Raw genomic sequence first — 72,089 nt, forward strand, 5'->3', positions numbered from 1 at the left:
TAGCTTCTAATCTTGCGACTGGTGCATATGTCTCATCATAATCGATTCCTTCTTCTTGATTAAAACCTTGGGTTACAAGTCGAGCCTTATTTCTAGTAATGACTCCGGACTCATCTTTTTTATTTTTAAAAACCCATTTTGTTCCAATAATAGTATGATTTTTGGGTCTAGGAACAAGTGTCCAAACATCATTTCTTTCAAATTGATTCAACTCTTCTTGCATAGCTAGAATCCAAGAGTCATCAAGAAGTGCGTCATCAATTTTTTTGGGTTCAATTTGAGATAGAAAAGCAGTATGATTGCAAATATTTCTAAGAGATGATCGAGTACTTACACCTCGTGAAGGTTCTCCCAAAATTTGTTCCACTGGATGATCTTTCACAAATTTCTACTGTTTGGTTGCATCTTGTATTAAATTTTGATGATCTTTCCTGATGGCTCAATGTTGAACTTCCTCTATTGTTTTCTCTTTGTTAAGATTGAGACTTTCCGTGTTATTTATACCTCCTGTTTCTTCATCAATAGGTTTCTTGGAGAGTGGAGAATTAGATTAATCAAATACTATAAGCTTTACTATTAGTAGAATACCCGAGAAAGATACCTTCATCAGATTTTGCATCAAACTTGCCTAAATTATCCCTGTCATTCAAAATAAAATATTTGCATTCAAATACATGAAAGTAACCAATGTTGGGTTTTTTCTCATTCCAAAGCTCATAGGGGGTTTTATCTAACTTAGACCTTAGCATAACTCTATTTATAACATAACATGCAGTACTTACTGCTTCGGCCCAAAAATAACTAGGCAAGTTGTTCTCGTTGAGTATTGTTCTTGCCATCTCTTGAAGAGATTTATTTTTCCTCTCTACTACCCCATTTTGTTGAGGAGTTCGAGGAGCAAAAAAATTATGCACAAAACCGTTTTCATCACAAAATGTTTCAATATTTTTATTAACAAACTCTTTTCCCCTATCACTTCGGATACTTGAAATAGTATAGCCATTTTCATTTTGAATTCTCTTGCATAACTTGGTAAAGACATTATGTGTCTCATCTTTATGAGCAAGAAAGATGACCCAAGTATATCTAGAGAAATTATCAACAATAACAAATGCATAATATTTCCTCCTAAACTTGTAACTCTATTTGGTCCAAAAAGATCCATGTGTATCAGTTGCAATGGTCTAGTAGTGAAAATATATTTCTTAGTTTTAAAAGAAGTTTTTGTTTGTTTACTAAATTGGCATGCATCACAAATTTTGTCTTTAAGAAAATATGGTTTTGGTAAACCTCTCACAAGATCATTTTTTGAAAGTTTGGAAATAAGTTCCATGTTGGCATGACCTAGTCTTCTATGCCATAACCAACTAGTTTCATTTTGAGCTGAAAAACAAATTGCATCTTGTGGGGTAATTTCTTCAAAATCGATTGTATCAATATTGTTACTTCTAAAAGCAATAAAACAAATATTACAATCATGATCATTCAAAATAATGCATTTATCCATTTTGAAAGTAACTGTAAATCGTTTATCACATAATTGACTTATGCTCAAAAGATTATGTTTTAGACCTTCAACAAGTAGAACATCTTCAATTATGAGAGAAGATTTATTATCAATTTTACCTATTCCCACGATCTTCCCTTTCGAGTTGTCTCCAAATGTCACGTGTCCTTCTTCTTTAGATCTAAGATCAAAGAACTTAGTCTTATCTCCCGTCATGTGTCTTGAACATCCACTATCTAAAAACCATTTGTTTTTGCTTGTGGAAGACTTGATGCATACCTATAAAAAAAATTAAAATGATTTTTCTTGGTACCCAAGTTCTTTGGGTCCTTTATTTATTAGTATTAGAAGAAATAAGATTTTTAGGTACTCATATGACCCTAATAGTCATTGTATGATTTCTTATAATAGGACAAGTATGATAATTATGATCATTTCTATTACAAAAATTACAAATAGCATGTGACATATATGAAAAACTTGAATGATTATAATAATATCCTTTTTTGACAAAATTATTTTTATGAAAAGAATTTTAAATATTAGTTTTTGATGTAAAATGATTATCAAAGAAATTTTTATAAGATTTGTATTTTTGTTTTGGCATATATTTCAAACCTGCCTTGTCAAAAACACATCTTTGACTACCAAGAAGTTTTTCAAAACTTCTTTTTCCATTCGTAAAGTTTTCAACAATATTTTCTAAATCGGTTTTCTTCTTATTCAATTCAAGATTTTCATCTTTCAAAATGATACTTTCTTTTCTTATAATTTCAATTTCGTTTGTTAAAGAAGAATTTTTCTTTTTCAAAGCAGTATACTTGATACCCAATTTTTCAAATTCCTCATATACCTCTTCTAAAACATTTTGCAATTCCTCATATGAAGGATTTTCAATATTATCAAGATTTGTTACCTCTATGTCATCTTTAGCCATAAGACAAAGATTTTCTGATTCTCCATTGCTTGCTTCACTATCTGAACTACTTGAATCATCATCCCATATAGCTTTCATTGCTTTCTTGCTCTTGTTTCGATCTTTCTTTAGTAGAGGACAATCTGGTTTGATATGACCAGGCTTATTGCATTTATAACAAATTAAAGTGTCATTTTTACCTGAATCTTTTTTGGAAAACTTTTTGAAAGATTTTCTTGGAGGAGTTCTATTTTTCTTCAAGAACTTCTGAATTCTTCTTGTTATCATCGCAACTTCTTCATCTTTATCTTCATTTTCCTCATCTTCATCACTTTCACTTTCATGAGGAACAACTTTAAGTGCTAAGCTCTTCTTTGGCTTTCCTTCTTCTTCTCCTCTTTTCAATGTGTACTCATGGGTGATAAGTGATCCGATGAGTTCATTGACTTCGAGCTTCTTGAGATCTCTAGTTTCAAGAATCGCTGTAATTTTTGATTCCCAACGTTTTGGTAAAGAGTTGAGAATTTTTCTTACTATTTCCACCTTGGAATAAATTTTGCCAAGAGCTGTTAAACTGTTTATCATGTTAGTAAAACGAGTGTGCATACATTTTCCTTGACTTGCGAAGTTCCTTCATAAGTTACTTCCAAGTTATCCCAAATTTTCTTTGCTGCAGCGCAATTCATTATTCTATTAAACTCATTTCCATTAAGAGCATTATATAATAAATTCATAGCAGTTAAATTTAAAGTATAAAGTCTATCGTCTTCACGATCAAACTCTTCTTCTTCCTTTTTTATCTTTACTCCATCAACCACTTTTGTTGGAATATAAGGTCCATTTACAATACATTTCCAGATTTCTCTATCTTGAGCCTGGAGAAATATTGTCATTCTAACTTTCCAAAATGAATAATTATCTCCACAAAAGAGTGGAGGCCGACTGCTAGATTGACCTTCACCAAATGAAGCTGCAATGTTAGCCATACGATCTTAACTCAAAAGATAGTTAATCTTATAATAGAGCTCTTAGCTCTGATACCAATTGTTGCCCAAATGACTAACACAAGAGGGGGGGTGAATTGAATTGTATTAAAAAAATAACAATTATAAATCAAATATATAATATAAAATATAAAATATAAACAGAATATGAAATAACAATAAATATAAAGAGTAAGGGTAAGAGAGAAGCAAACCAGTATGTTAACGAGGTTCGGCCCCACTGCCTACGTCCTCGCCTCAAGCTACCCCTTGAGGATTCCCAAATTCACTATTCAACCTCCTTCAGGTGGAGATAAAAACCTATTACACCTTTGAACAACACTGCTACAAAGGATCCGTGTAGAACACCCTCTACACTTGCAATCACCTTACACGTGGTGATTCAACTATTCTCCGTGTAGAATACTTTCTACATGCACAAGGGTTATACACACCCTTTTTCTAATACAAGAGTTGATAGTGGGTAGGTTATCAGAAAACACTCCTCAATGAGTGAAATAAAAACAATACAACACAAACTATATCTCTCAAAATGAACAAGGATTAAGGCTCAATGCTTAGAGAAGAGATAATGAAAGCTTTAAATGAATGTTGTATGCTCTGGATGTTGTAAATGTAAAGCTCTCAAATGATCTATTTATAGGCATATGAGACTTCATATTCAAATTAAAAAAGATTCACATGTCAAAAACAACATCATTCACTTTTTCAAAAAATTCAAATAAAAGGTTCTTCTTTTTCAATTGTCATAGACAACATCATTCACTTTTTAAAAAAAAAATCAAACCTAATCTTTTACTTTTGACATATGACAAAATGAGCACACTTTCATTTTCAAAAAATTCAAACATAATCTTTTACTTTTTGCATATGACAAAAGGAGCACACTTTCTTTTTCAAAAAATTCAAACATAATCTTTTACTTTTTGTATATGACAAAATGAGCACACTTTACTTTTCAAATTTTTCAAACAAAATTATCTACCTTTTGTATAAGTCTAAAAAAAGCATCAATCACTTTTGAAAAAATTCAAATAAAACATGAACATATGAAAGATGACAATCAATCATCTTTAATATTTTCAAAGTTCAACCCTTTAATCAAGGCATGCACATGTAAAAGATGACAATCAATTATCTTTCAAAATTTTCAAATTTAATTTTCAAAAATATTCATGCACATGTGGAAAATGTATTTTAATGCTTTATGATAAAATATTAATTTTGAACATTAATCCTAATTTCGAATTTTGAAGAGATTTACAACATTACTCTATAATTTTAATGTGAACTTGTTCCCTTCTTGCTTATGCTTGTTTCCTTGATGTGCTTGACTCTATTGTGTAGATAACTTGAGTTTGAGACTTCTTTATTCTTTGAATTCATTTGTTATCATCAAAATCTATGTGTAAATATATAATTACATAAAACTTGAAATCTTGGGTTCAACAACAAACATAGTTTTTCTATTTCATATGGACCAAAACCATTTATCATGTAGATTTGGCTTCACTTCGATCAATGGGATTTATACTTGTTTTATCTTTTTCTTATGCAAATAGAGGACGTGTATGTGTAGAAATGAAACCTCACATATTCTACGAGTCTCCGAAAAAATGATATTGTTTTATCATAGATTTTATAATTTAAGAGACCTGCACCTAATGATATATATGACACACCGGCAACACATGACCACTAAAGTGGCACCCATAGTAATAAAGAAACATTAGTGTTTTAAGTTTTCAGAATTTAGGCAACTTTTGGGATCGCAGGGTGTGTTAGGAGGAAGCGTTTAATTCACATCAGTTTATAATTTTGAGAGAGATAATTTCTAAGAAGACTGCACAAAGAAAACAAACTAAGGCTTTTGGGATCATAGAATGCACATTTTTAGCTGTGAAACTTTACTTTCTTCATAACCAAATGCTTCAAATGAAACCAATCCTATACCATAGCTTAATGCTTAAGCATGCATTTATGCAGGGTCTAAGCATCTATATTGTTTTTGACTGGAAAGCTGAGAGGTGGGGGAAATAAGTGGAGCTGACCATATATATTTCTTTCTGATTTATTCATTGATTGGACCTTAGTCATTAGACAGGTGCATGCTTAAAGTTATATGGGTATATACAATAGTACATGGGAAATTAGCTTTGAGTTACTGTTTACAAGAATGAAATCACATGAAAACCTTCTTTTAAAAGATATGATGAAATGTTGACTAAAATAGATGCATGTAGGACACCAAATATTCTTTTAAAAGTCGACAGTTTCGGGGGAATGGGGTCATGATATGTTTCCTTGGCATTTAAGAAAATTTCTTCTTTTTCTTTTTGTTTTGTTTTCTTTTTTCTTCAAGATTGTCTTGGTGATATTCTTTCCTTTCGTAATCTTGGCCGATATAGCCCCCCAAAAAAAAAAAAAAAAGGTTCCCACTCTTTTTTATTTTGTTATTTTGGCTGGAGTACTTCTGGATCGAGTCCAATAATTGTCCACTTTCCTGTGCTTGATTTTCCTTTTATATTTCTATCACCTATCCAATGTATCTATGATATTGGTGGTTTCTGATATAGCTGAGATTCAAGAATTTGTTCTGGGACTTGAACTACTAATCTTTCCACCCCTTAATCAATGACAAGTTGATAAGTAGCATTAACTAAAATTACAGAAATATTTCTGTATAGTAACACAAAGATCTACCAATTCATTCAACAAATTAGTAAGTCGTCAATCATGCAATTGTTTAATAACTAAACAATAATATAAAATAAATTAATTGCATAACACCAAGATTGGTAAAGAATGAAAATTCTTTAAAGAACTATTTAAAAGCAAAACCTTACGGGACTGCCAAATTAAGAAAAATCAATTTTATTATTTGAAAATCAATTACAAGGAAGTCTCAATTACAAAACCTTTGTTAATTGATTTTCTTAATTGACATGACAAACGACTCGTTTGCCTCTACCGAAGTAGCAGCCGAAACCTCTAACCATTTTCAAAGATTGACTTTTCTCCTGGAACTCTAATGGTTGAATCACGATCACTCTATCTCAATTTCGGATCAACGATCACACTCTTTGAGAGAAATAATATGAAGATTCCCAAAGAAATTTCTCACCAAAACAAGCACTAGGAAGTACTCTAAAAAATTCTCTAAAACTGAATCTCTACAAATCCTAACTAGTAAGATAGTTTAAACATATTTTTTAAAACAGTTTCCAAGTCACAATGAAACTCTACCGAATGATTATTCTGACAGTTTGTTGACGCCTAATACTTAACTTCTTATCAATGACAATTTCATGTTCAAACTCTTCTCTAAATAAGATCTATCTCTTGAAACTCGGCTTCTACACTTTTAACTTATCTAAAACACTTCCTAACAACCTCTAGATAAGATCAAAACAACTTTAGGTAAACTCAAATTATTTTACATTCATCCAAAATATAAATCCCAACATAAGATGAAGTTTATCATCTTAGTCACTTAGTCATAGCCAAACTTATCATCTTAGTCACCTAGTCTTAGCTAAATTCTTGCATCTACAATCTCTCATTTTGACAAATTGGTGACAAAATTGACCTTTGATGAATGTAATATGGACATGTTAAAACACAAGAAGTAGACCAAGAAATCGAGTAGAAATTCTAAGCAAATAATAAATAATAAAAAAATACTGACATAGAACAATGACTAAGTCTAGTACTATCAAAATTCACAAGATTTAAAATCTAATTCAAAGTCTAAGCATGTTCTAGTCCAACATTAAAATTGTGTCCAGCAAAAATAAACTTAAATGAAATCAACCATCCAGAAAACTTTTCGAAAATAATTTTTTCAAACTAGAATTTTGTTATCCCTCTCAATATTAAACTATTTTAAATAGAATAACAAAAGAATCATTCAACTCCCCTCAGCAACACACTTACTCCAACTCCCCTTAAATTTCACAATATCAAAGAATTAATCTACTCTCCCTCAGTTTGCTCCTCTAACTCTCCATTTTTGTCACAAGTTTGACAAACTCAAACCTCATTGTCATTAGAATCAAACTCATGCTAATTAACATGTGGGAATATGAAAATAAGACTCTCGAGAAGATCCTTCCATAACCACGAAGAATCTCAACTTTACAATGCAAAGGGAGTAAAATGATTAATAAATATGAATGCATGTAAAGAAATTGACAAATGCAATAGAAATTTTGGTTGAGACAAAAAATCAAACACTTGGTGGGCAACTCATGAAAACTGAAATGTATAATGCACCATCCCACCAAAAATCCATCCTAAATACATTAATAATGCAAACCCAACTCACAATATGCACTTATTCACAACCCGAACACCAAAAATCCAAGCCTCAAATCACAAATTAAACCAAATACTAACAATCCCCAAATGGATGTGCACCAATCCCTGAAACTAAAAGGAATGAGAGATTGTGCTTACCGTGTAGCACACCCATGTAGAGATAAGATAGACTTGATTGCAAAGGCTGAATAGACCTTAGGGCTCATGATTCTCAAAGAGTAGTAGTTGGTTAGGGCACAAAAAGTGAAGAGTCGTGAACTGTAGAGTCATGAGTGAGATAGGAGAAGGGTAGGATGTTTATCGAAGGCATTGAGTAACTTAAGTCACTTAGTGACTTAACGTGCCACACAAGAGCCCACGGCTCATAGTCCCATTAGGACTTTAAATTCTCAAACCAAATAAAATAGACATAATTCTGAAACAAAACTCCCAAACCCCATATGCATGGGAACTAAAAAAATGCAGAAAATGCCCATATGGGAAATTAAAAAAAAAAAAATCTCAACAAGAAAAAATTAAGATTGACCAAAAACAAATTAAAAAAATTAACTCCATTTAAGCCAAAAGCATTTGCTTAAGTGCACACTGTTCAAGCACAAGTGTCAATCACACAACCAACACACAAAAAAATTTACTCTCTTATTTGCATAAAGATAAAATGAATGTGAACACACCATATGTTCATTATAACCAAAGTCCACGTGGGTGTATGAGTGAGAATAGTTACTTCCATAATATATATATATATATATATATATATAACCAAAGCATATATATACATTATTTTTATTTTTATTTTATTTTATTTTATTTTACATAGATACTCCCAAATGGTTTATCTCTTAACTTAAATGTTAAACTTTATGCTAAGGCCTAGATACTTTGAAAGAGTATATCCTCCGAATATAAGGTTGCTCAACCCTTAGTATGTCCATTTTATTACTCATATTTTTCCATAATGAATGGAGCAATGATTTTTGTCTATAAGGACTTAAAGAACAGATCCATGTAGAGTATTTGCCTTTTTTCCGCAATGAAATCACACTATATTTTTCTATATGGATCAAATCTTTATGTCAAGCAAGTGGAGACCTCTTGCTTTTTAGTAGTAGGCTCAACTAGTCAATTTAAGGTATAGACTCTCCATTTGGACAACATCTACACAACTTTATGAAAATTACATAATAAAAAAAAATATGGAAAATAACTTTCTCATAATGCACTAGAATTGGACTTTGAAAAAAAGAACCATATGGTCTACACTCACCTCTTAGACTGCACAAAAATGGAGATGTTTCAACTCCAAGTATAGGAAGTGTGAAGAATAGAGCACTCAAGACTTGGCACACTAGCATGAACTTTGCTCAATTCAACAAAAACTAAAGTTGCAACAAAAAAGAAAAAAAGTGAAACAAAGTAAAAATGAAGGAAACAAAAATATGTGAAATGAATTGAGCTAAAAACAGTAAAAAGGAATGCATGTGTGCCTATCGCTTTAATGTCACACACATCAATGGCTTTCTTTCTTGGTAAGGTCCACTCACCATCTTTTTTGACTACTTAGTTTGCTTTAAGTTTTGAGCGGATCTTTTCATTGTCACCACTTTTTATGATCTTTTATTTGTTGTGAAGACAAAATTCAAATAATTCACCTAGCTTTACGCTTATGGATGTTATTTGATGTCTTAGCTATTGGACTTGGTTTCCAAGTATCTTAACCTTTTTTTTTTTTCCCTTTCACCTCAATTTTTTTGCACTTTACTCAAATTAAAGCAATATGACCTTATACGACCATAAATATTACAATAATAATAAGTAGGCACAAATTTACCTCTAACCTTACTGTTGATACTGTATATGGTTTTTCAAAATGATTTGACTTTAAAGCGACTTCTTTTGGAGCATTCACAATTTGAATTCCTTTGACAAAGACAATACTCTTAGAGGTAGTGGCAGCAAATGATGAGGCTTGAGTATCTTTGCCTTGGAAAGTTGTATACCCCAAACCAGTACGATTACAGTTGAACTTTTGACTACTTAATATCTTATCCAAATTCTGAGTTGCTATTTTTGTTGACACTCTTGAGAACTCTTCATTTCTTTGTCTAGTGCATCCTTTTGAGCCTTCAATCTCGAGATCTTAACTTTAGAAATTTTTAGTACCTCCAAAAGATTGTTGTTTTTATTCTTTATTTATGTGAGTTTGTTGTACAACTTCTTGATAAATTTTTTCAGCTTGACCACTTCTTCACATAAATCATTATACGCCTCTTATATGCTTCACTCATGGTCAACATCAACAACTGCTATATCCGGGTCACTATCATTAAATTTACTTTCAGATTTTGTTAGCACAATTTTGAAAAAATCATCAACAATAGTGGTAAAGCCATAAAAGGAATTTTCATCATCAGATAATGAACTAGAAATTTTAGATTTTAAACTATCAGTAAATGTGACATTCAGTACTTTTCCCTTGTTTGTCTTAAAGTTTGGGCACACCACTTCTATATGATCATATCCAGAACATTTATGGCATTTCACTTTGTCATTTTTCTCATTTTTCTCATATTTTTCTTTATTCCATTTTTTAGAATCTCTTTTTTTTTTTTTTTTTTTTTTTTTTTGCAAGATGTTCCTTATCTTATTTTTATTTTCCACTAGCTTTCTTTGTAAACAAGAATTTTCTGAATTTCCTTGTAATGAGATCTAGGTCCTCATCATTCAAATTTTCTTTATCAAAAGAATCATCTCGATCTTCTTTCACAGTTTTTAATGCAATGGACTTACCTTTTCTTATTTAAGAAAGCGAGGACTCATATGTTTGCAAAGAGCTGACCAGTTCTTCAACTTTGATAGCATCTAAATCAATGTTTTGAATATCGTACCAGTTAAAGCACTACAATGAAATATTTTGGTACTGGTACCATTTCGTGTACCATTTTGAGATAGTCGATATATAAATAAATTATATATATAAATATATATAAATTATATTTCAAAATAATAGTCTATATATGAATAAATTATATATAAATACATATATATAAATTATAAATAGTCTAAACAGAATTGGGGGTCAAAAAATGAGCTTGCAGTTTGAAAAAAAAATAAAGACCGAAATATCGGCCGGTACGTAGGCCGATATAGGCCGAAATATCGACTGGTATGACCAATATTTAGGGCGGTACGAAATATGTATAATACCTATACCGAATGAGTGGCCAGTACGGCATATACCAGTACGGTATTTAAAACAATGATTCTAAATCCTTAATTTCCTCGATGTCTAGAACTTTTTGACGAAATCTTTCAGGTAGGGACATTAAAATCTTTTTCACGACTCTTGAATCTTTCACATTCTCTGAGATTAAACATGAAATTCATAATATTATGAAATTTAGCATAAAAATCATTAAAACTCTCATCTTCTAGCATTTTAATCTCTTCAAATTTTGAGGTTAGTAACTACAATTTTGAGTTTTTCTACAATTCTTGTACCTTCATATATAACTTCCAAAATATCTCAAACTTTTTTACCAATCTCATACATTAAGATTCTTTTAAATTGTAACGACCAGGACTTAGCTAAGCCTCTTAGTTTATTTTGGTGTGTTGTTTTAAACCAAACAAGGTGGAATAACCCACTCTGAACTTAGGCTTGGTGCACTAGGCATCTGAGGCCATGAAGAAGGCCCATAAGCTCATGTGAGATTTGACCTTTATAAAAGAGTTGAGGTTTGAAACCCAATGGAACTAGTGCACATGTCCAACTTAATTCTTTGGATGCCACATGTCATCCAATGGAACCTTCTCTAAGACTTGACGAATCTGGAATGAATTGAGGGAAGAGAGGTGAGAGATAGTTTAGGATTTGAGCCTTACATGCCTACCCTAGAGGATCACCACATTTTTGCCATGTGTTGTAAATGCCAGGAGAGTTGCTTGTAAGGAGAGATATTGTGACATTTGTCACTAGTAGAGAATGACTTCTAGAAGGAAAATGATGAGGTTATGGAAAGTGGTGCCTAGGGAAGACCAATGGGCAAAAGGCACGACAACCTTGGAGAGAGAGGGTTTTTAGTTTCTAAAGGAGGTTGCCATGTGTCATAAATGCAAGATAAAAGATGAAAAGAATGCATTGGGAATGGGTGAAATATACAAAGAAGATGGAGAGCCACACGCCTAAGGGTTCTAGAAGAATCTTGGTGTGAAGCTCATGAGGTGGATGGCACTGGGGAAGCATGTATGCCACCCACATTGCCCAATCACACTTTCTCCAAGACTTTGAAAGATGAAAGATCATTTTGAGAGTTGAAGGGGTTTTAGCAGTCATCTACACACACACACACACTTCACTTACCACTTGGCAAGCATGCACACAGGTAGAGCTTCAAGAATGATCTAGGGTTTGGAGATTTACCCTTTTTCCATTAGATACAATGAACTTAGACACTTGAAGAAGGGTGTAAGAGGAATTAGGGTTTCGGTTTGGGTAGCCCACACGCCACTTGTCCAAAAGTTGGCTTTTGGTTCACACCAAAATCTAATGATGGGGGAAACAGAAGAGACAGACATGGCAATGATGCCATTTGGCATGCATGCACCAAGTTTTAGATTTTCTAGAGGGAAATCACACCTATAAAGGGGGAGCCGAAAAGGTTTTTGGTCTTTTTGAAAAAAAAGCATAGATATTTTTGGGCCACTCACTTTCTCTCTACTCTTTACCATTTTTTCTTCACCTAAACCCCATTCACACCACTCTCCATCTACTTAAGCATTGTTCTAAGTGCTTACAAGTTAAAGTCATCATCCATTAAGGGAAAGCCACAGGGTAAGGAAAACCAAACACTTCTTTTCTTGTTTCTCACACACAGTCAAGAGAGGGAATGTTTCTGATTCCACAAGTTCTTCAAGAGCAAATGATCAAGACACACACACAACCAAGAGAAGAGATATGCTTTCTGTTTCGATGAAGAGTTTCCACACAAGCTCGCGTGCGCACACACACTTAAATACTTAGGGTTTTCTTCTTCAAAGAATGAAAATCCAAACTATCTCTTGGTTAAATTTTGAGGATGAATAATTTTGAGAGGAAGGCCACCGCCTAAAGCATTCATATGAAAACTAGGGCTTATCCTTTAGAGTTTTGGACCTATATGGAAGAACCTTAAAGATTAGGGTCTTCTTGTCATGAAGAAAAACCTAAAGCACTCACTCACTCACTCACGCATAGATTAGGGTTTATGAGGAGTTGATTCTTATGAGTGTTATACTATATTTTACAGGTTGCTTATTTTCTTGGACGTTAGACTTTTGTAAGTAGAACTCTAATCTACTCTTGGGTATTCTATGTATATGTTATGTAAACTTGTTTGTTTGTTTGCATGTTTGTGTTTAAAGTGACGATATTTCACCATGTCTTATATTCGGTTTTTTAAGGGTTTGATTGCCATATTATTTGATTGGTTGTTGTTACATCAATATTGATGCCATGAAAAGGAGTTGTGATGCCATATCTAGTGTTCAAATTCACATGTTTTGATGTGCATATTGATATTTGATGTCTGACCAAACCTATTAGAGGTTTAAGTTCATGAAATGCTTGCATTCTCACATGTATATTTATATGTATGATTTGTCTATATGTATGCTTATTAGTGATACTTATCCAAATGCATTAGAAGACTCCAAGCTTATGAAAGGATTGAATAATCATGCATTTTAAATGATGACATGTTTCGGCCATGCATATGTGTAATGAATTATTGAATGTATGTTTGAATTTCTAAGTGCATAAAATGAATATCCATGAATATTAGGGTTTACATGTTTCAGCCATGTATTGTATATGTGAAAATATAAGTGCTTTGTTCCTTGTTTATTGTTCAAATATCTTTGAATCGTTGAATAAGAACATGGTCACAGGTTCTAATATTTTCAAACCATAACGTGGGATGTATATGGTTGTACATGATTGCATAATGTTTGATTTGTGCTAAGTTCAGCATGCATTAGTACTTGTCTCATGAAAGTACAAGCTTTCATAGTCCATGTCACATGCATTGAGTTTGTATTATTATTTCTAAAAAGAAAAGAGTCGTTTAAAGTTTTGTCATGACTCCAAATGCTAGAACAAGGGATGCCCTAGTGAAACTCATATGTCCACTTTGTTGTGATTAAAATAGAGTGATAACTCCTAGATCGACAAAGTACAATCAACTAGCCTCGTATGGTTCCTAGGAGGAAAGGATATCGGAACAATGTTGCACCTAAAGCTAGTGGGTGTAATATGGTGAAGGCAAAAATGTGAACTGTTTTACTAAGTAAGATTAAGAATAAGACATAGTCACCTTGGTCAAAGTGGGCCAATGGATGATGCGATAGCTAGCGGAGAACACATGGTGCATAGGAGAGCTGAGAAGTATCCCATCGACATGCTATGTTATTTTATATGACTAAGAACTTGACCTCAAATGTATATTAATGTTCAAGAAAGAAAAGATGAAATATGTTTTTCCAAAAGGTCGTAAAAGTTCTCTATCACATGTCATGTTTTCAAAATTCAAAGTACATAAGTAAAAGTTCATATCCATGCATTCATATGGTTTGCTCTCGTATGTTTATGATATCTGTTGTACGGTATTTTTTTACTTACTAAGATTTCTCACAATCTCATTGTAGTAGTTTTCACTACCATTCCCTACCTAGAATGGTAGAAGTTATAACAGGATCCCAAAAAAGAACTCATGGGGAAGCGCAAGAGACTAGCTTCCTAGATACCTAGGGAGACCTCGAAGAGTCTCATAAGTTCATCAAAGCTATATATTTTGAAAAGTCTGGAAGCCGCCGACCAATTTATTACCGAGGTTTTGCAGCTCTTTGAAGAGCTAAAGAGGATTTTGAACTAGAACAAAACCAAGTAGGAATGGCCCAGTAAGAAGACGTTTTGCAAGGGACCATTAAAATTTAGTAAACGGGAGAATGTTTTTATTGACTTAAAAATTATAGTCCTGTGTTTTAATTATACTTTTTAGAAGATTTTATGAAATCTGATCTTTTGGGATATTGTGCTTCGGTACTCTGATATTTATTTTACCATTTGACCTAAGTAAAATCTTCGTTGCGATTTACCACATACTGCTAGATTAATAAGTGCATTGCATCTTAACTGTCATGTACGAGGGGTACGTAACTTGGTGTTACATCTCCCGATACTTCAATCACCATCCAATCCCAAAGGGGGGCTGAGGGCATCATATAAATTCTTCGCGAGATACAACCATGATAATAGCATTAAGTCCTTTGCTACTCCAATTACAGTTGTTGATCTCATCTTTAGTCCAAGTATCAAGAATTGTCTCGGGCTTAGTGTATCATAGTTCAACTCATACCACATTTGTTCATCTAAAGACTTGTGGAAAGTCCTTATACAAACTTTCCAATAAACATAATTTTTCCATCAAAGTGTGGCATGACTAATGACGACATGATCTACAAGGATACAAATCATGCTCAAATGAGTCAACCATACTCTGATGCCAATTGAAATTACCCAAATATCTTTGTATAGTAACACAAAGATCTATCAATTCACTAAACAAATTGGTTAGTCATCAATCATACAATTATTTAATAATTAAACAATAACATGATAAAATAAATTAATTATATAACACCAAGATTGGTAAAAAAATGTAAACCCTTTTAAAAACTTTTTAAAGATAAAACTCTATGAGGCAACCAAATCCAGAAAAAATCAGTTTTTTTTATTTAAAAATCAATTACAAGTAAGTCTTAATTATAAAATATTTGTCAATTGGCACGGCAAACTACCCGTTTGCCTCTACCGCAGTAGCAGCCGAAACTTTTGACAATCTTCAAACATTGACTTTTCTCCTGAAACTCCAATTGCTAAATCACGATCACTCTATCTCAATTTTGGATCAACAATTACACTCTTGAAGAGAAACAATATGAAAATTTCCAAAGAAATTTTTTCACCAAAACAAGCACTAGGAAGTGCTCTAAAAAAGATTCTCCAGAACTAAATATCTACCGATCCTAATTAGTAGGATAGTTTAAATATATATTTTTAAAGCAAGTTCCAAGTCATAGTGAAACTCTACTGATGGATTATTCTGATGGTTTGCTGATGCCTGATACTTGACTTCTCAACAGTGAGAGTTTCATATTTAAACTCTTCTATGTATAAGATCTATATCTTGGAACTCAACTTCTACACTTTTATTTATCTAAAATACTTCCTAACAACCTCTAGATATAATCAAAATAACTTTCAGTAAACTCAAATTGTTTTACATTCATCTAAAATATAAATCCTAACATAAGATGAAATTTATCATCTTAATCACTTAGTCCTAGTCAAACTTCATTTTAATCACCTAGTCCTAAGCAAACTCTTGCATCTACATTAACTATTCGTAGAAATGCAAAATACATAAAAATGTGGCCAAGAAAGTACTAATTATAAACCATATCTTCATACTCATCATGTGGCCAAGTTCACGAGTAGATGTGAACATTATTGTTGTATGGGAAACGTGATCTTTGAATTGAACAATATTGATCTAGTCCAAGTGAGATCTTTATAATTCGCAACTGAAATTAATGTTTCGCAAATGCTTACAGTGACCTTATAACTAATTAATGGGTGATCTCCGGACCTTTATATATAAGATTTTATATAGTTCTTTTTCATCCCACTATTATCCTATATATCATGCTTGTATATATGTCATTATTTATCAACTATTAAATTTGATATTAGGAAAAAAAAAAAAACTGATCTAATGATTGATAAACAAGACAACATCATGAGCATATATAATATATAAGAGTAGGATGAGTGTATATAAATATAGATCTCTTATAATTAAGAGAAAAATAGCAATATTAATTGATTTGTCATGTGGAACCTTACAAATTCAAGAGATCGAAGATTACTTTACTAGATCAGGAAATTATTAGCCTTATATATAAAATATATATATATATATTATAGAATCATGGTACACTGCCAAATCAATTTCTCAATAAGAAATACTTTAGTTACAAAATAATTATATAAAAATAAATCTAAAAACTAACGTGACTTGATGTAGTATACTAGATTGTAAATTTACTTTTCTTACAAAATAGATCTAATAAAATTTTTAAATTTATATCAATTTATGAGTTTATTTTATGTAATTTTTTTGTGTCTACAACAATTCTCTTATTTAATATAATATATAAGAGGTGGGATGTTCGGATCAAAGTATGGACAAAAAGAAAAAAAAATCGAATTGCAAGTCTGGTGGATAAGTCATGATCATGATCATGACTCCCCTACCTGATCATAATTTAATGGTTAGACTAGCCGCTACAATATGCATGCATCATGCATTGCATGCAGGTGCAGTCCAAATTTGCAAGTTTAGTTTTACAGTTTGTGGGGTAATGTGATCTGATCTACTGCTTAAATCCTCGTACGTGTGTTTCTTTTGACAATAACGTTTCTGTTTAGATCCAATGAACTCGTCCATCTTTTATCAACTTTTTGCGCCTGAAGTTATGAATGTTGAAACTTTTTGGTTGGACTTTACAAATAGTTTTTTTTTTTTCCCTCTAAGCTACAGGTAGTTTTCTTGAATTGCTTTTAGCTAGCTTTCACCTCGAGATAATTAACCGATTACACAAACATAATATATATTAATTATTAATTTTTTTTTTAAAATAAAAAATTAACTAAAAAAAGCCAACTCAACTAATAAGGAAACTATATATAATCCATATCCTCATTTCATATCATATCATTTGTTTGGACAAAAGACAAGACTTCATTTAGATTCAGAATTAATCTCAACGTTTCATCTCATTTTATCTAATTATTATAAATTTTTCAATTTTTACACGAAACATAATAAATAATTTAATTTTTTGAAATTTTAAAATAATAATAATATTATATATAATAATATTTTATTATATATAAGTCTAAAGACTAGGGAGCAGGGTGTTTCATAATATGCATATAAATGTGTGTGGTACGTTTATTTTGTTTAGATATATGTATCAACCTATAATAATATTGCTAGTATAAACTTTTGGGCATGTTTTAAGAGGTTATGTTATATTGAGAGTAAAAATAATAATATTGAGCCAACTTAATTGAAAAATCGCCCAAAAAAAAAAGAGGTAACCTAAAAAAATATAATTAAAAAACTTTAGAGTACTTATATATGATAGCAATCTCTTTCTAGGGTACTGATCATAGTTTTGAAAATGCAACTCGGTCTGTCCGTAATAATATCACATGCATGTACTTAGGGATAGGGTGCCTTGGTTCTATGAATGATCACAAACATGCATGGCATCCAGAGACAACGCATCCTATAATTTTGATATTTCCCCACGTTTGAAAGAAGGGTCTATGTATGCAATCAACTCACCTAATCAAACAAAATATTGCATAACATTATACTAATTGCATCCTACTTTTATTTTCACATGACATGCAATATTTGATCTCATCAATCCTTTTTTATTTTTCAAGAAACAGAAAATCTATTTAAGGTTGATGGCCTGAATAAAATGAAAAATAAATAAAAATAAAGATATAATATATATTTAAATATATATATATATATATAACATAACTCATGGCATAAAACTCTATTTTATAGATCATGTTTTAGTACTATATATGTTACAATGAATTTAATTAACTCGTTGATGATGATGATCTCTATGGTTTTAATTCATTTTACCATGTGGTTTTAATTGATCTAGAAAAACTAGGGGCATTGGATCCCGTACATGGAAATTACAACTGCCATGTTTTATGCACGAAAGAAATTAACTTAGTAACAACTTTTTAATGGAAGGTTGGCGTCGCTCGCTAGCTAGCAGTTGTACATCATGATCATGAGAACCCTCTCTCTCTCTCTCTCTCTCTCTCTCTCTCTCTCTCAAACACGACACAAGAAAAACCTGCTTTTAAAACAACGAAAAAGTTTCGTAATGTTACGTTGAAATGAAGAGCACAAATTATTATCAGCTGCAAATGTTCGATGCACCCATGCATGCATGACAATATATGTTTTTCTTTTTCAAATCGGCGGCTTTTGACGCCATTTCTTCTGGTGATCTTCAAGGCAAAGCAGCCTATTAATATTACTACTGTACTAGAAATGCTTTATTAGATATATATATATATATATATTTTATCCCGAAAAACTATAGAGAGGCTAGCTTTCTCTTTCGTTTTTTTTTTTCTAAAGTTGTAATTATTATTATTATTGTTATTATTATCTTTATTATTGTTTGATATAAATTTATTTTATTTTCCCTTTTCCTTTCCTCTATTGATTCTTCTTACAATTCTTTCAAATGTATTTATTAGTTATTATTAAGAAAAATGCATATTTAATTATTTTCTTTAAATTCCCATAATTAGTAAGAAAGAGATGTATATCCTCTCTCAAATATAACATTGGAAATACATCGTAAGACGTCAAAGATCAAGAGTTGAAGATCTTGGTGAAGTTTCTTTTAAGAAATAGGCGTAATTCATTTTTTTATTAATAAATCCTCACTTATAATAGAGAAATACATTTATTAGAAAGGAGGTTGCAATAAGCAAAATTCTCAAATCAAACTCATATTAAAACAAACAACTATTATTGTTTATTAATCCATCCAAATAAAAAAGTGAAAAAAGAAAATAAGACTTAATCAACATGTGATTTATCATTTTTGTACTTATCTCTTAATACTTAAATATATGTGTGTTTAAATAAAAGGATAAAAATAATAGATCACATATTCATTAGATAGAGTTGTGTGGTGTAAGACTTCCTTATGGTATTTCTCTTATTTTTAGTGAAATCTGATAATTTATCGTTGGCTATATATTATACATTGTAATAATTAATGACCTCAAAGGAAAATAAGGGATGAAGAAGTGAAGTTGTTACGAAGAAAGTCTTAGTGTACTCCAGCCCAAGCTGACTTAAGGGCCAAAATTAAGCCCAAACTTTCTCTAAGAAAACAATTCCTAATAACGTGTTAGTCGGGCCGGCCTAAGCTTAGAAAATCCGGAACTAGAACTGCCATGTGAATTTTTTTTTTTTTTAAGAACAAGTAAGAGCTAGAAAGGCCCCTACATATTTCATTAACATCCAATCAATAATTACAATATTTTTCCTTCAACATAGAATTTTATCTGTGAAGGACCCTCCTCAATTCATATAATTTCATCACTACAATCAAGAGCTAATTTGGCCAATATATGAGCTACATTGTTAGCTTCCCTATTAGTAAACTTTACAGACCAATTCACATTATTATTAAGCATTTTCCTAGTATCCTCAATGATAATACTATAATCTGTACCCACTTCACCTTCACTGTTAGTAGGATTAACCACTACTAGAGAATCTCCTTCAAAAACTGCATTTGAATAGCCAAACTCTAAGCAAAAAAACATAGCCCTTCTCAAAGCATATGCCTAAGCACAAACAGGCTTCGACAAATTATTTACTCTTAAGCACAAACAAGCAAGAATCTTCCCCTCCGAATCTCTAATTATAATTCCAATTCCCACTCTCTTATTAGTAGCATCAATGGCAACATCCCAATTAGTTTTACAGGCCAACACATCAGGCTTCTTCCATCTAGCCATAATTTTATTAGTCTGAGTAGACATAGGACCAGTATTAGCTTCTCTGAATTCTGCAAGATTCTGTCGAGCAGCACTAGTTAAGGCTTTCGGGCATTCAAACTTCTTTTCAAAAATAACAGTGTTCCTTCTCAACCATATTTTTCTCAAAATGCAGGCCACCAAACCAACATTCTCCTCCTCCAAACAATAATTTAGCTACTTCCAAAGCTCCATGAAATCCCCTACTGAACTTGCCCATTTGTGAACAGGTCTGTCATTTTGTGCCCACACATCTGATGCAACTGGACAACCCCACAAGACATGAATAGTAGACTCCTTTCCAAAGTTTTGAAATCCGTTCCGGAGACCATTCCGGTTGAGGCACTGGAACGGAATATTTCGGTACCGGTACGTTTCGGTGTACCGTTTCGGGATTAATTATATATTATATATAAATATTTATATGTTTATATAAACTAACAATTAATAAAATAAATACATATATATGTAAGTGTGTGATATGTATATGTGTATATATATAGAAGAATTAAAGATTTATAAAATGAATATATATTGAAAAAAATCACAAACTTGAGTTAAGACACAAAAATAAAAGAAAAAAAATTAAAGAATAGACAAATGATTAAAAGTAACAATACTTCTAGTGTACGGAAAGGGGTATTTGAATTCTAAAAGTATAATTTTATTCATTATTTTTTAACTTATTTACAAGAGTTTTTTTTTTTTTTTTTTTTTTTTTTTTTTTTTTTTTTTTCCGGACCGGAATTACTATTCCGGCCGGAATACCGGAATTCCGGCCGGAATTGACCGGAACGGCCGGAATTTGACCGGAACGGCCGGAATTTGACCCGGAACGGAATAGGTACCTATCCCGTTCCGGTCACTGTTCCGGCACGAAAAATTCCGGCCATTCCGGCCGGAACGGAACGGTTTTTAAAACCTTGCTCCTTTCCCCTCTCACATATTGGACACATGCTATCATCTATTATTTTCTTCTTGGTCAAATTCATTCTGGTAGGTAGTAAGTCATGACAAGCCTTCCATAGAAACTGTTTACCACTCCCTACACTTTTAATTTCCATATCGATTTCCTACCAAATTCATTTTCTAACACATTGGAATTTCCCCCCTTCTCAGCTATCAACCTCGAATGCTTAAGATGATAGGCACTCATCATATAAAAAAAAGACTATTATGTGAATAGCCCCATCTCATTCTATCCTCAGACCCCAACCTGCTAAGAGGAATGCAACAAATAGCTTCAACATCTTCTGCACTGAAAATTTCAGAAATCAACAATGCCTTCCAATGACCTATACTCTCATCTATAAGTTGGTTAACACAAGCATCTTCAGGTAGAATTTTCACTGGGGAAAGCACCATATGAGAAGAGGACGATGGAATCCATTTATCCTTCTAAATTTTAATCTTATTGCCCCTCCCAACCTGCCAAATTAGACCAGTTTTAAGCAAACCCATAGAAGACCATAGACTTGTCCATATCAGAGAAGGACCATGACCCAATCTAGCTTCCAACAGATTCTCCCTTTTGAAGTATTTCTCCTTCATTGCCCTTGCTACCAAAGAAGAAGGATTATTCAAAATCCTCCAAACTTGCTTGGCCAACATAGCTTTGTTAAAGCTCTCGAGCTCCCTAAAGCCCAACCCTCCTCTTTTCTTTGATTCTCCAATTTTTGACCAACTCCTCCAATGAATTCTTTTATCATTTTGAATATGCCCCCACCAAAATCTGGCCATAACCGCAGCAATTTCTTTACACAATCTCCTTAGCAGCATGAAAACACTCATTGAATATGTTGGGATTGTTTGGACAACAGCTTTCAATAATATTTCCTTCCCTGCCTGCGAGAGGAATGTATTCTTCCAATTGTTCACCTTGTGCCATACTCTTTCCTTTAAGCTCCTGAATGTATTATACATTGATCTACCTACAATGAAAGGAAGACCAAGGTATTTTTCAAAATTGCCACATGTAGCAATTCCTGCTTCTTGCTGGATCTGTCTTCTAACTGTCATTGGTGTATTGGAGCTAAAAAATATTATAGCTTTTTGTCTATTCAAACTCTGTCCTAAAGCCCTCTCATAAGTGCTTAGGAGTTCTTGAATCTTAAACCACTTAGACAACTTAGCCCTTCCAAATATGACAGAATCATCAGCAAAGAGTAAATGATTTACTCTTATGCCTCCTCTGGTTACAGCAACCCCACTTATATCACCTCTCCTTTCAGCCATGTCAATAAAAGAGCTTAGACCTTCAGCACAAAGAATAAACAAATACGGGGTATAGAGTCTCCTTGGCGTATTCCCCTAGAAGGCTTAATAGTGTAACCTGGCTACCCATTAACCAAGACAGAATATGTTACAGAAGTAACACATACTATCACTAGTTTAATCCACCTTTCACCAAAGCCAAACTTTCTTATTATCGCCTCCAAAAAGCCCCAGTTAATTCTATCATAGGCCTTTGAAATATCCAGCTTCAATGCCATGCTACCAACCCTTCCTTTTTGCCTTATCTTCATGGTATGTAAAGTCTCATATGCAACCATTATATTATCTGTGATTAACCTCCCAGGAAGGAAGGCACTTTAATTCTTTGAAATAATCTCTGGCAACACTTTCTTTAACCTATTAGCTAAGACTTTTGATACTAATTTGTACAATACATTACAAAGGCTTATAGGCCGAAAATCACTAGCAACAACAGGTTTTTCAACTTTAGGAATTAAAGCAATATGAGTAAAATTAATAGACCCATTCAACCCAGCCTTTCCATTCAAAAAAGATAAGATAGCTTGACTTACCTCCTCTCCAACAGTACTCCAATAGTTCTAGTAGAAGCATGCTCCAAAGCCATCTGGCCCAGGAGATTTCAGATGGCCTATATCTTTAAGAGCAACCAAAACCTCTAGCATACTGAATTCCTTCTGCAACTCATCATTCATATAACCAAAAACCTTGCTCTCTACTCCCCACAAACCAGCTACTGTATCAAACCAGCCAAATTCCATATTGTTTCCCTAATACATTTCCACTTGAACTAGAGCAACATTTCCCCCCATGGACAATCATGCCACAACCAAAGCAAATTCTAGGTAATTTCTCATATTTTAGAGAAATCCAGTACTTCTTTCCTAATACATTCACAATTCTAAGACGAGCAATAGCCTTCTTCAAATTCAACTCAACCTTAACTCTCAGATCACCTCCCCATTCAGATCCACCCTCCCTTACATCAACCTCCTGAACCATCTCTATCGACTCCCCTATTTGCTTTTCAATCTCACTTTTCATACAAACAAAAGGCAAATTATGCATTTGAATCCAAAAACTCTCACAATCAAAATCCATCTTCATCGGATGGATGAAACCATCAAGAGGCTTAAGAACTAATAAACAGTTATCAAATAGCCAATGCCTCCCTTCTAACACTCGGTCTTTATCCTCCTTGCACACAGAGGTAATAACAAACAGATTTGTACTAACCTCCTGGAAAGTGAAAGAGCTATCAACTCTCCAGATCTTAGCCATGGTAGCATGTACAATCTCCTTCGCCACACGCCAATCAGACCATAATTTGCACACTAAGCACAGCTCTCATTTCTCTGTAACTTCGCTTAGATCAATAGAGCCTATCTCAATTACCGAGTTCTCCTCTTCAGTAAGGCTAAATTGATCCCATTGCATCTCCAAATCCTTCATTTCTTCCCACCTTAATCTATAGAGTTTGATCAAGGGGAAGCAAATTCTTCAATCACTCCAGGAGCACCAAGACACACACTCCACCTATTTCCCTCTCAGCGAGAGAGTTTTTAGAGGAGACTTTCTCCAACATAAAACTAAAAAAATTAATATTGGTAGTTGGATAACTGCCATGTGACCTAAAACAACGGTTCATTATTGTTTTAAAAATAAATTTGTAAGTATTTAATTCATATATCATAATCAAATATTATACTAATGTGAAGATATGTAAGTATTCAATCAACCTTAATAAAAATAGTTGGATTACTTTCAAAAAATAAAAAAATAAAAATAGTTGGATTACTATTTTGACTAAAATGTTCTGAAAGTTAAAAGATATATTTTTCTAAACCAACAATTTATAATTCTTCTCTATTATTTCTTCTTCATTTGAATCATTTTTATACTTTCACAAGACTATATTTTTAAAAAAATATATTTCATTTTAGTCGAAGAAGAAAAATCATAATTTATAATTCATGATCCGTTAATCCTACTAAATGTATTAAATTTATTCCTATTAATAAATATGTTTTTATATTTTTATATCTATAATTAGGTTTACAATGATGCATGTTGTACTTACTTACTGTAGAGGTGAGACGGTCTTTTGTTTGTGCGTGTGTTGTTGTTTGAGAGGGGGGTCCATCATTTTCACCACTGGACCAAACATCCATAGGGACTGGTTTGGTCTGGTCCCTGTATATACTAGTATTATTAAATAAAAATTACATAATAAATTGCATAATTATTAATATATACTAGTATTATATATTATAATTATTAGTTATAGTATTGGTACTCAAAACTGGACCAAATTCATTCGGTCCTGGTTCGATTTGGATCGAATTGGACACAATTTAGTCTAGTTCGGTCCAAAAATAGCCAGTCCGAATCGGCCAAATCTCCCCCCTAATATTTAGGGGTGGGCTCCGACTCCAACAGAGTTGGATAACCCACCTCCAAACTCCAAATCTGATTGGGGTCAGAGGTATTTTTGGGCTCCGAGTTGAAGTTTAACTCTTAGCTCCGATCAGAGTTGGGCTTGCCCAGGGCCCAATATCTGTTTGGGCACTCTATTTTTGAAAAACTTGTTAAAAAATTTTAAAAAATAAACTAAAAATAACCAATAGCCCAATGGGGTTCCCATGTTCGAAAAATACTGTAACAAATAATTAAAAACATAGATACAATGAGTAAATTATATACATTACAAAACATAAGAGAAAAAAAAATACACAATCACAAAAAAAAAAAAAAAATTAAAAATGCAATGAACTATCAAACCACCACCACAATGGCAACCAAACAGCCTCCACAAGCATAAGTTCAAAACCTGTCAACCACCACCAAACAACCACTATTCTACCACAATCACAACCAACCCTAATTACCAACTTCACTAAGGTCCTCAACCAATTTACAATCACAATCAACCCTAAAACAAAAAACTACAATTTACAATAAATAAGTATCAGCATTATTAGCCTCCAATTCCGAGTATCCTACATTGTTTTAGAAATTAAAAAAAGTTAGACATTACAATACTTACCCAAATTAAACATACTAACAGTAAATACGGTTGTAAATTGGTCTGGTCCAGTGATGGACCGAAATTTCATTTTCCCTAAACATCCATTGGGACATGACCTGGTCCAATTGGTCCATTTGGCCCGGCCTAATTATTTTTTTTTTCAAATAAATTAATAAAAAATTATTTAAATTGTTAAATTAAAATTAAGTGAATTATTATATGAATTATTTAACTAACTCATTAAAAAAGTATTTTACTATAATTATATTTATGATGTTAATAATTACTACTTACTAACTTAGACTTACTCTTTAGCATAATTATTAATAATGTCATATATTTTATATATGATTAATGAATATTAAATAATTTCATTATACATAGATTATTCATGCTTACTTGCAACTTAGGTATTTAAAAGAAAATTACCTAATTATTTGGTTCGAAAAAATTTGTAGACCTCATGATCGAATCGAATGTCATCGGTCCACATATTTTGAGACTGAGACTGACTGGTCCAGAATTTGGTTCAGTTCGATTTGGACCAAAAATTTTGGTCTAGTCGGTTTTGCCGATCCAAATCGAATTATTTATACCCCCAACAGTAAAATACCTCAAATGAAAGTTAATGATATGTCGGATAGTCCAGACTCCATCCCATGGTGTCATCGTCTCAATCATCCGTAATTATTTTGGGGTTCATTGCTAGGTCTACAAAATAATAAAATTTATAACTTAAATATTTTAAACATGAAAAATATGTAATCAATCATTTAAAAATGAATGTTAAACGCATAAAATTACCCAATTGAAACCTATAGTTCTTGGCATCATAAAAAATATCTAATCTAATAGGCATTAAAGTTAGTCAGTTCTATGTGCAAATGAGGGTCTCCAAGGTGGTTAGACCCAATAAACTCCAATAAGCATCAAACATGCGACCTCTAGTGCTAAACACCAACTTAGAGGCATTAGTAGTGATATGAATGACTAACACATCCTGGACTACTCGGGAAATGACCAGAAATTTGGAATCAGAGTTTAGAACCCATATGGACTCCGTCATAAATTTCGAGTCACTCCTACTCCGTAGGAGTCGAAGGCAGAGTGGGTGTCGGCTGAAGTTGGAGCCGCCAACGAAACCAATAGAGGATTTGCACACCTAATTGTATATACATATATATATATATAACATATAAAAATAAAAATTATTATAATAATATAAATTAACCCCGTTAAAAGATTAATCTTAACTCTTCCACTCAAAATTCTTGTGGCACACATGGTCCTTGTCTTGCCAAGGACCGCGATGCCTGGATGTTGGCCGTACAAATCATACACTCCTTGCATGTAGTGATAACAAAATGTGTACTCACATGCTCAATTAAAAGTGTACAATTAATCCGCAGTGAAAATTAAATGGATAGTCATTAAATCTAAATAATAGTGCCAATAAATTTAAAAATACATCACATCACTATATTATCCAAAAGTCACATGTCTCCAACCATAAGCAGAAAAATAACTATAGTTATCCAGTTTTTCAAAACGATTCAAACATATCAACTTAACAACGTGGGGGAAAAGCCTCAATCCTCAATCATTTGGTAGTGTTGAATCTCCATGCTCATAACCACTACTAAACTCTTCATCTTCATCTGCATCAAAATCTATCGTTCTAAAGAGCAGGATTGTAGTAGGAATACCACAATGAGATTTAACCAAATTTCAATAAGTGAAACTAAGACACTAAAAAATGCATGTATGTGGAAATGAAAGTTATGCAAGTAATTGATGGGGAAATTGATTATTAACATTTCACAGTTAACCAAAATTAAACTTAACCAAATAACAATCAATTTCATCCAAAAGGCTACCACATAATGAAACTCACTTACTCAACACGATTCCCATGCAAGTTGATACACACCCAAAAAAATCTCATTTCTCAAAATACCCATTTTATTAATGTATGCATCATAGTCTCCTCTAAATGTTTCATTCGCACACCTTGGCTTCGTTCACCACACCACGAGTAACGATCGTGTGTGTGACTTTGTTATGAGTGACACTTGACTTCGTGCCTTGTCTTTGACCCCGACATCCTTTAACCTCTACTATTAGAGAGGTCCCAACTTCGACCTGAGAGCATGACCATCTCACTCAAGTATGTTATCACCTAGTGACAACCCAATGAATGCTACTCAGTATTGTGTGCTCCTGAGTGACTAGAAGAACTTCATCGACATGATCCACCATTTTGTCTTGGGATCTTGATACATACACACCCATACAAAAAGCTCAACCAGCGAGGAGTGGCTACAAGGCGTGCACCAAAGGCTAGAGGGAGGAGGCACATTGGGTATTTTTGAACCCAAAAATCAGTTTGGGGTTAAGAGATTGAGATAGACAGAGAGACCAATTGATGGAGGAGATCATCGTCACCAGTGTAGGTGTGACGCCCCCAAATTTCGTTTGGGATCGGATGGACATTTGAAGTGTTGAGACATGCAACACAAAGTTGCCTGCCCCCGTTCATGACATATAAGATGCAATGTTCCTAACATGCATTTAACAATATGCAATATTCGCAGCGGATAAATTTTTTCTTTAGCAATACTATGCACCAAATTGAAAATATCTCAAATACTTAAAACATAATTCATACATAAAAACCCATTGAACAACTAAGATCACAACACTAGTCTAAAATGGTTATGATCCAAAAAGTACTAGAGATGCAACTCAATCATACAAGTAGTAATTTACGTTAATTACTATATTAATATTGATGTCGTACTGTTGCTTAGTCAACTGTGTCTAGTTGATCAGCTCCTGATTCTCCTTCAGGTCCTGTAACAAGATCTCGATCTCCGCGTTTCTTATAAAACCTCAAGCGCAATCACGAGGAAAAAAAGTTTCGAAATGGGCGTGCAAAAGAACTCCTAAAAGCTGTCTGAGAGAGAGTGTTTGATATTCTTTTAATGGAAAGTGTAAATAAAGATCATTTCGTGGGGAGGGGTGGCTGGAAATACTTATGGATAAGATATGGAAGAGATGAGGCTGGAGTGAGAGTTAAGTGTAGAACTCTCTTACCCGAAGTGAGAGTTAAGTGTAGGACTCTCTTACTCGGAGTGAGAGTGGAGTGTAGGACTCTCTTACCTAATAATATCTACAAAAATCAACTCAAGATATTTTTACTCAATAATATCCACGAAATTAGCTTAAAATATTTTTATCCAATAATATACACAAAATTAGTTTAAGATATTTTTATCCAATAATATCTACAGTTTTGAACAGACATTTCGCCCGAAATTATGAAAAAGTGTTATTGCGCCATAAGACCTTAAATAACCCTCCGAGTCTAATGGTACAAACCATAATACATTTTGACACTTCTAACTATCTCCAATAATCAAAAACACATTTCGGATACCATAGTAAATAATAACACTAACTATGTAGTTAGACTAAAACCTATACGATTAATGGATTCGTGAAAACTTATGGGGTCTTCACGAGGTTCCTAAAGCTAATAGAAATTTCACAATTAAATTTCTAGCGGGCTGTTACAATCTCCCCTCCTAAAAAAAAAAGATTTCGTCCTCGAAATCGAAGTAAGTAAGAAATAACAAGTTAAGGAATAGGTGTTGCTTACCAACCTGGTGTCTATCCCGTATATATTTGCCTTTGAGATTATGTCATTCCTTAACTCTCTTAGTTTAATCAAAAATTATATTATACTTCTTTCCACAAGGTTGGCCAAGTTGTATCGACACACTCTCCAAACCTAAAACTTCAAGTAAATAATCTTCTGAAACTCTTCTTTAGAAAAACATAGGCGATATACTTTAAGTGTTCTTGTAAATACCAAAGTTAGTAGAGAATTCATCAAAATTAAGCCGTTATCCTCTCTCTCTCTCTCTCTCTCTCTCTCTCTCTCTTTTAAATCGGTGGCCCTCTGTTTTAAACCAGCCAATTCTGATCCGCATGATTTTTATAGGTCTTCTGTAGCTGTCAAGCGCCGCATAGCTATGACACTACTTTGCTCTTCTGTAGTTGTCAGGCGCCGCAGCTATGACACCACTTTGTTCTTAAGTAGTTGTCAGGCACCGCAATTATGATACTACATTGCTCTTGTCTCTTGTAGAGAAATGCTTCACGAGAGATGATTCGTCATAATTTTCTCTATAAAAGAATTATTCAGTTCATCTTCTTTCGCATTTCTTCTTCTTCACTTTTCTGAAATTGATCTGCATTTTTACTCTGCAATCTCTTTCTGCTTACTCACTTTGCAATGGCTCAGCAATCTTCTCATTACCAAAACATGAGGTATTATGCACCTCGTTCACCAGTTGTTTATGCTTCTTCCGTGGGTGCTATAATGCAATCCAATAATGATCTGACTAATAAGTCAGATAATGAACTTATCTACGAGTTTGTGAGTCTCGGTACTCGATACTCATAAGCCATTATCGCATATTCTCAGTGACTGCAATCCAGGACTGGTGGGGTTGACAAACACCATGAGAATATTTCTATCCTTCAGAGTCTTCTTATGGAATCCAACATGAAGATAGAAGCACTAAAGTGAGAGAACAGAGATTTAAAATCTTTGCTTAACTCTTCTTTTCGAGTGGCTACTCTTTTAGATAGGAAAGACATGCAGATTTTTGAAGAGCAAGAGCGTTTAAAGATTAAGGCAAAGAGCATTAAATTTCTGTAATTTTGCTTTATGATAATAAAATAATACTTCACAGATATTCATATTTGTATTTCTATCTTCTGGAAGATGTTTTATGTGCTCCATTTTATTTCTTTCAGGGATTTTCATATATATGCCATGATCCAATGACTCATATAAATATGCATTTAATCATGCATATCCAAACTCTCAATAATCTTCAAGTTAATAAAAATCTCAAGGAGTTCTACTGGTTTAGGACTAACTTACTTATTTATAATCGTAACAATCAGTCCTCTTCTTAGGTGGTACTTCGATAACTGACCAGTTAATAACTTAAACTTGAGACTTTCTCTCTTATGATTGTCATAACTCTTCTATCCATCATGAGTTATCAATTATTTTAACTCTAAATGATTTGTTCCTAATGTTCACATAAATCCTCAAGACTAAGATTTTACTCCCCATATAATAGTCTCCAAAAAGAAGATCAATCTATATATCCATAAAGATAGTGCTTTGCCAGATATCATTTACTGGCGGCGTGGTAAAACTATTATCATAAATGAATCCTACTATGGCTAAAGCTTCTCCTAATCAAATTACTCTTCCAAACACAATTTCCATCGTATTCTCAGAATCAAAACAATTTTCCAAATATGTAGAATACCATTCATCAACCCTAAATATCATTTCTCATATTATTAAAAGGTATTCTATATCTACATTGGTATGAACAATAATATTTCTAATGAGAATTGTTACTCTTACCACTAGGGTAACAATTCAGCTTCCAAACTGAATTCTCAAGCACTACTTCAATTAATAGAAATAAGGACTCGTTTGAATCAAACAATGTACAATTTACCAACCCTAATGACTTGACATACTCCAAAATAACCATAATGAAATACTACCATCAATTGTAATCAAATCAACTTTAACTATGTTTAACCACATACTACCTTTCATACCTTAAAAAATTCAAGCCTACTGACAACTAAAATTTCAAGCCTAATGTTTGGTGCATTTCCTAAGAACATGTGGATTTACTGCCCAGAGACGTATTGCTCTGATATCACCCTGTGACGCCCCCAAATTTCGTTTGGGATCGGATGGATATTTGAAGTGTCGAGACATGCAACACAAGGTTACCTGCCCCCGTTCATGACATATAAGATGCAATGTTCCTAACATGCATTTAACAATTTGCAATATTCGCAGCGGATAAATTTTTTCTTTAGCAATACTATGCACCAAATTGAAAATATCCCAAATACTTAAAACATACTTCATACATAAAAACCCATTGAACAACTAAGATCACAACACTAGTCTAAAATGGTTATGATCCAAAAAGTACTAGAGATGCAACTCAATCGTACAAGTAGTAATTTACGTTAATTACTATATTAATATTGATGTCACACCGTCGCTTAGTCAACTGTGTCTAGTTGATCAGCTCCTGATTCTCCTTCAGGTCCTGTAACAAGATCTCGATCTCCGCGTTTCTTATAAAACCTCAAATGCGATCACGAGGAAAAAAGTTTCGAAATGGGTGTGTAAAAAACTCCTAAAAGCTGTCCGAGAGAGAGTGTTTGATATTCTTTTAATAGAAAGTGTAAATGAAGATCATTTCGTGGGGAGGGGTGGCTAGAGAGACTTATGGATGAGATATAGAAGAGATGAGGCTGGAGTGAGAGTTAAGTGTAGGACTCTCTTACCCGAAGTGAGAGTTAAGTGTAGGACTCTCTTACCCGGAATGAGAGTGGAGTGTAGGACTCTCTTACCTAATAATATCTACAAAAATCAACTCAAGATATTTTTACCCAATAATATCCACGAAATTAGCTTAAAATATTTTTATCCAATAATATACACAAAATTAGTTTAAGATATTTTTATCCAATAATATCTACAGTTTTGAACAGACATTTCGCCCGAAATTATGAAAAAGTGTTATTGCGCCATAAGACCTTAAATAACCCTCCGAGTCTAATGACACAAACCATAATACATTTTGACACTTCTAACTATCTCTAATAATCAAAAACACATTTCGGATAACATAGTAAATAATAACACTAACTATGTAGTTAGACTAAAACCTATGCGATTAATGGATTCGTGAAAACTTATGGGGTCTTCACGAGGTTCCTAAATCTAATAAAAATTTCACAATTAAATTTCTAGCAGGCTGTTACAGTAGGGCTAGCACAGTGAGGTGACAATAGGGATAATTGGAGGGGAACTGAGCGTGACTAAGGTTGGAGATTTCGAACCCCAAACGGGTTTGGGCTTCAAAACTGAGAAAGGGAGGAGATTAGTGAAGCTTATCGGTGGTCTTGGTCGCATGACGTATGGCAGTTGGTAGACAGTGTTGGTAACAAAAGAAACAAAGGGAGATGAGAGAAAATGCAAGAGAGAGTGAGAGTGAACCAAATAGAGACAAAGCGATAGTAGAGGAGAGATGGCTTACCAATGATGAGCGAAGACAGAAACCCAAGATGGAGAATGGCAGCGTGATGCGTCCAACTGAAACACAGAAATCATAAATGAGAGAGAGCAACAACGAGAGAGATAGAGGTCGAGGGAGGACAGAGAGATGGTTAGAGAGAGAGAGAGAGAGAGGTGGACTAGAAGGAAAACAGGGCCATGGCGTTGGACTAGCGGCATAAATTCCTAGAGAATGAAAATTTCTGGATTATTCGGACTAGGCTTTAGGCCTTACTCAAGGTTGGGTTGAATGAGATTGAGCTTGGACTTCAAAAAAACTTAGGTTATGAAAACTTCTACTCAAAATATGTATATATATATATATATATATTTGTGTGTTTTATTAAAGAGTTAGTCTACATACATGTAAGTCCATGTAATTATATTTTAAAAAAATATAATTATAATAATATCTTTTTTAAAATAATATTTTTCTTCTTTTTATTCTCATTTATCGATGAGACTACACATTCCTTCACTTAGAACTACAAATAAAATTTCTCTTTATTAAATACTCTCCTTGCTCTCTAATGTTCTAATATCACAACTGATTCACAAGTCACCACCATCAATGCATCACCATAAACCAATCTCTAATGTAAATGAATAATAAAAGTATTGCAATTAGTTCATATTTTTTCTGTGAAATAAGTTTGTGTATTTAACGGCTTAACAGAATAATCGAATTCATCAAAATAGAGAATATAAAGGTTTTTAAACTAAAATATAATAATAAAATATTTGTAAAAGAAAAATCACAAAATATTATTTTAATTTTTAAATAATTTTGTGATGATAAATAATACTTATAATTACATATCACATGCTAATAAGTAATTGTTATCTTTCTATTTAAATATACATAATTACATATTGATATGTTTGTGTGTGGTGATAAATAGGAATTTTGTTTTAGAATAGTACGTTTGGGGGTAGAGATAAGTATTTTAAATTTTAGATAAAAGTTTAAAATATTATTTTTTAATATTATTATTATTTTGAAATTTGAAAAAGTTAGATTGAGATTTAAAAAAGTTAAATTTTTTATTATATTTTATGTAAAAATTAAAAAAAAATTATAATAATAAGATGAAAGTTTTAAATTTAAAATAAGAATTTCAATTTACCAAAACTACCCTTAAGATGGTGCGGTTTGGCTACCTTAACAGAAGACCGTTAGCGTTAACCGAGACAACAGCAACCACCGATTCCAAAACCGAAGACGTCCGTTGATGCGGACCCGTTTAGGCAACTTTGAGACTTTGAGTGAAGAAGGTTATTTCCGTCGCTTTGTAAAATTCTCCGCTTTGTAAAATTCTCCGTTTTGGGTAGTAGGAAAAAGACAGAAGGAAAGAAAAAAGTAAAAGAACGAAATAAAGACTTATCTGCGGCTTCACTTATATTTCTCTCCTTTTCCCATCAGGAGGTGTTCGATTTGAACATTCGTGCACCCCCTGGGTCCTGAGTCCCTCTCTCTCTGCCATGGCATCGGATGGCTTCCCTGACAAGAACGCTCTTTTCAGAAAACTGAAAGCAAAGTCGGAAAACAAGGTCTGTGCTTTTGTATTTCCTTTTCTAACATTCTCTTTTAGGTTTCTTTTGGTTGGATCTAATCAGATCTGAGGAGCTCTGTAATGCGATATTTGGTTTTGAATTTCTCGTTTGGGTTTTGCTTGTGGATTCAGATGTGTTTCGATTGCAATGCAAAGAACCCTACTTGGGCGTCCGTGACGTACGGGATCTTCCTCTGCATTGATTGTTCGGCCGTGCATCGAAGCCTCGGAGTCCACATTAGCTTCGTCAGGTATCGGTTCTTATTCGGTTTTTCTATTCTTTGGAGATCTGTTTTGTTTTTGGTGTGCGACGAGCTCATTGGGTTCGGGGGGTTAGCTTTTTAACTTGATTCAGCTATGAATTAGCTTGCATTCTTTTCTGTTATTTGTGTAATTGTGGATACCTATGCCCAAGAAGTTATAAATGGTGACTTTTTTTGTCTCTAAATTATGGAGTAGCTACTTTTCCATTCATGGGATTAGCCATAGTTGTATCTTAATTCGCTGTTAAATAGCAAGAAACAAAAATTTTTTAGATAACTCAGCGTGCCACATATTCTTTGATGCTTATGCACATTGGCGTGGCTGGTTCTGTCTGGATTCAGAAACATGTTTGGAATGCAATCAACATATCTAAGAAGTTTTTCTGATCAGATTTGGTGATTACTTGGATGGTGGATGAGATTTTATGCAAGTATGTGGTAGAAAAAATGGATCTAGAATGTAAAATAAAGGTATAAGACTGAACGGTTACCAGAAGGGAACGGGATAATTTATGCCCTTAAGTTTTGTGATGGAGAACAACTCCCTACCCCTCCCCCTTCTTAAAGGGGAAGAGTAAAGGGAGAAAGAAAAAAGTTTGTGAGCAACTGCACGGTGAATGTCAGATCAAGAAGTATAGGTTGTACTCTCCTTAGACCTTGTTAGCTAAAAATAAAAATAAAAAATTATTGGGGTCTTTTTTTATTGCCTTAATTGTTTTTTTTATTGCCTTAATCAGATTGTGTAACCAAGTACATAGGAAGATCCACCTAACAGAATTGCCTTAGATTTTGAAGATGGGAATCAAGATTAAATTATGAGAATTTTCCAGCCATCTTTATTTGTCCGGATCGTGTTTCTGAAAACATTAGTGGTGACTATTTCAATTGTAATTCTTATATATCCCTTCCTACAGTGATGGCTTGTAAGACATTCTTCAGGAAATAGAACTTGGAAAAAGAACATAGCTGACATGTTTACAAGGCCATTTTTAGTCTAACACAACATACCTTTTAGTCGTGAATTAAACATGGAATCATGTCTTTTGCAATGCCAAATTGTCTTTACTAAATCTCCTTTTTTTTTAAACATTTCCGTTAGAGCTCATGGACAAGACCTTATATTGTTGTGCACCAAATATTAGGAGTGTTTTTATGTTTTGGTTTGGGAAAATATGTCTTTGTATCAATGATTGGTGTTGGAAGACCTCATTTTTTTTTTCAAAACATGATACAAAAAGAAGGTTGAAGAAGCATTAGTTTGAATCCGTTACTCGTTATAATACATAAGATTTTTTTAGAAGTAGTTTTTCGTTGAATAATATATAAAATGAAAGACACAAGAAATATTAAATTTTAAATTGAAAAGAATCCTCTCCATTTTTCTACTACCCTGGATTGAGTATAGGAGGTTGGTGAATAAGATCCCACATGGCTCGTGATGGAAAATTTCTTGCCGTTTATGATGTGCCAATGGGATCTAATTATAATAGTTACTAGTTCTTTGTAGTATGGGCTCATATGTGGTTGTGGTTTAAGCCTTCCTTGGGTTACTAATGGTATTAGAGCCAAACCCAACAAGAATTGTAGGAATTAAGCTGTGCAACTTGTGATTGAATCGCTTGATAGAGTCATCGAGGATTTAAGGGGGGAGAGATTGTAATACCCCAAGTTAAGAATAGGAAGTAGGTGAATGAGACCCAACATTACTTGGAAGAAAGAAGTTCTTTCCTTTTATAATGATTCTAAAGAGCTCTAATTGTAACATTGTTCTTTTGGCAATATAAGCCTAGATGCGGCTTGAGCCTTTCTTGGGTCATGACATGTTTAGTTTTACTTTTATGGATATCATCTTTAAAACCTAAATCCTAGGTTCTAATATGTTGTCTAGGTGTCTTCATATGTAAGTTGAGAACCATTTGTGAGTTATGGTAATGGAGTGACAAACTTTCTAGTGCAAAAATTCCAAAATCATTATAGTTGTGTGATTGAAAGTGCACATCACAAGATCTTCGAAAAAACTTATGATAACTGGCTGCTTTTTTTTTTTTTTTTTTAAATATTGTTAGCATATTCAAAGCTTTCAATAGAATATTTTGGTCAAGTTCTTCAGGTCTGTTCCATGTTTTGAGTTTGGAATTCAACATGTCAATAACCCAACAAATCTGACCTGATCTACTTAGTTTATCACAATTACTCACCCTAACTTCCTCCCGTCTCTCACTAAGCCTCTTATCGCCATTCCTGAAGAAGGTATCATTGGATTTGCATGATGCTGATGTGTCTAATTCGACTCTAGTTTCATTAATCCCCTCCACCAAGTTCGAGTCACTCCGCTGATTCATGCAGCAAGTCCAACATGCCATCATAGCCCTGCAGATTTGCTCTTCTTCACCACCTTCACACAAGTGGCTCCCTCATATGGTAGGTTTGGGATATTGGTTACCCAACCATCAATCTAGTTGTGGGGGATGGTTCAATTTGGTTTAGTGATTGATCACAAGTGTTATTCGGTTAGTTGATGGCCATCGTTTCTTTGGTCAATAAGGGTTGAAAACTGACTGGAGGAACAGCCAAAAATTATTTAGAATCTCTTCTTGCAGGGAGGCATTAGTGGTTTTGAACATCAATGGGTTACCAATGGTAATCCACTATGGAGGATTAAACAAGCATTCTTCTTTTGTATACTTCCTGTGTATCACAGTTCTTAGCTTGAAATTATATTCATCTCTTGTATACTTCATGTGTATCTGGGCCATGCCTAATTATTTGATTTAATAAATTCTTCTTTTTCAAAAAAAAAAAAAAAAATCTCTTATAGGTTTTCTGAATTCTTTTTATTCTTCCCTTAAACATGGTGTTCCTCCTACGATTCCCTTTGTGTACTTGGGTTATCCCCTAGTGCTCTTTAAGCCCGTTTGGATAACCAATTGGTCTCTTTTCATCCCATCTCATCTCAACATCCAAATACTACACAAACACAAATACTTTTTCAATTTCTCTTTCATATTTTTTCATCTAAACATTAATAATCATTTTTCCAAACTTCCATATAAAACACAATAAACAGTTCACTTTTTTCAAATCCCAAAATAAAAATTATATTAAAAAATTATATTATAATAATATTTTAATTTATAATATTTTTATTCAACTTTTTCTCTCTCCCTTCCCAAAACTCAATGAAAATCTTAACTTAAACTATTTCACTACTATTTATAAACCATCTCACTGCTATTCACAGGTTTATCATCTCATCTCATCTGACTATCTAAACAAGGCATTAGTAAAATGAAATGTCTTTACTTGTAAAAAAAATTTATCAAATCTTATTTTTTTACTACATTGATGTAGATCTATAAGATTCTTGCACATTGCTTCTTCCTATAAGAACTAAACCTTTTCAACATGAAAATCACTTTATTTAAGTTTATGACTGATTTTAGTACTCAAAGGAAGCAATCCTAAAGCTTGTAGAAATCTCTAGAAACACTGAATCTTGACATAAATATGAATTTTCTTTGTAGAACGTTATTTTAAGCCCCTTCTTACTTGTATAAAATATATATATATATATATTTAAGTCCCTTTAGGAAAATAGGTAAAAGATATATATTTTAACCCTAGATTGCTTATAAGATCTTTGAAACCATTTTTGTTTCAATCGGGTGTCTCATGTTGGCTTCACACTTGGAAAGCTCTGAATTTCCAAAACTAAAAGTCACTATTAAGACAATAACTTCTGACCCTTCTTAATGGATGTCCACTTGGAGTGCTGAAATTTTGTGATCAAAAGTATCAGGATCTTTGGTGTAAGCTTGTATTTAGAGACAGCATTCTTGGAACATTTTCTTGTAATCTTCTGGATTTTGTATATATCTGTAGAAGAAATGGGGGATATTTAGAGTTTTTCCATCTTTATATTTCCTTCTTGTGCTGGGATTTCCTTGATTATATGCTGAGGAGATATGGTTTTGGTGATAAATGGTGTTCTTGGATGAAGCATTGTTTGTCGACTTTGAAATTTTCTATTTTGGTGAATGGAGAACCAATTGGTTTCTTTAGTAGCTCACATGGTTTGAGGCAAGGTGATCCCATCTCCCCCTTTCTTTTTGTTATGATTATGGATGCCTTGAGTAGAATGATTGAGAAGGCCATGGAAGGTAAATTTCTGTCCAGCTTTGTGGTGGGTAACGAGGTCCAGAGTAGTTTAAAGGTCTCACACTTATTGTTTGCTGATGATACTTTGATTTTTGGTGAGCCTGATTCTGACAATCTACGTGCTTTAAGAGCACTTTTGCTGTGTTTTGAAGCCATTTCGGGGTTAAGAGTTAATTTAACGAAATCTGAAGTCGTTCTGTGGGTTCTGTCCAGAATATTTGCAGAATTTCTTCACTCCCTATGAGGTACCTTTGGCTTCCTTTGGGGGCTTCTTATAAATCTATTAATATTTGGGAGGGGGTGATTTAGAAAATTGAAAGGAGGTTAGCAGGTTGGAAAATGATCTACTTGTTTAAGGGGGGAAGATTAAATCTAATAAAAAGTACTTTGTCTAACCTTCCCACTTATTTCTTATCTCTTTTTCCATTGACGGCAATGGTTGAAAGAATAATTGAGAGTTTATTTCGGAATTTTTATGGGATGGTAAAGGAGTTGAAAAAAAGTTCCATTTGGTTAGTTGGAAGAAGGTTTGTCAACTGATTGATTGTGGTGGGTTGGGGATAAAAAAATTTTGAGATTTTTTTTTATAAGTAATAAATATTATATAAATCAATAGGAATAACCAAGTACACTGGACGTATACAAGAAAACATCTAGCCCATATTAGGGAGTCCCTAATAACCCAAAAAGCCCTTGAAAAACTACCCAAAATACATCAAGCCCGAATTGGAATGGAACACACCTCTCCAAACTCTTGTTTCCCGTAAAATTATTACTCTACCCGAAACTCCCTCTACAGGAATGTCTTCACAATGCCTTCCCTTTAGTCTTCCCTCCTCAACTTGAGCTAACACCCTTAGCATTGCAGGTGATTGCCCCAAGAAAGACGCTTTAACTCTCTGCTTTTCTTGAAACTTAATTTGGTTTCACGCGCATGGCTTGCCTCAATCGCAGTGAGTAGTGCTTTAAATTGGTCTTCATATCCTCCATGTGAAATCCCCACGATATGTTGAAACTCGTTGACTTTATTCAATACCCAATCCGAAGGTGAATCTGCTATATCATTTATTGGAGGAAGAGAAACCAAGGGAACAACATTATCTCCAAACACAGTACCCAACTGCACTCTCGACTCTAGACATTCCTCCACACAAGGCACCAATGACAAATTTCAAGATTCTGTCACCATTAAAGGTTCCTGCCCTCCATCGGCGAGGACATTGCTTGTATGTGCACCATCCTGACTTTGTCAAACCCAACTACTCCCTCAAGAGGCATAGAACAGGTAGGGGAAGCACTACCTTCTGTTACCCCATTTTCATCTTCTAAAAGAGGCTTGTCTGTTTCTTCTAAAGTACTCAAGACCCTGGAGGGAGCCCCCCCATCTTCAACTGAAAGTGAACCCTGGAAGTAATGCCTTTTGGAAAAATGTTATTGATGTAAAATATGGTAGTTTGTGGGGAGGTTGGAGGTGCGTATGGGGTGAGTTTGTGGAAGTTCATTAGAAAATGATGGGGGGTATTTTCAAATCATATTAGATTGAAGGTGGCAGATGGGAAGAGGATACTTTTCTAGCATGACTTGTGGTGTGGGGATTCTTCAATTAAGTTGGACTTTCCCTCTCTTTTCAGAATTGCAAGGCATCAAAATGCAGCGTAGGAAATTCTTTCTGTTGCATTGTTAATAATATTCAGTCAAGGATGTTGATGACTGGGAAGTGGGTGATGTTAAGGCTTTTCTGGAAGTACTTTACAGTTCAAAGTTGATGCTAGGTAGGGAGGACAACATGCTGTGGATTCCTGCAAGAAATTCTAAGTTCTCAGTCTCCTCTATTTAGATAATATTAACCAGTCACAGGAGTTGTGAATTTCCCTGGAAAAACATATGGAAAGTGAAAGTTCCTTCCAAGGTTGCTTTTTTCTGTTGGGTGGTATCCTTGGGCAAAGTGTTGACGACTGAAAATCTTAGAAGGAGAGGTATGTACATTGCTGATTGGTGTGTCGTGTGCAAGAAGGATGGAGAATCTATTAATCACCTCTTTCGTCATTGTGAAGTGTTCAGGTTCTTGTGGAATGAGGTTTTGAATCGGACTGGTTTACTTTCGGTAACGCCCAAGGAAGTGGTGGATTTATTGGTAGGGTGGAAGGGATTGAAGGGTAGCAAGAATGTTGTTCATGTTTGGAAGATGATTCCTTCTTGTCTCATGTGATGCCTATTGCTTAAAAGGAATGGGAGATGCTTCGAAGATAGAGAATGTTAATTGAGAGAATTTAGGGATTTTTTCTTTAGCACTTTGAGTTTGTGGGCTAAAACTTTTGTAATGGAAGATAATTTCCAGAATCTGTTTTAGTTTTCCTTTCGTTTTTGGAAAGTAGTAGGTATATCCTTTGTATACGTCCTGTGTACTTGGGTTCATGGCTATTTCTTTGGGAATAAAATCTTTTATTACTTGTAAAAAATATATATATATATTTCCTTCTTGTTGTGCAGGCTTTTTGGTCCACATCATTCATGCTTATTTTTCTTTCTTTTAAATGTCTCAGACTCATTTCCTTAGAATGGGCTTGTGAAGATAGAGCTCCTGTGATGACTTAGTGTGGTTTGAATTATGAGGCTATGAGTATTCATTTTAGGTATACTTAAGTATTCATTATAGGTCATATTTTTTTATCGGTCTATATTTTTAAGTCATTTTAAGGCATTTAATTTTTAATTGATATATTTGGCAGACTAAAGCACCAATAAGAGTAGTATTTTTTGTTTGGACAGCCAGCTTAGGGAATATCCTCATCATGTATTAACTTCGGGAAACATCATATCATTGTGATTGATTGAGGAATCTATAGACCACTTTTTACTACATTGTAAGATTGTTAGTGCCCTGTGGAACGACCTCTTTAGTAGAGTTGGGATGACTTCAATTATGCTTAGAAGGATAGTAGATCTCTTTGCAAACTGGAGAGCGGAAGCTCTCAAATTGTAGCAATGTGGAAGATGACTCCTACTCCTATCTGTCTGGTGTGATATATTTGAAAGGGAAATGAATGGTAGAAATTTTGAGGTTCTTAACCTAACGATGGAAAAATATAAAACCTTCTTCAATACTCTATATTTCTTTGGGAACCGCAATAGATTTTAATGGTCTGAGCTTTCATGCTTGGATTGTATTTTGTTATGTTTCTAATTATTTGTTCTCTTGTATACATATTGTGTACTTGGGGTAATTCTGTTGCATTTGTACTATTAGGGGTACTTATTAGGTGGTTCTTGTTACATTTTACATGTACACTTGCTGACCATTTCTACTACAGAGTTTGAATGGAACATTGTGGGAGTTGTTAGGCTTGTCGCTAGGGCATATTTTTTCATGTGCACCCTTTTTCTATTGGTTTATTTTTTTCTCTAAAGATATGAAAATTTAGTTAAGACTTAATGAAATTGTTTGTTTTGTCATGAAGGTCTACAAACTTAGACTCGTGGACTACTGAGCAGCTGAAAATGATGACTTTTGGGGGAAACAATCGTGCACAGGTTTTCTTTAAGCAGCATGGATGTACTGATGGGGGCAAAATTGAAGCTAAATATACATCAAGAGCTGCCGACTTATATAGGCAACTCCTTTCAAAGGAAGTTGCTAAAAGTTTGGCAGAAGAGACAGATTTACCACCATCACCCGTTTCTTCTCAGTCAACACAAACTGCTTATGGACTCCCTGATGTCAAGACAAGTGAATCTCCGAAAGAGAACGCTTTATCAAGGCAAGATGTACCTGATACATCTACCTTGCCTAAAGCTCATGCAGTTGTTACCAGTACTGTTAAGAAGCCTCTCGGTGCAAAGAAAATTGGGAAGACTGGGCTTGGTGCTAGAAAGCTTACCACGAAGGTAGATGTATTGATGTGCCTCTGAGAACAGCCTTAGAAGTATTTTGTGGTCTAGTTTCTTCTGCCTGATCATCCTAGATTAATTAAAATGCTTTTCCGTTAACAAAATATTCTCTTTCAAATGCAGTCAAGTGAAAGTCTCTATGATCAGAAGCCTGAGGAACCAGCTCCAGTTTCCTCCACAAGTAGCACTCCAACAGTTGGCTCATCTTTTGTATCGCGTTTTGAATATCTTGAAAATGTCCAATCTGCTGAGAATAGCTCCAGTGGGCCACACGCGATCAGCCATGTATCTCCACCAAAGTCTTCAAGCTTCTTTACTGATTTTGGAATGGACAGCAGTTTTCCAAAGAAAGCTGGTTCAAATTCCTCAAAAGTGCAAGTATGCTACATAAGCATGTTATATCCAAAACTTTTCTCTGGTTATCGTTACTTATGTGCAGATCATGCTCATCTGCTTACATAATTTTAATCATGAAGTCAAGAACAGTAGCAGTGAAGAAGGGTTTCTAGGCCCTGTTTTTAGCTAGGTTATGATGCAAAGATTCAGACCAGTGCCAAAGGTCTTAGACATTAACTCATCTTAGATAGGCCCTACAAAACTCACTCCATCATCTCAACTCACTACTATTCATAAAGAACTCAACTCATCTCAACTTAGCTCAATATCCAAGTGGGACCTAAATCTATACCAAAGAGATATCCAATTACTATTTGTATGAATGTCCAATGCTCACATTATTGGTGTCAGCTCAACAATTTCTATGGGAAAGAGTCCTTAGTTACTTGGTAGCTAAGTCGGTTTGTTATATTGGATGTTTCGCTCATTTGATGGTAGTTTTAATGTCTAAATAAAACTCAGTGCAGCATTACTTTGAAAAAATAGAAACTAAAAACTTAGTCCGGCATCAAGACATATCTTGCTTTGTGATGTTATTTATATTTGGTTGCACTAATTTACTCACATCTTCAGTGAAATTTTTTGGTATTGAATGTAGCATGTAGAATATATAATTAGGGTTTTCATTTTCTCCATCGCTGTGTGCAACTCTTTGGGCAACATCACAAACTTCATTTTATTTTGAACGACAAGATAATATCTACATATCCTCTAAAATGGGTTACTTTTTAAGATATGAATCATCTTCATTTCACTTGAATTGGATGGTATGAATTTACTCCTCTCCATTACTTTAGGCATGCATATATCCTCGTTTATCCCTTCTTAATTATTCATTCTCTGACACTACTATTGTCCTTAGGTTCAGGAAACTGATGAAGCAAGGAAGAAGTTCTCAAATGCGAAATCTATTTCATCTGCCCAATTCTTTGGGGATCAAAACAAAGCTACTGATGTAGATGCTCAAGCATCTTTGCAGAAGTTCTCAGTGCGTGTCCTTACCAAGACGCTTAAATATTATCTTCTGAATTGAGACTCGGGGGAATCTTTTAGATTTTTTGATGTTTAATCTTGTCTTGGGTTTTTGCATTATATGCTTATATATCCTGTCCCTGTTCCCACATTGAGGGAATATGAATAAAAAAATAAAATAGAGAAACATATTTCTTAGCTTTGATGAAGCTAACTTTTCGTGGTTGTTCAAAGAAATTGCTGCTTAATAACATGACTCGGGAAAGGATAAACTACTGATAATAAATAAATCTGCTTTACCATTTTAGCCTGCTTTCATGAAATAACCTGATATGAAGTAATTGATTTAATGCACGGAACTTTTTGTTATGAAAATAGTTGAGAATATGCAATTTGAATTTTTTCCTATGAAACTGGGTTTAGCCCACTAAGAAAGATATATAGGGATTCTGGATTTTGTATTAATTGTTCTCTTGTTAATTGCAGGGTTCAACTGCCATTTCCAGTTCTGATCTTTTCGGTGACAGCACAGATCATTCCGTTGATCTTACTAATGACCTCATCAATCGACTCTCTTTCCAGGTAGGCCTTGCAACTCACTGCATTTCACAGTTTACTTGCATATTCTTGATAGCTTCAGAGATTCACTGGAACGTTCACGATGTCATCCTTTACATTTAGGTTTTCTCTTTTCATCTTGGACTGCTGTGCTACTTTTTGAATGACACTGATGTGTCTTCCCCCCCTTTTCTCCCTCCCTCCCTTCAGGCACAACAGGATATTTCCAACCTTAAAAACATTGCGGGAGAGACCGGGAAGAAACTCAGTTCATTGGCATCCAATTTAATAACAGATCTTCAAGACAGAATCCTATGATACTAATATTTTTATGGTGGAAACAAAAAAAGTTGAGGAGTTTATTACCGTACCAACCAAATGTGCAGTGAATGTAAAACGCATTCGTTGTAAAATTTTCCAGAAGACAATAAGATGTTAGGACACTCCGGGCTTGTGACATGCTGTTGCTTTTATATTGTTAGTGCATGTATTTTGAGACTGATTGCGTCTAAGCTTTTGTTTGCTAATCTTGTATGTAAACCTCAGTTAACTTTCCTGCTCTCTCTGTATAAGAAGTTTTACAAAACTCAATTAAAAATTGACTTACAAGTCTTGCCAAGTGTTTTTCATTCGAGACAAATATAGTATCCTATTTTGAGGTGTATGAGAGAGGCTCTGAAATCCATCAAATCGATTGGACTGCACTAAAGAGTTTAGTACACCTTGTTCTGAACCTCAAGTTGGGATCGAGGTGTTGCTTGAAGGAATTGATTGTAGCTTTTAACGATCTCTAATGGCTGAGAAGCTCAAATGGTTCCTAATAGTTTATGAGCTAACTCTTCTTGATCTCACAAAGCGGGTATTCACTATTCAGAGTGCATCACAAGCAATAAAATGTAAATAAACAAAGAAAAATTCTATTCATCATCCTCACACTCCAAATGTGTAGTATATGGATAATGAGTAGAATAATTCAATTAATTTATGAAGAATAAAAAAATATATATAATGTGTAGTGTGTTAAGAATGATGAGTAGTAAAACTCAAAAACAAAATAATTGATTTACGGTTTGAAATCAATTCAGCTGGAATTGTTTATTTAATGAAGCATTTATGAATACAGAATAATGATTAATTTTTAAACCATACAAGATCAAATTCGGCTTAACTTGTATGAGTTCATATATACTTGAATAACTTTTTTATTTTTTAATATTATTTCCAATTTTGTAGTGAGGATATGTTAGAGCACTGGCACTTAGCCAATTGCTAGTGCATCTAAAATTTTGGCTTCCAAAACACATATTTTATTTCAAAATATTGTTATTTCCAATTATTAATTAACATTGTCAATAATAATATTAATTAACTGATTTGGTGCATGCTTAATTAATATTGTTATCTCTAATTATTAATTAACATATAGTTAGCGTAGTTGCAATAATGAAAAATAAAATAAAATATTATTATATTAATATTGTGACTAATAAATGAATAATCCAATGTGAGGTTATATGTTGAATGGCTTTGGTTTTAGGCAAAATATATAGTTTTAGGCAAAATTTTGGCTTTGACTTCGGCTAGAATCTAGATGATCTTAAGTATAATAGTAATTAAACAGATATGAAAAAAAAATCATTTTTCTAATTTACAAAATCCCAAACTTTATTGTTGAGATTAAATAAAATTATAAGATATAATATCAATAATTTATTTTGTAAAAATTAAATAGTTTGAAAAATAAATAAGGTGTTATGAACATAAAATCTGTGGAGTTGACTATTTTAGGAAAATGCTTCTAAATAATTCTAATGTATTTTGGGTTGGTAAGAATATTGATATTATCGTAATAACTTCCAAAACCGACTTTAGAATATTCTTCTGTGTTTGCAACACTTAAAAATCATCATTAATTCATTAACTTCAGTTGAATATAGCATAGTGACATCTCACAATTGTAATGATTGAAATAAAAACTATAATCATTAAAAAAATAAATTACTATGAATAAAAATACGTTTAGATAAAAGAATAAATATGAAATTTGGATATGTTAATGGTTTACTCAAACCATTACATAATTCAATGTGTTATATATAAGAAGTGCATTGAATAATGTCATAAACTTGCCAATGCTATCAAGATCTATTGTCCAAACTTTAAAAATCTAATTAAAGTCTCAATTAGATAGTGAAATGAGATGAAATGATATGTGAATAGTAATTAAATTGTTTGTTTTATGGGATTTTAGAAAAGAGAGAGAGAAAATGTTGAATAGAAATATTATAGTTAACATATTATTAAGTATAGTTTTTTTAATATAATTTTTGTTTGTGATTTGAAAATATTAAATTATTTATTTTATTTTATTTGAAGGTTTGATAAAGTTTTAATGATTACGTAATAATTAGATGAAAAAGTTAAAGATATGAAATAAAAAAAAAATATTTATATTTTTTATATTTGAATATTGAGATGAAATGAATTGAAATGACTTTATTATCAAAATAAGCCTAAAAGAAGATTAAAAAAATAAAAAATCCTAAAAGAGATAGATACATAGAATTAACTCTATAAAATTTATAATTACTAGAATAAATTTTGTTAACACTATTATATGCCTAAGAAATATTATAGTGCATATATATATTTTTAATATTTTAAATATATTTTAAAAAAATTATAATATTATTAAAAAATATTTTCTTAATCACTAACTATTTTTTTCTTTTTGTCATTTTTACACCGGTGGGATCCCGATGCCATGTGTTTCCCATTTCCGATATCAAAAGTCTTTAAATTTACGTCGGTCACTGCCAACCAAAATAAGTCCCAAAAAATTTGAGAAAAAAAAAAAAAAAATCCCAAAAATTTGGTTGGAATGTGGAATGAATGCCAAAAAGAATAGCAAGCTCAGATTTCCCTCCTTTTTCAAAAAGTCCTCGAGTCCAGAAGATAATCCGCCACCGAACCATATTTCAAACCCAAATTTCACCCTTCCCTCTCTCTGCCTCACCGCTTCTGAATACAAAAACCCTAGAACAGTTTCGAAAACCCAAATTTTTGGAGCCAAACAATTTCTACCAAATTTTGGACCCCTCAGATTTCAATCCCCTCAAAACCTCATTCTCATTGTCCACATTTCTTCACAGATATCCCTCACGCAAGACACAGCGTCTGAATTAAATCTTCCATGGGAACCAATGTCGCAAGAATCCTAGAAATTAACCCTGCTCCTTCGGATTCTATTGCTTCCCCAGAAATCTTTAATGGGTCTTCACCGTTTCCTCCTGAAATGCTTGTTTCTGAAGAAACCCTTGACGAGTCCTCGCCATCTTTGCTATCTGAAAACCCACGTGACCATTCTTTGGCCCCTGCACCAGATCAAAATAGATCTTCTCCAAATTTAGGTAAGAAAGCCCAAGATGACCCGTCTTTGGTCCTTTCGCCAAGAATTCCTTCTGGGACTTCTTCAATGTTAACTCCTATTAATGAAACCCTAGATGGGTCTTCACCAGCGAATGAACTGGATGCTCTCGATGGGTCTTCTTCTCTGCCTATGCAAGCAGAAATCCCTAATGATTATTCCAATTTCTCTATTCGTGGAGATGAAGAAGCCCTAGCAGTTGACCCATTTCCCGCTTCCCCGAATCGCTTATCGGGTAATAATTTATTGGATTATTCGTCATCACGTTGGTCTTCTTCATATTGTCCCTCGCTCTCAACAACTACTTGGCATTCATCTGCCCCTTGGTCTTCTTCGTCTTCATCTTCCAGAGACATCTGGTCTACATGGTCTTCTTCGGAAGAAACCAAGCCTTTCATGGTGGTAGGTTTTATTCCCTTTAATACCGGTTAATATTTGTGTATATGTTTGTTTGTTTGTTTTTAACGAATTTTTTTCTTTGTATGTGTGGTAGTACTTATTTATAGATTATTGGGGGTTTTTGTCTAAAAGAAGTTGCTTATTTTATAGGGGGCGGGGCTTGCAAATCTGGGCAACACATGCTTTATCAATGCCGTGCTGCAATGCTTTACGCATACCGTGCCACTTGTCCAGGCTCTTCGTTCTTACGATCATACCATGCCTTGTGTCTGTAAGATCATGGCTTTCATCGATTTTTCAATTTTTAATTTAGCTGTGTGTTCTTCGATGTGATTTACTCCTATAATTAGTATCTTTTGTTCAAATCTGTGTTTGGAAATCTCAGGTAGTGGTGAAGGGTTCTGTGCTCTGTGTTCTCTACGTGTCCATGTTGAACGTTCATTAGCTTCTTCCGGAGGGATTCTTTCTCCTTTGGAACTTGTCGAGAATTTGAACTGTATCCTTTTGAATCTCTGTTTACAGACATTCCAAATATATCCCTTATTTGAGTGGGATGGTTTCCTGAGATTTTCTTATGTGTAGAATGATGACCAATTGGAAATAGAATTATAGTTTGATGATACTGAATTTGAGCATAAATTGGGATTGTTAGGTTTCACAATTTATGGGTCTCCAGATGGTTTGGATCATCATATATGGTTGTACCTTCTGTTTATTAAATGCTCTATCCAATACACAATTTTAAGTGCAAGATTTTTTTAATTTCAAAGGGCATTTTTGGGAAGCTTTTGTGATCTTGACATGTGAACGATCAGATTTTTCATCTTGTTTCCGGAGGTATCAGCAGGAAGATGCCCATGAATTTCTGCAGTGCTTCTTAGATAAACTTGAGAGATGTTGCTTGGATTTGAAGGGAAAGGATCTATCATCACACAATAACCTTGTTGAGAAGGTTTTTGGTGGCCGTCTTGTTAGCAAGGTATGAGCAGAGAAGTAGCTTTGTTAGTTTCTGTTGTTAAATATTTATCTGAATTCATGGTGATCCTTTTTGCTTGTTTTGGTTGGGTTAATAAAATAATGTTGTTTGAATTTCAGCTTCGATGCTGTAATTGTGGACACTCTTCTGACACATATGAACCTCTGATAGACTTGAGTTTGGAGATTGAAGATGTGGACACCCTTCCAAGTGCTCTTGAATCTTTTACCAAAGTGGAAAGGATCGAAGATTCAGGGGCAAAGTTTATGTGTGAGAACTGCAAGGAAGAAGTGTTGGTGGAGAAGCAGTTTATGCTGGACCAGGCTCCTTCAGTTGCTGCATTCCACTTGAAAAGATTCAAGACTGATGGACCATTTGTTGAGAAAGTTGACAAGCATGTGGAATTCCCTTTGGAGTTGGATTTGCAGCCATACAGCACTGGAAGCCAAAACAACAGAGTGAGTTGCAGATTATTCATGAATTTTGGTTAAAATATGTTCTCTGAAGGTTTCCAGATTTGTTAACATATGATAATGGGTTTTACATAATTTTATGAATTTGAGAGTAGACACTCATCGTTGATATGAAAGCATAATGAAGGAGAATCTTGTCACCTAATTTGGAGATAGGCTGGTTATAGTTTATGAACTGAATGGTTTGGAAAAAAGTTTTTGAAGTATATACAAATTTGGTATATACTATTTTTGGGTCTGTTTGTGGCTTATGCAATAGCTGTAATTGTGTACATGGAGACTGTTTTTCCTTGGGTCTGCATTGACTGCTGAAGTGCTTATTTTGCCTTTGTTTCCTTCCAGACTGGTGGAATTGAAATATAACATTTGTTTTTGATAGGTGGAACTGAAGTATAACCTGTATGCAATTATTGTACATATTGGGTTCTCATCTACTTCTGGGCATTACTTCTGCTTTATTCGGTCCTCTCCAGAGACATGGTACCGCTTGGATGACTCAAAGGTAGTAATTCTAATCTAGCCTTTTTATACAGTTGATGAGCATGAATATTTTGCCAAAATTATGGAGTTGACCTATTTTGGTGCACAAAGCCAGAGTAGGGGAATGATCTTGCATTGTGAACATTAATATTTTGGATCATGTTCTTTGTTTTGTGAATCGTTGAATTTTTTCTTCTGTAAACATATTGAGTATGATAATAACTTTTTCTGATGTTTGTGGCATGGAATTATCCCCTTAATTTTTTGGAGGTGTTTCCTTTTCTGGTTCTGATTATAAATTAGCTGAACAGTCTCATTTAGAAGCTTTATTCTTATCGTCCTTATGGTTGGATTATTTATGCTCTATTATATATCTTATTTTGTCTATGTTAATGTTAAAAATGCGCAATGTGTTCTTTACATTTACAACACAAGCCATTCTTTGTTTAGGCTATATGTTTATGGGAAATGATTTGTACTGTCTTAGAGTGAGCAAGTTTCATGCACTTTGAAAAAAAGGGGCAAATTTGGGGCCCACATGAAAAATCCACCTTTTCACTGATTAAAAAAAAAAAATACACTTTTTTATACATGGCATCTTTCTTTCTTTCTTTTCCAAAGGGAGTGAGTGCTTGGGGCTTTTACACTATATGACTATCTAGTATTGCTTTTTTTTATTTATTTTTATTGTTCTCTGCACGTTAAGACATTATAAGAGCTAATAAATTTGGAAAACTTATTTTTGATGGATGTCTTGTAGGTCACTAGTGTACAAGAAGAGTTTGTACTATCTCAGGAGGCCTACATTCTGTTTTATGCAAGGGAGGGTACACCCTGGTTTTCGAGTATAATAGATGCACATAAGCCATGCCTGGATCCAAACATAATGAATACATCTCCTAAGTCAGTTCTAGACAGTGTGGAAGGTGCTAGTGCTTCATATCCTAGTGTAGCTTGCATTGATAATTGTGATACCAGTGTCTCCTGTGAAAATAGAGATGAAGGGGTTGAGGTCAATGAAGCTAGAGATGCAGCTACTTGTACTGAACAATTGTTACACAGGTTAAACCAAGATGAACTTGGGTCCAAAGATTCTAAAGATGATAGACTCATGGATAACTCTTTGACACCACTTGGGGACGGTAATTTTTGTGATGTGACTTCATACAATGAGAAAATGAGCACCACATCCACTGTTGGGGTAAATAACTACAAAATTGATGAAATTAGAGATGATGGTTTTCATCCTCTAACGCCGCCCGGATCTCCGAGTCCAGATAAAGTTTCATTTGAATCTTCAGGTAAAGCAGATTAGCTCCTTAAAGAACTTATGCATCTTTTCACATTAAATCGTTCATTTGAACTAATTAATGAGGTGGTGTGCATTTTGCCAGAGGTGAGGTTTCAGATTCCCCGCAATCATCTTAAATTGGAGAAGCAAGTTAGTGGTAAGAAACGGTTGAACAAGGAAAGGGAACTAGAAGATTCAAAGAGCCAGGAAGCTTTGAGATACCTTTCGAAGTGTGGGCACTCTGAGAGGCGTAAGAAACTTATTGCTGCTATTACTGAAAACCAGAGTGAAGGCTCTCTAAACAAGAGGAAAAGAATGGTATCGGCCCCATGTAAGAACAGCCCTCCCAGAACTCGCCGTAGGCCCAATCATAATGCTATTGTCCAGCCTATGGCGACGGCAATTTCTCGCTGAATGGGGAGATTTTGCTAAACAAACCTGGCTTTTGAACAGTGCAAATATATTAGAGTCAATGCTGACCTTGTTTTGATAAGACTGGGCATGGCCCTTTGAAAGTATTTAGGTTATTCTGTTTGCCGCACATGTGGTGGGGAGCTTGGGTGATTTAGCCATGTCACCCTGGGTTGTTTTTACCTTTACCATGAAATGTAAAGTTCTTGAGGTCTTAATTTACTTAGTGCTCTTAGAATCGGTATAAGAAAGGCATTTTTGAGTACTTGCTTTGTGGACTGTTAGGCTTTGCTCAAGAGGTATAAATTTGAGACGTCTGCCATCTTAATTGAAGGTTTCGGTGAGAGATTTAAAAAAATTAATATACAAATGACACGATCTTGAATGACATCGAGTCTTTGGATACCACAGGTTAGATTCTTTTGCATGCAACTCTCCCAGTTTTGCTTTCGTATGATGGGAAAATAAGTACTGCATCCTAGACGAAGCTTTTATACCAATAAATATAGAGGGGCTTTAGAAATATGATGGTCTAAATTTGCCCACAGAGTTACTTTGTGGCAAAATGGATATATTCGGCGGAAAATACTTATTTTCCACAAAAATGTCCCGTGGATTACTCGTCGGAAATAGCTTGCCGGAAAAAGTATTATTTTCTACAACAAATATGACTTGTCGGCATAAGTTCATTTTTTTGGCCAGTTCGGTGGAGAAAAAAAAAAAATTGTCTGTGAGAAATATTGATTGGAGGCGCCTTCTCCATTGGGAAAAGTGATGTATTTTCTGCGAAGATGTATGGTGGGTTAATTTTTTTTTCCACCAAAAAGTATGGTGAGAACATTGCAAACGTCCTTCTGTTTTTGATGACCACTGCTCTCTTTTTCCACAGCACTTAGTTCTCGGTAATGGCCAAGCATTTTTTATTTATTTTTATCGCTATTTTTAAGGACAGAAGCCTCAACAAATAATCGTTACTATTGTCAGTAAACTTCCTTGCCAGCAAAAGCATTATTTTTTACAAGATTTGGTGGAAGAAAATAGTGTTAATTTTATTCTTTTCCCACACGTTCTTCCCCTCAGTGTTTGGATGAAAATTATCTATTTTTTCCTAGAAAATTTGATATTTTTGTTTCTTTTTCCTCCAGTTGTAAATGGAATTAGTTGATTTTGGTCAAATATAATGCTTTACGTGCACCCAAACCAACAGTAAATGCACTGGGACATTTCTGAATCATTTTACAGCATAATATCACTTAACATCCACTTTCATGAAATGACTCAATTTTAGTATTACTTTTGCATAATCCTATTTTGATATCACTTAACAGTGAACACCCACTTTCTGATGCTAAAAATATATCCCTAACACTAAAATATCAAGCACATCATCATAAGAAATGAACCCATTCCAGACTAGAGAATACACTTTAACACACTTACTTATCAAGTATCACATAAAATTTGGAAATACAATTTTCTTGATGTTGGGGAGTACATCCATTTCACATACACCAAAATATTGCCACTTCAGATCCAACATCTTCAACATGGCATATATATGTTGTTCACTATATATATACATATATCTTACAAGTAGACAGAGATAGGTTGCTGCATAGTTGTGGCTGATTTTGTCATATAATTGTCTCAATCAACAAGTTCCCATGCTTTTTGATCAAACCATATTATTTTCACTTTATCACTCTACCTAATGACCTTCATAAACAAAGGGATCTTGTATCAATTCAGCATTCATGACTTTATCACATTTACAACTACCTAATTATAAAATCAACTTCACTAACAAACACTTACTTTCTTAGGAAAGTAATACATCACTCAAAACCTTTCCTCAATATATCTGTAAAGACTAATGATTTTGCCATGTTTAACTACAACAACATGCTTTTGACAAATAAAAGGAGATTTTGCTTACCACAAAGTGTGCCTATGGATGGTTGTTGACTGTTGCTGTATGCCAATAGTTTCTAGTTGGTGAAGAGATATCCTAACTTCTCTTCTTTAACCATGCCAAATTTCCTGCCACCCAGAAAGATACATGCATTGCAAATATCCTGCATTACATCATAGAACCTATTTTAGAAGGAGCAAGTACATATAAGATGGTTCTGTAAAGCAAAACATACCATGTATGTATAGGAGATTAAAATCATATTCCAATTCTTACCCCACACTCCACCTGCCACTTGCATGAAAGTTGAAACCATCTAGTTACTATGTACATCATAATAATCATCAAAACATCACCAAAATCCTAAGTTATATAACATAGAAGCCCCTGCCTCTTAAAACCCACAGAGTCCCCACGACACATACGACACTGCCCAGCAAAAGTATCACAAAAAGAAGCCCATGCCAATCATGCCCACCGAGCCCCCACACCACATGACCACACTACCCAACAAAAAATATTGGTGGATTTTAATGCAGTCCATTCAAGGGTGTTACTTCACACACAAAGAAAAAAAAAAAAAACTTGCAAAAATTCAAAATGCACAAAAACAAGGCATCCTTAGCTTGAGTCTCTCGTTGAGACTTTGTATGGGATTCCAAATCTAACATTCGAATGTTTGTTGCTCATAATCAATTTTTTTTTTCCTCATTGTTGTCATGTCACCCAATAGTGCCTCTAAATGAGTAGTGACTCTTTCTACAGTAGCATTGTTCTTTTCATTTTCCCCAACTAAACATACAAAATTCTTGTTCTTTTGCATTGAAGGATATGGCTCAAGAATGATTGTGTGCTCCATACCTTGCGCATAGCAAGATTTTTGCCCTAAAACCTCCTCGAAAACCACTGCAGCTGCATCATCATCATTCTTATCCAATTTCCTCTCATTCAACTTCTTAATCATCAGATTCTGAATATCAAATACACATGATATCAGATTCTGAATATCAAATACACATGATATACTATGTGACTGAACAATGAATTTATGAATAAGCAAAAGAAATACAAATCACTCACATAATTATGTTCACTTGTTGCATTGATAAATTTACCATTCTTCTTTGACTAGTGCACTTCATTATAGAAAGTAACCAAATTTGGTGCCATCTCATGCTTCAATAAAATACAAGACTTAAATGTAAGGCACAAGTTCAGAAAAAGTACTCATATTTAGTATCAATATTGTTGGTGGATTTTACATTTTTTTCCAAAATCCTAACAAATGACTTCTGGCCACCTGTATGTTTGACCATTTGTTTTTGCCTATTACACTAATTTCTTTGAGATATATCCTGAGCATATCATGTTTTAAAAAAATAAGTGCATGACAAATATTATTGCTATTAAAAGGAGAGTAATGTGGAACTAAATTCTGCTATAACTCCCTTCTAAATAGAAACTAATGCATCAAATTAGGGTAAACATACATTAAACTAATTTGAAGGTGCTGCTGGCCCACGGTTGGCATAGGCATTCCCATATTGGTTTCTCAATCAAGGATGTCCCACCAAACAGTGCCTCTTCATGTGTGGCATATTTTAAGTATTCATTGTGTAGTTTATAGTGAAATGCATTATACCTATCAGCCAACGCCATCATCACAGTTTCATGATGATTTAGCGTTATCCAATCCAATACAAAGTTGGCCTAAATATTAGAAATGTTAGATGTCCATTTTCATTACCATCATATAAACATTTAACAATTTTTATAAACTTGGGTCACTTCTGGATCAATTTAATAAATTATTACTTGAACACGATCAATGAGCTCACTTTCTCTTTATGGGCAACAATAGTCCAGTTTGCATGCGTCATTTCTGCATGTACTTTAATGATTCACGACACTCGACCGGTAAATATTTTGACATTTTTACATGGTGGACCTCTATGATCATCTTTGATATCTAATGGAATCTTACCCAACTTTAAGAGACGTTCAAATTTGTGGCCGGCCCACGACCACGTTTACGGGTGGGTGGAACTATACATACAAAAACAAGATCATGAATCAATCACAACAAAAACATTGAATGAGGTGAATTTAGACTAGCCAATTCATGCCTTCAAGTAATTGTACTATAACATTATTAACTATGTGCAATACTTGTAATAATATTCCCCTCGTTGTCATGTTCTTCACCCATCGACTCCTCCACGCCCACACGTGTTACTACTTGAGTTGAATTATCAACTCCTGCATCAATCTCGTCACATAGGTTCCATCTTGGAGGATGTGTTTTTGGGCCTATACCAATAGGGCTTGATACTGTAGTAATATGCCCTCCACGTCTCCTCATTCCTCCAATTACAAATTGCACCATCCCTGTGCTAAACTCAAAAAGTAGTGTATTAACAAGTAACTAGTTTGATCGTTGGACCCAACAACTAACCATGAAATAAGACAACCCAACAATAACTAATAGAGCAGGATTAACAAACTATCTTCACAGCCCAAGATAAGCACACATATTATGTTACCAAATGACATGGTTTCTGGATAAGTCCTAGAATTTACAGGGATTCTAATAGGTAGTTTGTGAATGGATTGAACAATACTAGCTAGCTAATTAGAACATGCTTCATCTAGATAAATAACGCTATATTACAAATAAAAAGAATTTAGTCACAGTTAGACCACAATTATCTTCCTATATGGAAAAGTCACTACTTAAGGCATTTACCAAATTATAGTTGATCATGAAGCTAGCTAGCTAATTATTGAAGAGAGGAATTGGAAGCTCAAATCTTATACTTTTACAACTTTTTTTTACTCGATAATTAATTAAGGATATATACTAACTAGTACTACTCACTCCCTCATGCAGGGAACGAATTTACTGCTTCAAGGATATCAGCCACGGAAATTTAGGGTGAATAGCGGCATATATGGGGAGCTACATGCATATGGTATAAGTTTCAAATTTTGATAAAAATGCTTTGAAAAACATTCGAGAGCACTAGCATTAGTTTATGCATTTCTAAATTTTTGCATGACTATGAATAACGTTTCTTTAAATTTGAAGAAATACTATTTACTCTTCAAAAATTATTTTACTATTTTTTTCTTTCTCATACTCATTAAAATCAACTTTGTGTAGTTTATATTAAAATGATTTTGATACGTAAAATTTGTATCAAGTTGATAATACAAAGTGGGTTGTCCTGGATTGAAGCCCAACCTTCCAAGGTTGCAAGGTCCATAAAGATATCATTGAATATGTTTCCTACCGCTCCAAGAGAAAAAAAAAATATGTGAAAACGGGACTTCAATATTATGATGGCCGGACTTGAGACCCGTGAAGATATTGTACTATTAAGTGTAAGTTAACTGTGGATGAAGAAGTTAACTGGGGCAGATCAGTAGGTGAACAAGAACCGATCTATTAAACGATATGACGCCAATTAAGAAGAAGTAATTAAAATAGAGATTTACCCCCCTCGATCTTCACTTTATCCCACGCAGAAAAGACACTTTACATTTTTGCTTTGTTTCATATGGACTTCTGTTGACTTCTACGTTTATGGCATTTCTTTATAGAATTGTCAACGTGTCTTGAGAACATTATAAATCATCTTTAGTCCCTGTGAATATTGTTTTACAATTCCCAACACATGATTAAAGTTGGATTTTAATAACCAATCACATCATTGTATATATATCAAGAACTGTTTATATGTTCTAATTTCTCCCAATATAAAAATGAATGTTCTAAATTATCAATGTTCTCCCAACCTCTATGTTCTAAATTATTAATTTCTCCAAACTAACATATTAATCTTCTATATGTTCTAATTTATCAACATAGAAAATACGCATATAATCATCCAAATATACGTTCCATAAATTAGTTATGTCTAACACCAACATTTTTTGAGGTTCACTGTGAATTCTAGCAATTTGAAATTTATGTTATCACAAAAATTATTTTGTTATGATTAAAGGAATATTTTATATTTTATATTATCAATTTTATTTCATTTAACTTGTTCAACATTAACCAATGGATGTAACTAATGTAGGTGTAATTCTAGTACTCAAACATTTTCACATGAACTTAAATTTTTTAGATAATTTATACCATTATGTAAATTAGATATTCATTATGACATTTGATCAACTATTGTGGGTCTCATTTTTTTGTTGCCAAGAGTAATCCATAGAAGGTTTGAAATAACTTTTTCTAACTGAATAAGTTTACAAATTTATGATTTTTGGAATTATATAGTCACATATGACAAAATTCCTATATCAAACAAAAGTCATCAGCCTTAGCTCTTCCAGGTCAATAGTTGACATTCCTGTTGACGTACACGCAAGCCTGCCAAATGGTGTTTCTAGTTCAAGACTTCATCTACATACAATAGATAAAATATTATTTTTTACATCATTTGCTTCCATCATATTACTCACAACAACTGTAAATTTTGAGATTGCTAAATTGCATACCCTTTGATCATTGAACTACTAGAAGACACATTTTGAGATAAATACATTTACGCACATGACCATAAAGACAATGACATATGATATGATCTCAAACAAGAAAAATCAAAATTTACATTATTTGGTTGTCCAATTTAGTGCTAAAAGCACACAACTCACAATATTTTTTAATGGTCAACTAATATTTTTATAAGACACATGAGTCAGTTAAACATGCCATTCCCAAACTGTTTTTAGCCACTTTTACATGCCTAATTTTTCATCTATATTTAACAAGAACCCAGAGTCTAGCATCTCACAATTTCCCTACGCACCTTATTGCTGTCCAATTAAAATGGTACCAGCTAAGGTTCTTGTCCAGATTTAGCTCATGTATAATTATTGTCACTAATTATCCCAGATCAAAAAGGGTACTAATTCGACATAAATCAGTTTAAAATATACATCTATAATTGCTATGCACGGTCAACCTTAATGAGTACATTCAAATGACTAACTCTAAACCCATCTAATTGTATACTTATGTATCCTGAGCTGTAATTTGTCAACAATTATTGATAATCAAACCATACTATATGGATTTCTTAAACAAAATTTATATCAACTAACTTTGTGAGCATTTACTTTTTATGGTTCCTTGAGCAACTCAAATTGCACATCAGGCGTTTTCCAGCAGAATCATTCTCAGTCTAAGGTCTCTTTTAGGAAGTCTACATTCATACTAGCTACAATCCATATGGCATTGAAACCCAATACAGGAACACAAATTGGCAAAGCAGTCATAAATATTGGAAGTATATAGAGGTATTTTAAACAATTAACTAATAGAGTATGCTTTTTTTTTTTTTTTGTCATACCACAACCCTAATGCAACATCTTTTACCGATTTTCAAGACATTCACTTAGTTGTAAGACAACTTACTCTGCCGTTATAATCACGTGCAGTCTGCCAAAATTCAAGAACATATACACAACGTAAGATAGTAGTATAGTTCCAATTGAAAGTGCCTGTGAAGTTAGAATATAAATTTATGGACATAGAATAATAAATTTGTTCCCTACTATAACCTTGTTCCTCACTATAATCACCGTGAGAATATTATCAAGTTTCAAAAGGAAAGGTAAAAATCATAAGTTCGAGTAAAGAGATACCATCATTCGAGTCCGTATCATCATCACTTTCAATATCTTAATTGCTGGCATGGTTATGGTCATCTATGTTGTCAATCCCTAATTCCTCATCAATGTTGTCATCATCAATAACGACCTCCTCATTTTGACCCATAGTCATGGCTCCTAATTTGATTGAGAGATCAACCATGAAATGTGGTGCATCGACTCAATGGAATGGATTGAGCAAGGCTGCCTCATTCTCAATAATGGGCCCATAGTTTCTGAGTTCAATGTCATCCTCCTGGAATGCATCACCATCAGAGGATCCATCATCATCATTCTCTACCAGGGTTATGGGATTTATGTTGTAAACATTCCTATTTGTTATCTTGTGAATGACGTGCCAACTATTCCCCAAACTAGGATCCTTTAGGTAAAACACTTGTGAGGCTTGGCATGCAAGGGAAAATTATTCATCTTTATACCATTTTCTTTTATACCATTTTCTAGAATTATTGATAGATATCAAGTGGTTGCCAACACGTATCTCCCTTTTCCTATTGCCAATGTCTCACCAATCACTTTTAAATAAATAAACCTTATGCCAATCTATATACTGTAATTCTAAAATATCTTGCAATACACCATAAAAGTCAGCCGGCTCTTCCTGATGGTTGCCGTGAACAACGATCCCATTGTTTTGGGTGCAGTGATGCATTTCACGTTTATTTGTTTTAAACCTAATCTCATTCATTATACATCTGGGATATGATTTAATCTATGGATTTGAACTACATGCTAATGCATAGATGTCATCAGTCACCTAGACTAAACTCATTGCACATAACTCTTGAATCTACATTTCAAAGAAGAAAACACACTTATAATATAACTCGTAGTCAAAATACATTTTAATAGGGATGCTATATGGTCACTTATGCGTTCATTGAACAACTTTGAAAATTTAGTTTGTTGCCTACGATCAATGTTGCTTCTATCTTCTTCTTTGACCATATTATAGTGCTCACTACAAAACATATTGATTTACAATGTAACCAAATAAATTTAATAAATATTTAATTAATTCTATAATAGAAAGCATAGTGTACTATGCAAGGTAGTGCTCAATCTCAATGAAGTTGTTAAGCACATACTACCGGACTCTTGAGAATAGTATTTCTAGTAATTTGTGAAAGATTGATGACCTTAATGGATGCACCTTTTGCGAGAAAATAGATAAGATTCCTTTAGCTGAAACTTGAGAAAGGTTGAAGTTTTGCTCGGCTCGGTTATATTTAGTCTCAATATCGTAAAGGTACATGGAGCAAAATGTTAAATACTTCACATAAACATATGCTTCAACAATTGAGCCTTCAGGACGGGCTCTATTTCGAGCATACCGCTTGAACTTCCCAAGATACCTTTCAAACGAGTAAATTCACTTATATTGCACTGGTCCAATAAACAATGCCTCATTTGGCAAATGAATAACGATGTGCACCATTATATCAAAAAATGCAGGAGGGAAACTCATTTCGAGTTTACATAGAATGATGGGAATATTCGATGCAACACTGATAAGGTCAATGTACTTGCACATAATTCTTTGAAAAATGAGCTCAAATCTGTTAATGCTTGACGTATATCTGGTCATAAGTACCCACCAATCACAATCGGAAAAATCTCTGCATGAAATCATTGTTCTTCATCCTTGTGATTTTTCCTTCACTAACGTTGACACACTTTGCTAAATTCGAGGCATAACCATCTAGGAATTTAACCTCTAACAACCACTCACAAAAATTTCTTCTCTCATTTAAATTTAACATGTAACATGCAAGACCCATAGAAGTATGATCACCATAATGTTGTAAATATAATTCTTTTCTTAGTCCAAGAAGAGCCAAATCCATACCCTCATTGGCAGTGCCCTTACATTTCCTTTGGTATTAATCAATGTTCCCAACACGCTATCACAAATTTTTTTCTCAATATGTATGACATTTAGGTTATGTCTCAAACCCAAACTTGCCCAATAAGGAAGCTCAAAGAAAATACTTTTTTTGGTCCAATTCAGTTCATTTGGTGTCTATTTCCTTTTCTTTGATGCTTTACCAAATTGTACATCAGAGAGTATTAATAACTGTTCAAGTAAATCTTGTCCCGTAAGATTTTTAGGTTTTAGGTGGTGGTCCTCTTTACCGTTAAAAACACTTTTCTTCTTTCTCCAACGGTGCTCTAGTACCAACCAAAGACGATGACCCGTATAGAAGTGTTTACATCCATAGACCAACATGCTGTCTGTTTCAACATTACATGCAAGACAGACCATCTTTCCTTTCGTGCTCTACCCAGAAAGATTGACAAATGCAGGGAAATAATTGATTGTCCAAAGCAACGTTGCATGCAGCCTAAATGTTTTTAACTTGAATGAATCATATGTATCGATGCCCTTTTCCCTTAACTCTTTCAACTCGACCACTAAAGGACCCAAAAAGACGTTGATATCATTTCCCAGTGCCTTGGGACCAAGGATTAGTGAAGACATCATGAAGTATGGATATTTCATGCATAATCAAGGGGGCAAGTAATAAGGTACAAGTGAGGGTTTTTTTTTAATAAACTTGAGACGGGGCTGCTATGTGGGTGACTACTGGCTCTTCTTAAAAAAAAAAAAAAGTGATAAGGCACAAGTAGTACTATCCATATGCTATACAATTTGCTCATGTTATTGAATGGGTTGAAACCTTCACTAGCTAGCCCAAGCTTGACATTACGAGCATCATTGGAAAACCATGCATGTTTGGTATCAAATTCTTTCCATATCCTAGAATCAGCTTGGTGCCTTATGCAACTTGGATCATCAATACAATCTTTTACATGCCATCTCATGGCTTTTTTTTTTTGTCTTTTTTGACATAAATAGTTGCTGCAACTGAGTCTTTAAAGGAAAATAGTGTATTATTTTTTGAGGAATTCTCCTTTATTTACTTGTCCTTGAAACCTGTTTAGATGCATTACATTTAGGGCATACATCTTTGTCAGTATTTTTCTTTTAGAATAAGACAATTATTTGAGTATGCATGTATCTTTGTATGTAAAGCCCAATCCACGCTCCAAGCAGCAAGCCTCATGACATGAGTAAAGAAAATGGACAACGTGCATCGTCTAGTAACCCCTCGAATGTTAGGTATTTTGGAATACTAGATGTGTGACCATCAATATCTGCTTCATCACATGCTGAATTCCTAGCCTAATGATTTATAAAGGATCCAACCCAGATGTCATCTAATATTTCATCTACATTATTGATGTAGTCATCGTTAATTACTGTTGTCTCCATCATCTCCCTCGTCGGACAAATGTGTAGGCAAAGATTTTTTCTCCCCATGAAATATTCATTTCTCTTAATTTGGATCAATCCTTGTTATGAACAAATGATTCTCGACCACACTAAATGGATGGAAAATCATATTTCAACATCTTCTACATGGACACTTAATGCGGTCACTTCCGGGTGCATAAGCTTGAGTCATAATAATGAATTGTTTAACGCTTTCACCATATTGGTGGGATTGCAATCTATCTTCGACATGCATTCAAGTCTTATCCATCTATGTCTTGAGAAGAAATTGTAGAAGTTAATAAATTTATTCTTATGAAAAAAATGTTTACAAAGAAAAAAGTGTCTATGCTTTATCATAAAAGAGTAAATATCGTCATTGATGGACCATGTTATTGAAAATAAAATTGCGTGCCCTAAAGAGAAGTTACGTTAAGGACCGATTAGTCATTCCTAATTATAACATTTGAGTGCCTCTGAATGTTATCAAAATAAGTGCTCTTAATTATCGAATTGGAGTGGTTAGCACCCAAACCTCCTCTAGTGGTTGATGGTGGAGAATGGATGATCCATTAATATGGTACTGCATAAAGAAACATTTACTTAATTCTTTAGGGCATTTCTAAAAAGATGTAGAGCCGCACCAATTGGAATTGCTAAGAGCAAGGTCACATTGGATTTTGATGACAACCTTTTTGTATAATCTGCTATTCAACTTTATTGACAGTGTTAAATTTTTAGGTGCATAACTGATCAATTAGTTCACAATTAAGTTATTCTAAATTTTGTTATTTTTCAATAAGAATATGTTAAAGTACTTACTATCTACAATCCCGAGTCTCAGAAGATATAGTGATTTATCTATTAGTTATTATTATGTATGGTGATTGAGACACAAGGGAGAAAACGAAGATGTGAGACTAATGAAGGGTTCCAGAATTCACTGAAGAACTAAATTTCACATTATTTATATAAAACAATCAACTCAAAATCAAAATAAATGTATTAAGCTTAACTGCAAGAGATGAAGTGGCCGTAGAAACTATGTATGTACTTATCTTGTTGGTATGATCATAAATTGTATAATTTTTTTATGCCATAGTTGTCAATGGAAGCAATTAATTGTATAATTTTTTTATGCCATAGTTGTCAATGGAAGCAATTAAATTTTCCAAATTACTATAACAGGACCAAAAAATAGAAGATGGAAAGCATGATTTAGCTCCACCATTTGACTTGACGAAAGTGAGGATGACTGTAGTGAATTTGATTTGAACAAGAATGAATGGGAAAAATACTATATTAAAAAACACTGGAAAAAACATTAAATCGAGTAAAAATCTCATGATTCTCAAACTGATTCTAAACAACATCTATTAAAAGTAGAGTGTTTACTGCTAAGATGGTTCAAACTTGCAAAATTTACGTTCTACAAAAAAAAGGGGTATTTCTAGCAATTTTATGTTTGTTGCAAAACTAATCATCACAAAAGGTCACTAATCACAATGATATTAATTTCGTCGTTGAATTCCAACGTGAATGTGATTTTTGCAGCAATTTTTGAGTTATTGCAACAAATAATTGTTGCCATAAATAAGTTAACCGCAAAAGCTGTGCATTTTTAGACTTTTGGAGTGCAAGATTGTCAGCAATAAATACAGTCATTGTAAAAAGGTAATTACGGTGATTTTATTTGCCACAAACATTATCGCTGAAATGTATTGTGGTGTTTTTAAGTCAATTACAACGATATTGTCTACCACAAAAACATTTTTATTTGATCTCAATCATTTACGATGATATAAATATTGTTTCCGACAACCGTGTTTCGCCTCAAATAAGCTTTCAAATTAAAAAAGGTTCCACATGCCCGCCCACACCTAAACTCAACTCTATTTTTACCCTTTCAACAAGTCTAGGATTAGTGTTGGTGCAATTCTTAGTGTAGTTACTATAGATTTTGAGTTCTTTATTTAAGTTGCAACTATAAAATACATACATGAAGTACTTGAGTTAAGTTAAAATATAGTAAAAGATGTAGCTTTTATCACTGATCATATGCGTTGTCAAGTAATAAAGGGTAGGACTTGGAGCAATACCCATTTGCAATTGTCCAAATGACCACATTTCTAGCTGTGGTAATTATCTTGGAAACATATTCAAACATGCATAGACATATGAATTGTTTTGGAAACATATCCAGACATGCATAAACACCTATCTTCATCCATGGAAGAACGAGAAATTCTAAACAAGCCCTTGTTGTCATTATAGGGACACAAAGGAGGTACTTTTCAGACTGTATGGCATTGTTATTTGCATTTTGGTTGATTTTGAATTTTGGTGGATTATAAATAACTTATGGGATATATTAAAGTTTTATCATTGTGTATATGTTGTAAAGTTTGTGACTATGCATCAAGATGACGACCTTTGGTATTGATATCTAGTATTTAAAAATCTGTTTATTAAGTTTTGATGACTATCAGAATGACTTAGAAAGGCCAATGCACATACTTAAATGAATAGATTACTCTTGTCATATTTTTTTGAATATTTATATATGATACTCTTGTAAACACACTTTTAGATTGACAGATGGCCTACTATTGCAAACACACTTTTAGTGCATTCTCATCTTTTTCTTTGTATAAAGTTTCAAAATTTTAGTCTCTTTTACAGTTTCTCATCTATCGTTGATTTAACTAATTCTAGTGTAACTCATTTGATCTCAAAATGGTGTTGAAGACACATGTCCTTGAATAGGTTAATGTACAGTGCTGAATTATCAAATATTTACGTTCATGATTGAATGATGTTGGGTTTGTGGTTATTATGCTTTGGCATGATCTAAGACTTCATTAATGACCTTTTAGTGTTAATTGGAACTACAACATTCAAGTCTTTGCCAATACTATGCATTCTCTATTTGCTCTACGCTTTGAAGACTTCTTCATATGTTGTTCAATTTTTATCAAATAAAGGCTTTGAACCTTGAGATCCTCTCTTCCATTGCTATATATTCATCAATTTCATTTATTTTTAAAGGATTTCATGTTAATTCCCCTCTTTTTTCAATTGTGGCTTTTTAGTAATATTTAATAGACAGGTGGCCTACTTTTGGATGAAGATTTCTTAATGTTAGGCTACAATATTGATAAAACAAGTTGCAAATGCAGTAAATAAAATGCACATAGATAGTTTGAGAGAAGGCGTAACTAAAGAGCTCTTGATTTTAATCTCTTTTATACTTTTCCTATCCCACACTTTACAATGTGTTCTGTAGCTATATATATACAACTTATCAACAGGAAGAAATACCTTCTTTACACAGATCACAAGCTACTTGTGTATGTCTATCTTAGCAAGTTGGTTACGAGAATATGCTCAAGGATACTTGGTGTTGTGGTCCTCTTCACAAGCTGCTGTTGGCAGAGGTTGTGCCAAAGTATTCGATTGTTTGCAGCATTGTAGTGGAGAGGTTCTGTTGCTGTTGGCAGCCTTGTAGCAAAGTTGGTGGCTTGCTAAATCTGTCTTCCAAGTGTAGAAGCTATCAAAGTAGTACATGGATGAGTTCCAAGGTCATTTCCATAGGGACAACAATATTCATGAAGAGCAAGAAAATAATGAGTCGTGTTTGTGTGAGGGGCCAACTAAGAAAAGAAACAAGAAAATGAAATTTATGTACTAATGTGGAGTGGATTAATGAAAAATGCTTTGGATCTTTTCTCTATATTTTCACGAAATAATTTTCTGAATGCTTGTTAAATTAAAAAAAGTAAATAGATAAATGCTAGAGAAATAAGTGCAAGAAAAATAAAAGTGGCAAAAATCTAAACTAAAAATACTTGGGATTTTAAAAAGTGGGGATTCTAAGAAACAATTTATCAAACACCTAAGCTTCAGGTTTCACCCATTCATGAATTAGAATTGAACATTCCTTACATTCATTTTTTTTACTCAATCATTCACTCATTCAAAGAGATAATGACTGGAAGTTAAAACAATTCAAGTCCGGTTTATAGTTTGTCCAAAAAAAAACTTACCGAGTTGCAAAACAAGTTTAGTCAATGTAAGAGGAAAGAAATCTATAGAGTCTTAAGTCACAATCAAACATTAGTTGTGCTTTACATTAACAACAAATGAAAATCAACAATAAGCACTTCAAACTTTCACAAATATAACTTGTTTCACAAAGCAATAGAGTATGAAAAAGAAATCAATAGATGAATTGTGAGAAATCAATTTTAATCCAACTATGGGTTACTCCCCAAAACTTAGACTTAGAAATTTAGCCTAACATCTCAAAATAAATGCCTTCTATAAACATATGTCAATCTATTGAAAAAAAGACTGAAGTAAAAATAAATAAAAGAAATAGCCAAGAAAAATAACCGCTACGCAGGAAGCAAGTGCAGAAAATAATCAAATGTTGAAAATAAACTCTTCACCGAAAGGTCTGAAATGAAACTTAAGCCTCAAATGAAAATAAAACCAACCGAAAAACATAAAATGTGCTGAGTAATCATTGATGGAATAAGCTGAAAACTGGAATGAAAACGTAAAGTAAAGGAAAATAAAATCAGTTGCCGACCCCTTAAGGTTTGGAACGTCCAACCAAAGCTAAAACTAGAACTGAAATTAAAAACTAGAGAGAGCCTAAGGTCTGACAACTAAAAGCCCAAAAACTAAAGAAACAAGAAAAGAATATGCAAAAAAAAAAACAAATCCTAGATTGCCAACTTCCAGTCCGTCTAAAAACAAGAAATAAAATAAATAATACCCAACAAAAATATCCCTAAATAACAATGCAAAACTACCCATTGTTGTGTGCTTTTTGATCTGCTGCGCATTTTCTTGCTTTCCATTCATTTCCTTTACTGTCCGTGAGGTTCTGCACAGGTTCGTCGTGCCCTGCCTTGGCACCCACAAACCCTCTCTCCATCTCCTATTACAATTTCTTTTCCAAGTGGTGGTCATTCTTGTCGGCTAGTCTAATTGACAGTCCTAATTCCAAAATTACCCTACACAATTAGAGTTAAGTTTTCAACATATAAGGGTAAGATGAGAAGATTAACTTTGGTGTCTTAACTATGTGAGTGTGACAGCTTCATTACAAACTTTTTAAGGACAAAATATCATGATTTAACAATTGACTCCAGTTTATAATTTACTGCATAATTAAGTGTTCAATTCATTTTTTTGGTTAAATAATTTAGTCACTTTAACAACTTAATTATGCAGTTTTTACACTTTATCACACCCCCAACTAGCTTATTGCTAGTCTCTAGCAAATAATGCGAAAACAAATGAAGGATCCAAAACTGAGCCACTAAATTCAAAAATCTCTACAAAAGATCAAATCATACTGAAATCTTGGGCATTGGAATGTAGTTAGGTCAAATTATAGTTCAACACAAAGGTTTATAAAATTCTCAAGAACTCAAACAAGGGGAATGTATCTAAGCTGTAGATCTTTGAATGCATCAAGTGTGTGAACAGAATGCCATTTGTTGGTTTCAAGATTTCTCACAATAGTTTCAGCCTAGCAACTTTTTCAAGAAAAATAAAAAAGATCTTTACTCCAATTCAAAACCATTACATTGACGGCTTTCACGCTATCACACTTTGAAAGACCCATTTTTTTTTTAACAGATCCTGGTGATAGGCAGCCTTTTCTAATGTACTTGTACCATTTTTTTTTACCTCTAGCCTGTCCCTTTTCTCATGTATTTTTACCTCATTTTTTTTTGGGAGTTTCTCATTCACTTTTCCTAGGACATTAAGATATGATTCATTGTAGTTCTTGCTAGTTGCTTAGATGAAACCACTGATTGACATCAATCAAACAACAAAAAGTGTCTATCTTGTGTCTATTAGAGTCATCAATCAATAGCTTTGAAATACATTGCCTAAGTTTGAGTTGCTAAGAATTATCATAAGGTCTTGTGTTGAACTTAAACCTAAACCAGTGAGAATTAGTGTAACCCAAGACTGTAACTATCTGATCTTAAGTAGAGAAGTGTGAAATCAGTAACTTGTCAAAAAAAAAAAAAAAATTAGACCCCACAACTATAAATCCTGAGAGACTAAGTGGTAAAATACTCTCCTTACCTCCAACTAAAAATGGACAGTGTTCTCACTGCAAATCATGAATAAACAAGGCATGAAAGAGAATAGGGCCGAAGAAAATACCTAAGATGACTGAGGGGATCATGAAAGTAAAAAATGAAACCAGAGAAAAATATGAACTAAACAATGCTCAACCTGAAGAGATAGAATGAAGAAAAAGAAAGAAAGAAAAAGAAAAAGAAAATAAAGGAAAGAACAAAGCATAAAAGTGAAATAAACAATAACAACAAAAAAGAAAAGAAAGAAAGGAGGAAAAAAAAAATTAAAGCGAAATGAACCAAGGGTCATGAGAATAAGTATGATCTTCCAAATGAATGGAAATATCCTCAAGTGAAAGTTTTCCCAAAAAATGTTTAAGTTGTTGGCCATTTACTTTGAAAGTGTTTCCATTTTGAGGATTAGTAATCTCAACAGTTCCATATGGAAACATAGCCTTAACTAAATAAGGACCACTCCACCTCGATCTTAATTTCCCTAGAAATAGGTGGAGGTGAGAATTGTAAAGTAAAACTTGTTCATTGGGCTCAAACTTCTTTCTCTGGATGTGCTTGTCATGTAACATCTTCATGCGCTCCTTGTACAATTTGGAATTGTCATATGCATCTCGTCTAAGCTCATCCAACTCTGAAATTTGAAACTTTCTCAAAGAACCAGCATGGTCAATAGAAAAATTGAATTGTTTAACAGCCCAATATGCCTTATGTTCAAGCTCAACGGGAAGATGACATGTTTTTCCATATACCAAGCGATAAGGGGACAGACTAAGAGAAGTTTTAAAAGCTGTCCTATAAGCCCAAAGTGCATTAGTCAACCTTAAAGACTAATCCTTTCTATTGGGGTTGACTGTCTTTTCTAAGATGTGCTTAATCTCCCTATTAGCTGATTCAGTTTGCCCATTTGTTTGAGAGTGATATGGAGTGGAAACCTTATGGTATATACCATATTTTTTCATGAGGGCAGCAAAAGGTTTATTGCAAAAATGAGTTCCATTATCACTAATGATAGCTCTAGGCATGCCAAATCTAGCAAAAATGTTTTCTTTCAAGAACATGATCAGCTTATAATTTTGTCTTCCAAGCGTAAAAGCTGTCAGCGTAATACAAGGATAAATCCCAAGATCGAATTCACAGGGACAATGGGAATTAAGCAAACCTTTTATAATCACAAGATAAAATATTGACGTTTATGGTGACAAGAAATTTTGAAAAGAAGAAAGTCTTGAACTAAAATGTGGATTATTTACTAAAGAAGTGTGGACTGAGTTAAGAGTATGATTAGTAGTTGTTTTGGAAGTTCAAACTCGAATTAAACTGAAAATAAAAATAAATCTATGATTCTAAAATTACCAAAACTAAGAGGCTTAGAGAAAGTGTGTAGCAAATGAATTAAACTTATAAGAAACAATAAAACAAACACTTAGGATATAATTTTCACCCACTGATTTGGAGATAAATTTACTTCTCTTTTCACATTCTCTCAACCATGATCCTATTCCTAGAAGTCATGGTTGGATAATATAGCAATAAACCACAATTCTTAGTCTAATAAAACTAATTGACAGATTATATAATAATTGTAAAATAGTGAAAGAAAGCCATCAAAGTCTTGTTACTTGTTCAAGTATTAATTGTGCTTTTACGTCTACAACTAATCTAAACCAAGAACAAAGAATTTCGATCCTTTCTAGATGTAAACTGAAATATCATCCAACAAGTTAGTCATTGAAATCACATAACATTGAAAAAAATCCATCCCAAAACAGTCATAGATTACTCATTGAATCCCAAACTCAAAATCTAGCCTATCATCTCTAAATTAGTAAAATGCTAAAAAATGATAAATCCTAACATTTCAAATTATTGTATGAAAATAAATGCAGAAGAATAAATAAAATAATTTGAATGAAACAAATTTGGAAAACCAATCCGTAACGTCAAACGTAAAACTAAAGCAAGAAAAACAATTAAATCCAAACCAGCCAACAATCCCTTCTTCGCTATCTGAACCAACGTAAAGTAGAACTCAAAACTTGATAAATCAAATCTCAAACCCCCCTTTACAGTCTGTAAACCCAGGAAAAATAAATTCTCAAGCCGCCTCACGGTCTAAACGTAAGAAGAAAAACTGGAAAGAAAAGAAAAACTAAACGTAAAGCAATCCAAAATGCATTCACCGACCGACTGAAAACTAAAAAAGAATACGGAAAAAAAATCCAAAAACTCAAGCGGACAAAAAACAATAAAAATCAAAGAAGCCACCCAAGTCCGAATTAACGTCAAACAAAAGAGTAAAACAAACTCCAGCCAAAAGGTAAGGAAAACTAAGAAAAAAATAAAAGCAGCCGCCTCACGGTCTAGAGCCGAAGGAAAAAAAATACTGGAAAAAAAAAACTAAGAACTTAAGCACCACCTTATGGTAATTTGTTTTGCATGGAATGGCTTCAATCTACTTAGAAACATAATCAACCGCCACTAGGATATACAAATAACCAAAAGAAGATGGAAATGGCCTCATAAAATCAATTCCCCAACAATCAAAAATCTCAATGACCAAAATGGGTTGTAGATGCATCATATTCCTCTTAGTGACAGTGCCTAATTTTTGATATGGTTCACAAGTCTTGCAAAAATTGTATACATCCTTAAACATATGAGGCCAATAAAATCCACTTTGTAAAATTTTTACAACAGTTTTATGTGCAGAAAAATGTCCCATATATGCCTCAGTATGACAAAAGGAAAGAACATCTTGTATTTCATGATCAGGCACACATTTCCTTATGATTTGGTCAGAATAATACTTAAACAAATAAGGATCATCATAAAAGAATGACTTTACCTCGTGCTTGAATTTTCGTATGCCTTGACCACTCCAATTGGGTGGAGTTTGTCCTGTCACCAAAAAATTAACTATGTCAG

At 33.6% G+C, this 72,089-nt stretch overlaps 2 protein-coding genes across 2 annotated transcripts; both read left to right on the plus strand.

Annotated features, from left to right (window-relative positions):
• The first annotated feature begins 34,268 nt into the window (after positions 1-34,268).
• On the plus strand, positions 34,269-45,324 carry LOC122281979 (probable ADP-ribosylation factor GTPase-activating protein AGD8). Its single transcript, XM_043093870.1, has 7 exons — positions 34,269-34,468; positions 34,603-34,721; positions 42,350-42,776; positions 42,903-43,157; positions 44,038-44,163; positions 44,634-44,729; positions 44,916-45,324. Exons 1-7 carry the CDS (start codon positions 34,400-34,402, stop codon positions 45,021-45,023), a joined length of 1,200 nt encoding a protein of 399 aa, XP_042949804.1. The 5' UTR covers positions 34,269-34,399; the 3' UTR covers positions 45,024-45,324.
• Positions 45,325-47,574: 2,250 nt separating this feature from the next.
• LOC122281914 (ubiquitin carboxyl-terminal hydrolase 20-like) lies at positions 47,575-52,427 on the plus strand. Its single transcript, XM_043093782.1, has 8 exons — positions 47,575-48,534; positions 48,682-48,802; positions 48,917-49,027; positions 49,347-49,510; positions 49,627-49,965; positions 50,360-50,482; positions 51,221-51,761; positions 51,855-52,427. Exons 1-8 carry the CDS (start codon positions 47,899-47,901, stop codon positions 52,163-52,165), a joined length of 2,346 nt encoding a protein of 781 aa, XP_042949716.1. The 5' UTR covers positions 47,575-47,898; the 3' UTR covers positions 52,166-52,427.
• The last annotated feature ends 19,662 nt before the right edge of the window (positions 52,428-72,089 follow it).

The sequence above is a fragment of the Carya illinoinensis genome, chromosome 11 (assembly GCF_018687715.1).
Source record: "Carya illinoinensis cultivar Pawnee chromosome 11, C.illinoinensisPawnee_v1, whole genome shotgun sequence".
In the NCBI taxonomy this organism is placed as follows: Eukaryota; Viridiplantae; Streptophyta; class Magnoliopsida; order Fagales; family Juglandaceae; genus Carya; species Carya illinoinensis.

Coding starts and splice junctions, on each gene's coding strand:
- LOC122281914 (XM_043093782.1), top strand. CDS start 47,899: ATGGGAACCAATGTCGCAAGAATCCTAGAAATTAACCCTGCTCCTTCG. Junction 49,028..49,346: donor ACTTGTCGAGAATTTGAACT/GTATCCTTTTGA, acceptor GTGAACGATCAG/ATTTTTCATCTTGTTTCCGG. Junction 49,966..50,359: donor CTGGAAGCCAAAACAACAGA/GTGAGTTGCAGA, acceptor TGTTTTTGATAG/GTGGAACTGAAGTATAACCT.
- LOC122281979 (XM_043093870.1), top strand. CDS start 34,400: ATGGCATCGGATGGCTTCCCTGACAAGAACGCTCTTTTCAGAAAACTG. Junction 42,777..42,902: donor CTAGAAAGCTTACCACGAAG/GTAGATGTATTG, acceptor TTTCAAATGCAG/TCAAGTGAAAGTCTCTATGA. Junction 44,164..44,633: donor CATCTTTGCAGAAGTTCTCA/GTGCGTGTCCTT, acceptor TGTTAATTGCAG/GGTTCAACTGCCATTTCCAG.